General features: G+C 34.9%; 4 protein-coding genes and 3 long non-coding RNA genes across 12 annotated transcripts; 4 read left to right on the forward strand and 3 right to left on the reverse strand.

Annotated features, from left to right (window-relative positions):
• Window positions 1-7,781: 7,781 nt before the first annotated feature.
• Window positions 7,782-9,893, reverse strand: LOC131800405 (glucosidase 2 subunit beta-like). Its single transcript, XM_059118784.1, has 3 exons — window positions 9,785-9,893; window positions 9,222-9,723; window positions 7,782-9,167 (listed from the first exon to the last, which is right to left on the reverse strand). Exons 2-3 carry the CDS (start codon window positions 9,503-9,505, stop codon window positions 8,852-8,854), a joined length of 600 nt encoding a protein of 199 aa, XP_058974767.1. The 5' UTR covers window positions 9,506-9,723; window positions 9,785-9,893; the 3' UTR covers window positions 7,782-8,851.
• Window positions 9,894-13,639: 3,746 nt separating this feature from the next.
• Window positions 13,640-16,607, forward strand: LOC101890377 (DNA polymerase iota). Of its 4 annotated transcripts, none has more exons than XM_011295367.3 (3): window positions 13,640-13,724; window positions 14,092-15,083; window positions 15,143-16,607. In XM_011295367.3, the coding sequence occupies exons 2-3, from the start codon at window positions 14,112-14,114 to the stop codon at window positions 16,490-16,492; spliced, it is 2,322 nt and encodes a 773-aa protein (XP_011293669.1). In that variant the 5' UTR covers window positions 13,640-13,724; window positions 14,092-14,111; the 3' UTR covers window positions 16,493-16,607. The 4 variants fall into 4 exon arrangements, with proteins under 4 accessions (XP_011293669.1, XP_005186292.1, XP_011293668.1 ...); XM_005186235.4 differs by having other exon boundaries at window positions 13,671-13,809; XM_011295366.3 differs by having other exon boundaries at window positions 13,684-13,825.
• Window positions 16,608-18,773: 2,166 nt separating this feature from the next.
• LOC109613177 (uncharacterized) lies at window positions 18,774-20,818 on the forward strand. The gene is made up of 2 exons (XR_002194844.2): window positions 18,774-20,198; window positions 20,251-20,818. It is a non-coding gene; the product is annotated as an uncharacterized LOC109613177 (long non-coding RNA).
• Window positions 20,819-21,256: 438 nt separating this feature from the next.
• On the reverse strand, window positions 21,257-25,853 carry LOC101890098 (transcriptional adapter 2B). 3 transcript variants are annotated; one of them, XM_059118785.1, is made up of 5 exons: window positions 25,828-25,853; window positions 25,633-25,730; window positions 24,607-25,476; window positions 22,598-22,671; window positions 21,257-22,537 (listed from the first exon to the last, which is right to left on the reverse strand). In XM_059118785.1, exons 1-5 carry the CDS (start codon window positions 25,832-25,834, stop codon window positions 21,880-21,882), a joined length of 1,707 nt encoding a protein of 568 aa, XP_058974768.1. In that variant the 5' UTR covers window positions 25,835-25,853; the 3' UTR covers window positions 21,257-21,879. The 3 variants fall into 3 exon arrangements, with proteins under 3 accessions (XP_058974768.1, XP_005186290.2, XP_005186291.2); XM_005186233.4 differs by lacking the exon at window positions 25,828-25,853 and having other exon boundaries at window positions 25,633-25,821; XM_005186234.4 differs by lacking the exon at window positions 25,828-25,853 and having other exon boundaries at window positions 22,287-22,537; window positions 22,598-22,741; window positions 25,633-25,821.
• A 2,890-nt stretch (window positions 25,854-28,743) lies between these two features.
• Window positions 28,744-31,280, forward strand: LOC131800921 (WD repeat-containing protein 37-like). The gene is made up of 5 exons (XM_059118787.1): window positions 28,744-29,048; window positions 29,104-29,659; window positions 30,337-30,711; window positions 30,775-31,021; window positions 31,070-31,280. Exons 1-5 carry the CDS (start codon window positions 28,910-28,912, stop codon window positions 31,193-31,195), a joined length of 1,443 nt encoding a protein of 480 aa, XP_058974770.1. The 5' UTR covers window positions 28,744-28,909; the 3' UTR covers window positions 31,196-31,280.
• A 644-nt stretch (window positions 31,281-31,924) lies between these two features.
• LOC131800508 (uncharacterized) lies at window positions 31,925-34,442 on the reverse strand. The gene is made up of 3 exons (XR_009341627.1): window positions 34,093-34,442; window positions 32,257-34,030; window positions 31,925-32,200 (listed from the first exon to the last, which is right to left on the reverse strand). It is a non-coding gene; the product is annotated as an uncharacterized LOC131800508 (long non-coding RNA).
• A 19,096-nt stretch (window positions 34,443-53,538) lies between these two features.
• Window positions 53,539-59,856, forward strand: LOC131800922 (uncharacterized). Its single transcript, XR_009341628.1, has 3 exons — window positions 53,539-53,714; window positions 53,791-54,003; window positions 58,018-59,856. It is a non-coding gene; the product is annotated as an uncharacterized LOC131800922 (long non-coding RNA).
• Window positions 59,857-72,089: the final 12,233 nt, after the last annotated feature.

Consider the following 72,089-nt stretch of genomic DNA (forward strand, 5'->3'; position numbering starts at 1 on the left):
GATGCGCTTACTCCAGCGCATTTTCTTATAGGTGAACCTACCAATTGCTTACAAGAAGAAACGCTTTTGGATTCTAATATCAATAACCTAACCCGTTGGAAAACTATTGAAAAAATGAAGCAACATTTTTGGAAAAGATGGCAAAGCGAATACCTAAATCGCCTTCAAGCTCGTCCAAAATGGCTTAAAACTTCAACGGATCCTAAAATTGGAGATTTGGTACTAGTCACTGATGAAAGATGTGGACCTGGACAATGGTTACTAGGCCGTATTGAAAATACTCATCCAGGACCTGATGGACATACAAGATAACTCAACTCATTCCGACCCTGATATGGACAATCCGAAAACTCAACTTTAAACTTTACATGGATATAGTTCTGTTGGATGTGTGGTTGCTATTATGATGGCTACACTAACACGCTGTGAGTCGGAGCATAGCGGAGCTTACTACCTCGACTAAAATTCTCCCATCGGTAGTTCATCATAGCATAGTAACCCGCATTCAAGAACATTCGTCCTTCAGGGGGGAGAATGTTGATGAAAACTTTAATTTCACAAACCCACTACAAGCATCACCACCCATCAATGGCACAGAAACAACATAAACACACTCATCACTTAAAACTAATTTCTCCACAAACTTCACCTAAACAACAAATATCATCAACTATAATCAAATACTTGTATTATTAATAGTAGTTTTATTAATAATAGCATTTATTTGTATTACTATTATTACTTATTATATTTAATTTTATTATTACAATTTTTTCTTTATTTTTTCCGTCAAAATCTTCTCCTTTAATTAAATTATTATTATTTTAATTAATTCACACTTCTCTACATATAATTAGTTACTTACATTATTTTTTATATTAAATTATAAAATTTACTTATTGTACGTATATTAATTATCATGAGTGTAGCCGAAAAATACCTTTTGTTTGGTGACCACTCATTTGCCTATTCCCTTTTCTTCTATTTGACAACAACAACACATCGATCACTGATCAGTTGTGTTGTTATGATGGTCGCTTTGATGCTTGCTTGTGCGTCGCGACCCCCTCGCCTACATGCTTTGTTATTCTTATTGCTTAATAACAATGGGAATGCAGAATAGAAGTAGGCAAATGAGTTGGTACACAACCAACTGCACATGCATGCATACATATTTATGTGTGACCGATGTATGCCTAAGCCTTTCTTGTTACAAATAAATATGTAAAATAAATGAGAATTAGCATGATTGGCTTAGGTAGTCATTGACACCATGCAAATATGCAAAAGGAGATAAATGCAAACAGCTGTTGCATATTATATACATTTTTCGTTTGGTGATTTTTTGGCTACCAAACAATGTAGTTAAAGTTGACTCGCTCTCTTTTAATTGGACAGCCGAGCGATCAACAGCTAAGTACTTTTGCTAAAAACCTCTGTAACCTTTACAAAGAATACTTTTCAAACAAAATAAAATTTATTCTGTACAACCCCTGTTTGATAGAAAAGAAAATTACTTTGTTTTCTTTTTTTTACTTTACATTATTAAACAGTGAGAAAAAACTCAACAATATGATTAATTTTATAATTTTCATACACGTTTTAAACTTTTTGTGTAATTGTTGACATTTTGACATATTTTTGTATTTTTCTATTTTTGAATTCTGCTGGAGAGACACTTGTCAAACATTTTTTCTGCCGATACAAACATTTTGAAAATATTGCCTCTTTTGTTTTCAGTTTTCTGTGGAAATTTCAACTCGTGGACAAAACGCTTATCTCGAATGAGAGAGAAAACAAAATTTACTTTCGTTTGAATGTACATACGCTATTCAACATTGTAGTTTTCATTCATAATTTTCAGTCTTCCCAAAATTTTTTAAAATTTCATTAAATTTTTCTATTTTCAATTTTTAAATGTCATAATTTATTTTTTCGATAAATGCTCTCATTTGTTAGGGATAGAACATATTTTTTCGTTGTTCTGAGAGTGATTTGATTTGAACAATGTACAAATATGAGTGTTTGCTCATGAAATTTTGTGTGAAGAATTAAGTAGTTTTTTCATAGTTAAGGGTCAAACAACGAATAGAGAACGAATCAAGTGCAGTGGAAACTCCACATTATTTATAACAGTTAAATTTAAATAGAATTAGGGTAAGTGTACCAGAAGTCGGCACTTTTAGGCTTTTCAATATTTCAATCTTTCGACATTCTGAGTGAAATCTTTCAATTGCAGAAAAATAAAGTTGTTCAGATTCCATATTTTGTTTAGTTTTCGAAATAATAAACAACAATTGAATTTGTTTTTATTAAATTGGCCAAATTTGCAATTTTACCAAAATATTAGTTTTTTGCCAATAGTCGGCACTATTTTTCCAATGCTCGGCATGTCTATTTGCCAGTAGTCGGCATATGCTATTTCATTACAAAAATATTATTTTGTATATTTTTTTTATTTCAAATAGTATAAAACAATGCTGTAATACTAATTCACAGTTTAATTAACTAATTTCGTTTTTAAATAGTGTTTTATTTAATTATCATTCTAAACCTTACCTTTCTTATATTTGGAATTTGTGAATTGATCTTTTTCCTTTAGATAACCAACATTTTTATAAATGCCACCGCTATCTAAAACGTCAAATAGCTGATTTTAAAAACCTACTTAATTTAGAAAAGATAGTCAAAAAGCAGTTGCTTTTATAACTGCCGACTCAAAACTATTTTTTTATTTGAGTAGTTTTTTGATTATTTTTTAATACTTTTCTCAAGTTTTGTTGAAATAGGTCAAAAATGATATTTTTCTAGTAATCGGCACACCCTACCGACTACCGGCAAATCTCTTTTTTCTGTTCCCAATGTCGGCATTAAATAATATAAGAGAAAAATGCTTGATTATGTATGTTTTTTAATTTATAAAATGATCTTTAGACTGCTATTTACTATTATAAAATATTTCTGATTCCAAAAGTATTAAATTCATTTTACTTAAATCGATTATTAAGTTGACGCCACCACTATTTTTTTCTTTACGAACAAGCAATATGGCACGCGTTGGAAGACACTCACTGACGAAAACCGTTATTCTCTCGTAATAAATGATCGGAGCTCATTGTTTTTTTACAGAAAGAGAGCGGAGAACACTGTTAACGTATTCCTTTTTATACCCTACACCACATAGTGGTAAGGGTATTATGTCTTTGTGCATTTGTTTGTAACATGGAGAAGGAAACGAGATAGACCCATAGTTACTTTTGAGAACCTTCATAGAATCACTTTCTGAGTCGATTTATGCATGTCAGTCCGTCTGTCCGTCCGTCCGTCCGTCTGTCCATGTATTCTTGTGAACAAAATGCAGGTCGCATTTATTATCCGATTGAGATGAAATTCTCCAAACAATATTTTTTTGGCCCAAGGACGAACCCTATTGAAATTGGTGAGAATCGGATCAAATTTAGATATAGCTCCCATATATATCTTCATCCGATTTCGGGTTAAATGTGCACCAAATGTCCACTATCAGTCCAAATTACCTGAATTTTGGCTCACCCAACCGAGTTCGGCCTAGAAGCAAGTATATCAAATTTGGAGAAAATCGGTTCAGATATAGCTATAGCTCCCATATATATCTTTCATCCGATTTGATCTTTAAGTCCCTCACATTCCTACTATGCACTCCACAACCGTGATATTTGGTACCAGGTATTAGATGAAGCACAGAAATAGCTGTTTTAAATTTTATCGAAATCGGTTCAGATTTGGATATAGCTCCCATATATATCTTCATCCGATTTCGGGTTAAATGTGCACCAAATGTCCACTATCAGTCCAAATTACCTGAATTTTGGCACACCCAACCGAGTTCGGCCTAGAAGCAAGTATATCAAATTTGGAGAAAATAGGTTCAGATATAGCTATAGCTCCCATATATATCTTTCATCCGATTTGATCTTTAAGTCCCTCACATTCCTACTATGCACTCCACAACCGTGATATTTGGTACCAGGTATTAGATGAAGCACAGAAATAGCTGTTTTAAATTTTATCGAAATCGGTTCAGATTTGGATATAGCTCCCATATATATCTTCATCCGATTTCGGGTTAATTGACCACCAAATGGCCAATATCAGCCCAAATGGCCCGAACCTTGGCACATGTGACCGAGATTAGCCTTGAAGCAAATACAACAAATTTGGAGAAAATCGGTTCAGAAACATCTATAGCTCCCATATATATGTTTTATCCGATTTGGTGTTTAAGCCTCTCACATTCGTAATATGCACTCCACAAGAATGATATTTGGTACCAGATATAAGATACAGCCCAGAAATAGCTGTTTGTAATTTTATCGAAATCGGTTCAGATTTGGATATAGCTCCCATATATCTTCATCCGATTTCGGGTTAATTGTGCACCAAATGGCCGATATAAGTCCAAATGGACTGAATTTTAGTACATCGGACCAAATTCAGCCTAGAAGCAAGTATATCAAATTTGGTGAAAATCGGTTCAGATATAGATATAGCAAACATATATATGTTTCATCCGATTTAGTGTTTTAGTCCCATACATTCGTAATATTCACTCCACAACCGTGATATTTGGTACCAGGTATTAGATGGAGCTCAGGAATAGCTGTTTTAAATTTTATCGAAATCGGTTCAGATTTGGATATAGCTCCCATATATATCTTCATCCGATTTTTGTACATAAGACCGAAATCAGTCTAAAAGCTAATACCTAAAATTTGGAGAAACCCGGTTCAGAGATAGCTATAGTTCGTAAAATGCACGATAGAATTAGATAGATTTTGATTTCGTACCAAATATCTCATAGAGCTCTGAAATGCCCTGTATAAACCTTTTTACGAGAGCTCTACTAAATATGCATAGTGGTGTAGGGTATCATATAGTCGGCCCCGCCCGACTTTTGAGCTTTCCTTACTGGTTTAGTCTTTGTTAATGAGATGATCGTGCGTTACACGGCAATATCCCCACCTTATCCAAATTATTTTTATCTGGTCAATTCTTGGTAGAATGTTAGATATGTTTTTATATTTTATTTTTTTTTTTTTTTTTGTTATTTATAAATTTATACCAGTCTGATGTACTGCTCCATATAATTGTTTTTCAAGAGAAAAATTCTTCATCTATATTTTTTTTTAATATCGGCCGAAAATATATTGTTTTATACATGTTAGAGGAGCAATGGAAGCCTCTATTGCGACTAAATCTACGATGTAATTTCCTCTTATATTAGAGTGTCCTGGAACCATAGCAGAATATGACTATTTTTAGCGGTGAAAATTGATGAATATTCTGGTAAAAGACAGGATTTAAGGATTTCATCATCATTGGTTACGATACTGTAGCCCATACAATTGTTGGATTTTGATTCTTCAGTATAAATAAATTTGTAGTATTGGTACTTTTCTTGGATATTGAGGAATTTGTGTACATAAAAATCTGATGTTGTGTTTTCCCCGCGATACTTGTGAAGGGATGTATGCGTTTGAGGTCCAAAAAGGTATATTAGCTAGTAGAAATTTGAGGCTATGTGGGATTTTAAATTTATCACAATTATTCCCAATACGGTTTAGCGCTGATTCAAATTTTGAACATTTTGTAGTTTTAATACAGTTTTTTAATAATTCAACAACTGGAGAACTGTCATTGAGTAGTAATGTTTCACAAAGACTAGCGGTGGACATTTCGCTATACAGGGTGAGATAAAAAAATGCAACAAAGCCAAACGTCATAATTTTTAAATTTTTTTAAATTTTATTGAATGAAAGCAAAATATTTGAAATAGCATCAAATTTTAGAATAAGTTTGGATTAGTTCGACCTTTAAAGGGCCAATGAAACCGTCACACGCAGCCTGAATGTTGCTCTGCGGTATTTTGGCCCATTCCCGGCGAAGCGCTTGCTTGAGGTGATCAACACTTTGGTATTTTTTAGTGCCAACCTTGCTTTCGGATTGGTATCCGCAGATTTTGGTGGCCATTGTGCGCTGGAAATGAAGCGAAGAACCTCGTTTTGTAACCATTCTTGGGTGGCGCGTGCTGAGTGCGATGGTTCTGCGTCCTGTTGGAATGTCCAAGGTCTGCGGCAAAAATGTTTTCGTGCCCAAGGCTTTAATACACCCTCCAGAATATTTTCGCGATAATATTCCGCGTTTATTCTGATGCCACGATCGATTAATACGAGCGGAGAGCGACCATCGGCTGTTATGGCGACCCACACCATCACCATGACCGGCGCTTGAGTTCTGGTGGCCAACTCTCTGGCTCTTTTGAGTCATTTTACAATATTTGCCGAATGGAATATTGCGATATGTTCAGCTCACGAGCCTTTTTTCGACCACTGCGACGCGGGTTTCGATCAAGTCGCTTCTTTACTTTTCGAACCATTTCAGCTGATGTTTTTTTCATATTTAAATGCTGGAGTGCTCAAGCTATAGCCACTTGTGGTTTTCCAGTCAAATATAAATAAATCACGCTTGAATTCCATCACGATTAACTTTTTTCGGGAAAATGCTTTTGTACGCTTGTAAACAATATAATGAGCTGTCGCTGGAATAATTTTAACGGCTGTCGGACAAGTGGCTTAGAAATGACAGCAGTCTGAAGTTGGTTGCAGTTGTTCATCTCACCCTGCAGTTTCTCACCAAAAGGTTAGCCTCGTATAAAATATTTGTTATTCTAGTTGTGCGGTGAGCCCTGAACACAATTCGCACTGCAGAGTTATATGTAGTTTTGATTTTGTTAACATTTAGGAGTTTATTTTGTATATATATTTGTCTATTTTGTAGTGAATTTAATTCTTCAATATGTAAATTCCATTTATATTGTTAATTGTTATGCCGAGGATTTTTAATTTTTCAACGGAAGCATTTGTGCCATTGTTACAAACAAGTCCAGGAAAAAAATTCGTTTTCCACATTTATGTAAATGTTTACACTTTCCTCTGAAAATTGAGCGCCCCTAAAGTGAGCACCACCTTCCTATGTCGGATAAGGTGTTGTACAGGTTGACAGAAGCGTATGTATTGCTACATAACATTTTTATACCCTCGACCTTGAAAAGGAGGGTATATTAACATTGTCATTCCGTTTGTATTCGTCGTAGACCCCATAAAGTAAATATATTCATGATCAGGATAAAATTCTAAGTCGATTTAACGATGTCCGTTTGTCTGTTGAATCACGCTATAGTCGACATAATTTGACGCAGAGCTTCAAAATTTGGCAGAACAATTTGTATTGTGTCACGTTTTGTTATACCCGCCATATATCGGTACCTTCCAATATTCGGTATTTTGATGATTTTGCCAAAATTTTCTACGTATTTTTCTAACAATTGGCATTTGTAGTTCGTAATGGTTTCAAGCTTCTGTGGAGGAACATAGAATATATAGGTTCACGTTTTGGTATATCCCAGATATAACTGTCCCTCCCGATATTCGGTATTTTGATAATTTTCGCCACATTTTTTCACGGATTTGTCTAAAAGTTGGTATTTGTAGGTCATAATGGGTTCTAGCTCCGGCGATGAAACATTGTATGTATAGGTTCACGTTTTTGTATAGCCCCCATATAACGGTACCTCCCGATATTTTTCACGGATTTATCAAAAAATTGGTATTTGTAATTCATAATTGCTTCTAGCTCCTGTGGCGAAACATTGCATTGTTCTATGAAAATATGTAATGAAATCTTTTATAAATATAAATATAAAGAATATATGTTTCATTTCATCATAGCCCCTAAAAACTATGTTTTTAAGATATCTGATTTATTAAAATATTGTAAGCTGTTTTATTTGCAATTTAATTGTTAAAAATTGTATTAAATTAAATAAATCAAAATATGTTTTTACCAAGGTGTACAAGGCGACACGTTAAGCCCAGCTGTTGTCTTCTCTTGCTGTCAAAACACATTGTTTTAATTCAATAGTATAGTAAATACCTTTATATATATACCGATGTATACGGTAATTATTTGGGAAATATATTTAGGTTTTACTTTTGGTGGACTTATGAATTTCCCTACTGTGGGCTGTGTACAATATATGCAGTAGTGGTAGTAAAGTTTCCTCTGGCCCTTGCTGATCGAAGACAATTATAAACCGTGAGAAGACGTGTATGGTTTGTTGTGGCGGCGGGGAATGTGACTTTACAAAGTTTACAGACCGCAAACAGCGTATGACAGTTCTGTGTGATTTACCACTGGTAGTTACGATGAATTTTATATTCAGTGTCAGTAAATAACAATACTACTCATGGTACAATGATATCAAGGTAGGGCTATGATACCATATGATTTCAATTTTTTTATTTTCTTGGCTTAATATGTCATCTTTATTTGTTTATGTATGTGTTTTCTTTTCAAATTCAGATGTTTTAAAATGTTTATTTCATCGTATGCATTGACAAAATCTAGAGTTTTTGTAGCGAAATAATCCTTTAGAGATATATAGAACCTGGTTTTGAAAAGAAGTGTTGGCCTTTCATTCAGTTTTCGCGGTTTTCAATTATTTATTCAAAATAAATGCAACAAGTTTTTTGATTTTTTTATTGTTTTGATACTAATTCTGACATTACAAGCCAAACAGGCAGATTTCTATACTTGCAATTTTGTTGGCCTATCTTCTCTTCATTGTACCATGATACTACTTATAATTTCAGAATTTTATATAAAAATTTATCCAAAAGATTTCCATATCTGACTACATTCGTTTGAATTCTTATTCCTACTTAAGTATAATTAAAATGTATTATGCATTATTCTTCGTTAAACACTACAACTAGCCTTATATGTATGTACACGTTGTATTAATATACAAATGCTACAGACACTTATTTTTACACGCTGTGCCAAGCCACTCGTCACTACCATCACAGCAGTCACAAATCCCATCGTTAACTCGGCTACTAGGAACGAACACATCTCGTCCCCTTCCCGTAATATGCCGCTTTTGGTATTTACAATAGAACTTGCCATTATTGCAAGCGTTTGTACTTGGTTCATCGCTGCCGTCTCCAAAACAGTCGCAGTAGTCATCGTTTACACGTTCAAATGCTATTTCTAGAGTACCATCCAGACAACGAAATTTACCTTCAAAATTCGGCTTGTATGAATCGTAATCGAAAAGTCTTATCCCTCTGTAATTCAATTTGTTTATAAAATTGCTTTAAAATTTCTTTTGTAATGCTGACCTTATAATTTTAATGCCTACATCTTGTATCGAATACGAATCAGCATCACTCTCCTTAGAGTCATCCGTCTGTTTACGCCCTAAAGATGCCTGGATCTGTTTATGTTTCTTTCGTAAATCTCTCATTGTGCCCTCCAAAGCTATAGGTAAATGACTTACTGAAACCGCTTGATAAACGAAGAAAATGATGCCCAGAAAGAAGATTCCCAGCAACAACATTTTTGACTTTTGTTTGTAAAAAGGAACGTAGTAAATGTGTTCCCGTTTAACCCATGTTTTCTTCATTATGTACTACAAACAAATTGCCGGAACAGTTCAACTCTAGACTTGAGGATCTACTGGATCAAAGATCTCTATATAGCCATAGAGCAAGTACAAGTTAGTGGCAATTTAGATTTTCTGCCTTCAAATAAACCAGCTGGATCATAGACGGGAATAATTTCCCCACTACGGCCCTTGTGAACACCGGCTAAATAAACGTATTCGATATTGATGGGTATATCCTATATAAAAAAATATTTTCTTTTTAATATGAAAGAATATCATCTACAAATATGCTCTTACAATTTTTCGATTTATTTCTCATATATTCTCCGAAAAGTTTTTAGCCAACCGTACCGTTTTGTTTACGCAAAGCAGTAATTTACTATTCACCACACAACAGAGAAACATATGTTTTTTGATTACGTTGATGGAAAATTTGGAATTATTGCTATAGTAAGGTATCGCAAGACTGATATTAACTTAAGGACAGTGTACACGGGTAATGTGTATAATATGTCTATTTGTCATGCTAATTGGCTCGTGTTCACACTGAAATAATTTCTTAAAACATGCGTTTGTGGGCGGTATTCGTTTGAAGAATATCCAATATTTACATATGTATTTCAGTTAAAGGCTCTATCAGACATCTCAATTGTGAAAGACATGAGTGAAGCACATACTTATTTTTTCGATCACAGCGAGCCCAATTTTCATCGGAAAATATTATTTACAGCGTTACCTAAAATTGAACATACTCGGTCGGCATGGTAGAAGAATATGGATAGATGCATCAACGCTTGGGAACATTGATGTGTCAAAATTTTTAAAAAGTTTTGTCAAAAATAAGTGGATTTTTATATGTTTTCTTATACGACGCAAATCGGAGATTGTAATGATATGTATTTTTCAACAATTTTTACAAATTTCAATAATTTTTCATTCACTATTTTCAATTTAAAAATCGGTTTGACAGTTCATTGTCCCAGCAGCTGTGTCGATGCGACTTTCTGTATTCTTCTACCATGTCGGTCGGTCACCACACAAGTAAAACATATGTATATAAATGAGTTTTACCCAAATAAGTCGAGGGTACGAAATTTCAAAGACTAACAATTTCAACATTGACAATTAAATAATTTTCTTTATTGTGTGTTGAAAACAGAAATGTAAAATACAAAAAGTGCGAATTTTTGTAATTGGAAAATAGAACAATTGGATGGATTTTAAAAATTATTAATTTTTACAAAGTTAATAGTTGATAGATGTTAGGATATGGACCTGGTAGTATGGGCGTACAAACATTTCACCATAGTGGGGAAGTTAAAGAGTTGTTTACGCTACGTCGAATATTAAGTAACGTTGTTAATCAAAAGTGAAAAAAGGAAAATTAAATTTATGGTAAAAATTTATTTTGTTGTTATGTTTACCAGGGGGTAAGGTAAACATTACCATCGTTCTCCACTAATAAACAAACCTTGTTTTTATAAAAACAAAAATAATGGGATAAGCTTGACCATTTTGCAACAACAAAATACTATGGTATCCCGAACAAACATGCCAACACTCTTCTATAATAGACAAGACACGGTCGACGAAGGGGTTTTTGTTATAAAAAACAAATCCCTCTTACAAGGCTACGCTACTTTGTTCATGTAAAACGAAAGCATAACAAGTGGGGAAAGATAAAAATGTTTATAAGTCCGGTTGTAAAATTTAGAAGATTTTCTAAAAGAATTTTAGTTTTATGTATATATTTAGTTCCTCTTTTATTGAGCTTACGATCTCGTCTCTTGGGTAAAAAAATGTTTTTGTCATAGAAGTTATTTTTAAAATAACTTCTGGGGAGAATATGCCAGACAAAAAATAAGAGAACTGATGAGGATTGATGGCTATTTCCGAAACCTAGGTATTCCCTGTCTTACCCCCCCCTGGGATACAGCTTTCCAAGTTTTGTCAGACATTTTCAGACTCCCAGTGATCATACATCGTTTTTTTATAATATAAATGAAATATCACGTCTATATATGTAAACAAAGATCGGCTGACTGACATTTTATATGATTTTAAACTAGTCTAAACAAGTAGGATCTATAAATCGAGTCGATTAACATGAGTAATCTAAATGAGATATTAAGAATGGAATTTTTTCGAAATTATATTTTTGACATCTCATTGTCAAAATTTGAATTGAATGCACACAAATTAATAGCTGTTCTTACTAAGCAAATTTTGACAAGGTAAATTACAGAAAATTCTAATCAACTTAGCCATGTCCGTCCGTCGGCATGTGATAGGAAGCTAAAATTTTGCATAGAGTAGTATTTTGTCTGCAGTCGTTTTTGTATATCCTCCAAATAATTGTACCTCCCCATATTAGATATTTTAACATTAGCCACAATTCTAACGCAATAATTTAGAATTATATATTTAGGTTACACGTCCTATGACAAAATATTATCTTAATGGATCCATGGTACAATAAAAAGGTAAGGTAGAGCTACCATCTGATTACAATATTTTTCTAAGTGTACTCGACTTCTGCAATTTTGTGTATGTATTTATTGTTTTGAAAAATGAAAACAGAATATTTTCAAAATCAATGATTGGGAAAGTTGTGCCAGGCATTTCATTCTTTTTCCCCTGTTTAACTGATTTTAAAAATTAATGTTTGTCTCATTTTTTAAGTACATTTACACAGAATTCTTATTCCGGGTTAACCCTGATGATTGAGTAATAACATTCAATTTCACTATGAAAAACTTGCGTTAAGTTTATTGTTGGTTGACATGTTATAATTACAGAAGGTAGATCAAAACTACCTCCTAAATACAACTTTTTCATTTGGTGTTTCTTTTCTGTCAAAGGACTGAAAAAGATTATTTGAAGTTATTTTAAAATTTAGATGCAATAGAAATGCATACTCTCCACGTTAACGGTCAACAAAATGTATAATTTAGGGATGAAACAATATTGTTCCTGAATTCAGATTTGTGGAAAAAACCAAATATTCCATTAATGTTTAGTGGGGTTTTCCCAATATAACAAAACCAATTTTTACATGTTTAAAAATTTATTTGACACTATAATTTCTTTGAAGTTGAGCAACCCTTCTTATTGGCCCAATTCACACGAGAGTAATTATTCTGGTCTAATGCAAGCCACACACGTTACAACTGGTTGTATAACTGGGAGAGGTTGTATTCAAGATTGTATAGTTTGTGTCCCGGTTGTACGAAGTTGTGTCTCGGTTGTATGAAAGTAGTAGAGTAGTAGTAAGTTGATTTTTATATGTTTTCTTATACGACATCATTCGGTGGTTATTATAATTCGTGTTTTTTCAACAATTTTTACGTATTTACATAATTTTTCATTCAACATTTTCAATCCCAAAATCGGTTTGACAGTTCATTGTCCCAGCAGCTCTGTCGATGCGTCTACCCATGGTACAATGATATCAAGGTAGGGCTATGATACCATATGGTTTTAATTTTTTTTATTTTCTTGGCTTAATATGTCATCTTTACTTGTTTATGTATGTGTTTTCTTTTCAAAAACAAAAAAAAATGTTCAGAAAATATTCAAATTCGGATGTTTTCAAAATGTTTATTTCAACGTATGCATCGACAAAATCTAGAGTTTTTGTAGCGAAATAATCCTTTAGAGATATATAGTACATGATTTTGAAAAGAAGTGTTGATCTTTCATTCAGTTACCGCGGTTTTCAATTATTTATTCAAAATAAATGCAACAAGTTGTTTGATTTTTTATTGTTTTGATACTAATTTTGACATTACAAGCCAAACAGGTAGACCTCTATACTTGCAATTTTTTCAAAGTTGACCTACCTTCTCTTCATTGTACCATGCGTCTACCTATATTCTACCATGGTATACGTATTCAATTTAAGACAGTTTCATTAGTCTCGTGTGTTTCGGAAAGAAAAATGTTGTTTGGACTAAAAATTACTCTCGTGTGAATTGGGCCATTGAACCATGATTGGTTAATTATTGCGGTTAAGCCGGGTAAAGATTTTGTATGTGAAGACGTTATTAATCGTACTTTACATTACGTTCCGCAGTAATCATAGCAAATATATATGTACATAAACCTTGCTTACTGTACTTGTTTTGCAACCCTTCTTCATACTTTCGTTGACAACTCTGTGGAAAGTTTTTTTTCTGAAGGCAAATAGACGATAATTAGGAAATATTGAATAGCTTTATAAATAAATTGTTTAATTGTAAGCCAATACGCATTCGAATATAAAAAACATCTCAAATGTGCTTTAAGTTTTGCTTCTCTGTACGCAAAAAAATTGAACTAATGTACGGCTTGTATTAGGTATTCTGTTAAATTTCAAGCATCATAATAAATAAAAGTAATGAACAAATTGAACAAACAGTGTTTTAAGAATATATTTGTGTTAAAAGTAAAATTCTATATATTTTCTATTGCGAAATGAAATGCTTTTCAACTAAGTAACGAGCGAACATACATTCAGATATATATGGTGACAATTGCGCCAGCAATTTGCGTCATATTTATTACTGCATAAAATCGGAACGAACTTTGGAAAAAATTATTAAAATGTTTTAATTTTATTCTAGATAGGGACCGATTTAGCAGCATGGATTTTGCCAGTGTACTGCAGAAGAATGAACCTCACCAGCGCACAATAATTCACATAGATATGGATTATTTTTACGCTCAAGTGGAAGAGATTAGAGATCCCACATTGAAATCCCGTCCATTGGGAGTGCAGCAAAAGAACATTGTCGTAACGTGTAACTATAATGCCAGAGCGAAAGGTATTAAAAAGCTTATGCTGGTTTCAGAGGCCAAGAAATTATGTCCCGATTTAGTATTAGTGGTTGGCGAAGATTTGACACCTTATCGACAAATGTCACAAAAAATATTTGAAATCTTGCTAAACTACACGCCTTTAGTTGAAAAACTTGGATTCGATGAGAATTTCATGGATGTATCCGCGCTGGTAGAGAAGAGAGAACAAGAAAAAAATCAACTGGAAAGTGATGATATTGATGCACCTACTGTTGTTGGTCATATATATCCCTCAGATGGAACAACTTTGAATGCATGTCGCTGCGGCTGTGCGTATCGCTTGGCATTGGGAACACAAATTGCTCAGGAAATAAGAGAGGAATTGAGCATAAAACTCGGTCTAACCTGTTGCGCAGGAATTTCCTATAATAAACTTTTGGCCAAACTTGTAGGATCTCAGTATAAACCAAACCAACAAACTGTTTTGGTTTCCACTCACGCTGAACAGTTTATGCGAGAATTATGTGACCTGAATCGGATCACAGGTATTGGGCAAAAAACTGAATGCCTTTTACTGGAAAGTGGTGTAAATAATGTTGAAGAACTGCAGCGATGCGATATAGACTTCCTGAAGAAAAAGTTCGGATTTGAAACTGCCACAAAGTTGAAAGATCTTGCGTTCGGACGTGATAATTGTGCAGTCAGGCCAACGGGAAAGCCAAAAACAATTGGTTTGGAAGACTCTTGCAAACCAATATCGGTGAGGACTGATGTCGAGGAGCGCTTTCGTCTTCTTTTACTTCGGTTAATGGAACAGGTATAAAAAAATGTAAATTGTCTTAAGGTACTGAACGATTTGTTCTGAATTACTTTTAGGTTGCTGAAGATGGTCGCATACCGATATGCATTAAGGTTGTATTACGCAAGTTTGATTTGCAAAAAAAGAGCAGTCATCGGGAAACCAAACAAGCCAATATTCTGCCATCGCTTTTCAAGTCTTATTCATGCGCTGATAGCGGCGGTCCAAAAGTGGTGCTAGCAGATGGTGCACAAGAGAAACTATTGAAGATCGTAATGCGTCTGTTTGAACGGGTTGTTGATCTAAGCAAACCGTTTAATATCACGCTAATAGGACTGGCTTTCTCAAAATTTCAACAGCGAAAAGTTGGATCGTCTTCAATTGCCAATTTCCTCATTAAAAAGACTGACCTAGAAGTTCAGTCTATTACTTCTCTAACTAACACTGATGTTGATGCCATTGGCGTTACTGTTGATGATACATCCCATTCTACTCCAAACCTGCCCAGTAGTGACAACGAGGGATTTCGTTCGTCGCCTACAACCTTCCAACCGAGCGATCAGTTTTATCGAAGGCGCACCACGGCGGCATCCCCCATTCCTATGCTAGTGGATAACGGTTCTGAATCTGGAGCAACAAATTCAGACTTTTCAGATTTTTCAGAAACGGAGGTTGAACCATCTCCGAAAAAGAGTAGAATAAGTCGCTTGTTGCTCAATAAACGTCGCTGTTTTGGTAATTCGGCTGCATATAATTCTCCATGCGAGTCAGCTGCAGATGTTGCTTCACCAAGCAAATTGCGAGTTTGCGACCTACGACTTAATTCTAGAGACAGCGACAGAGATTTTTCAATGACATCGTTTACAAGTGCCTCTCCTAATAATACACCGACATCTCCATTATCGATTTCAACAACTGCCACAACTCAGACCCTGTCCGTTCAAACCTCAAACTTAACTGATAGTTTAGAAGATTTTCGAGCAAACGCTTTGGTTTTTTCTGAGCAGCATTCAATGTCCTCCTCACCGAGCATAAATAGTATTCCTATGGATTCTTGCACCAGCGCCGAACAATCTGAAACAAACAACAATGCGAAACAGTATACTACAAGCATCACTAATCAGAATACTAAAAATACTGGCAATCTTGCCAACATTCCGTGTCCAGCAGGCGTTGATCCCCAGGTTTTCAATGAGTTACCAGTCGATGTTCAAAACGAACTTATAGCTTCGTGGCGAAGTTCACTAGCAGCTGCTGCTGCAGCCGTAGCTAATGGAACTTTATCTTCATTAGGACCAAGCGGTGCAGCTAATGCCTCACAGAAATCTAACGTAGTAAATAATACTGCTAAAGCAGGAGGTGGAGGAGTAAATTCCACAGCCACCCAGAAAAATACTCTTTATCGGTATTTTTTGAGAAATAAGTAAAGTTGTTTTATACATAAATGTATTTGAAAAACGTGAACCCCCTTCGAATAAACAAAAAAATGTTTTGTACGATAATCATATTGATAAAAATATAATACGGTTGAGAGATTCTTTATTGGTGAGATTTATTTTAAAATATGTATACATAAATGCAGTTAAGAGGTTAATAACCGTTAGTATAAAATAGATATAATTCCTATGGCCCATGGCCCAATAAAAAGTTGAAAAATTCATTGTTGTGATGGTACGATAAAGGGGTAAGGCCATGGCGCTATAACAAGGTGGCCTAACAAATTTTAAAACCAAGATTTATGTGAAAATTTGTTCACATTTTGTTGACTATTTGTTTATCTTCTGTTCTGCGATTTATATCACAATAATGCATTTTGATATTAAATTTCATGGTCAGCTGGCTTGAGCGTTTAGGAGACTTTATACTTGGACCATGGGTAGGTCCATGGAAGAAGAAAACGGGTAGTCGCATCGACACAACTGCTGGGACAATAAACTGTCAAACCAATTTTGAAATTAGGAATTTTGAATGAAAAATTATTGAAATTTGCCTCGTCTCTGCTTATTTTTAACAAAACATTTTAACAATTTTGACATATCAATGCTCCCTAGCGCTGATGCATCTAGCTGTAGGACCGTAAACAAAAATGTCGACATAATGAGCGTTTTTAAATCACAATGGTAGTTTTTCGTTGTGCTTACACGACCTGTTTAATGGGTCTTGGGTAGAACCATGGTACAAACAGTTAGCGCTGGATTTACGGCAGCTAGATAAGTTGCCAAAGCAATATTGTCGTATAATTTATATTTCCTTAAATTGCAAAATGTAGAATACTTTATTCATGTGTGCAGTTTGAAAGGAATGTTATTTTTTCCACGGGTTAGTTGATCCAGGTTTCGAACTCGGACTTTCGGCTCAAATACCTGGGGTCCCGGGTCCGTCCCCTCAAAAAAAATAGTTTCCCGGGATCAGTGTAAAAATACCTACCACTGAAAAAAGTGAAGAGTTTTTAATAAACTAGAGTTAGGCCAAAATCAATACAACAAGTTGTTTGGTTTTTTCATGGTGTTGATAGTAATTCTGACAGTACAAGTCAGACAGGTAGACCTCTATACTTGACGTTTTTTCAAAGTTAGACTACCTTGTCTTCATTGTACCATGATAGTTGTTACGTTTGTTGTACAAAAAATTGCTGTTACCCGTATTATTCGACCATGGGTTTAATAACATCTAATTGTCAAAATATATATTTTTAAAATCCATGTCAGAGATGGAAACCTATTTTTATGCACTAAAATTGGATAAGATTCATTAAACAAGTCGTGTAAGCTTAGCGAAAAAATACAATTGTTGTTGAAAAAACGCTCATACAGTCAACATTTGTGATTTCAAAATTATTTGACCGCAGCGAACAAAATATTTCGCTTCGATTCAAATATTTTTTTCTGGTATATTTCTTCACGCGAAACTCACAATATTAATAAATGCGCTTCTTCGAAATCAATAAAAAAGTAAAAAAACATTAATACCCTCCACCTAGGTTAGACATATTCGTGTGATAATACCAAAAATCCGGAGGTACCCTTATATGGGCGTTATACCAAAGCGTGTACCAACAATACATACAAAAGCAAAATTGGTAGTCAGATGGAATTAAAGTACAACCTTTGTGCGGGTTAATCCTGTTAATGGACAATCACAATAAATTTGACTATAAAACATCCGTTAAACGCTGATTGGTTACTTATCGCGTTTGACTCGGGTAAAGGTTTTTATGTAAAAAATCAATCAAGCAAACAATCAATTCTATTTTTTTATTTGTTTGTGTAGCTTATCACATCTAATTTTTTGTCAAAAATATATGTTATTCCGGTGCAAACCTAAGGCAAATGTCCACGGAATTGTTTCAAATTTGGTATTTAAACATTTGAAACAATTCCGTGGGCAAATTGAAAAGTATTGTCTCCGATAGAAAAGTGACGATTCAAAGAGAAATAAGGTTCTGATGTGCGAAAGAAACCATTGAGATTGGTTTCATTGGTTGATACCCTTTGTCTATCGGAAGGCTATGCTTTAACTGCGGAAGACTAGACCACACAAGGATGGGATGTCGTTGCAAAGGTAGACGCCTAGAGTGCAGCAAATGTTCCTTATGTTATTCAACCGATACCCCTGTAACGAGAAAGAGAAATGCGCCAAAAAATAGAAACTATCAAGACAACGACTAAGAAAAAATGTACAATGAGAGTAATTAACACGTACAATGAGAATAACAATTTAGATATACTCTGGTATGACGAAAACTTTTTCAACCTCCCGACTGCAAACAAGAAAACGCTTTTTTGACTGGCCTAAGTCATCGGCTGGCTTCTTCGTAAATGAACAAAGGAGTTTTAAGTTGCCTTAATTCGATTTCGGTACATAATTTATACTTGTTTACTCCTTTGTTATTTTACAAAGCAGCAAGTTAAAAAACGTTTTATGTGTACTCATGGTACAAAAATACAGCCCTGAGGCTATGCCCGCTTCCTGTCGGACTCATTCAAAATTATTGTTCTCATTTTTTTTTTTCATATTTTTCCTCATTTTTAAAATGAGTTAAATTGCGCGAAAAATTAATAAAATGTCTGGATTTTTCTCTCAAAAATATGATCCTAACTGTTCAATCTTTCAATTTCATGGCTATACTGGTTAATAGCTTTAAAGCGCGAGCCGCAATTCATGTGTCTTCCAGTCATTGGTTTTTGAAAATATATTTTTTTTTCATTTTTCAAAACAATTAATACATACACAAAATTGGCACACATTTAGAAAAAAATTGTAATCAGCTGTTAATCACAAGGAGAGCGGTTGGAGAGAAACATTTTGACAGTTCTTTCAGTGAGAGTTTGCAAATTCTTGCTGGACAAATTTCTTCCTGCAAACACTTGCAACCAGTGTGACCGGATCTAAAATAGTGTTGAAGCTAAAATCCCATGAAAATAATGCTAAAGAATGCCAAACAAAAAAATTAAAATGCCAAAAAATAATGCTAAATATAAATATATTTTTAAATCCTGCAGTACTATGTGTTGGGGGTCTTATAAGTTTGATAGGGCCAAAAATTATGTAACACTTCGAAATTTCGGCTTCCCACATAGAAAAGTATATATTGATCTTCCAATCTCGCTGAACTAAGCCGATTTGTCGCATGGGATATTTTCATTTTGACTTACAATATTGAATTTTACATTTTGTAATATTTTTACTTCTTACAACACTATATAGTTAGGATATTATATACAGGGCACATTTAAAGCATTTTAATATCCAAAAATAAATTGTTGAGTTTGTGTTTGCCCATTCATATGTAATAAGTTTTTGTCATTGCTTAATAAAATAGTAATTTCGTTTAAAATCTTCATTTAATAGATTTAAGAAAAATTGGATTTATAAGAAGTACTAAAATATTAGAAAATTTTTGGACAAAAAAAAAACGCTAAACTAAAAATTTCGAAAAGCTAAGAAAAATGCCAAATGAAAATTTTGCTGCTAAATACAAAAAATAAATGCTAAATTTACCTGCAAAAATGCTAAAATGGCCACACTTGCCATTCATCGACATTTAACCAGATGTTTTCTATTGATTTTTTCTTTTTTGGAATTAGCAAGACTATTTGCTTTTGGAGAACAACTTTACAAAATATGAAAAACGTAAATATAAACATGTAATAAGAAAATTAAAGACTATTTCCAACATTTTTAGACAAACGTCATTAGCAACACGTTTAAAGGATTCCGGGGAACTCATCAAATCTATCTTTCTTTTATTGTTCATATTTTAATTTCGTGTTAATTTCCTTTTTAATTATAAAACTTGTAAAATTGGTGGTGCTTCCTTTCTTTTAATTCTTTGAATGGTGGACAAATTGACTTGTTTTGACTAATCAGCTGATTAGTTGCTGGAATACCGTCTGTTTACTTTTCGCATTTTCCTTGCAAAAGAGTATAAAACTACCTTACTCTCTCAGAAAGATATTGCTGGACAATTCCTGCAGGAAAAGTAACCAGATCCGTTCTTTCATCTCACCCTGTATATTGCTTTTATTTAGTTGGCTCGAATAAAACCCGGATTTTGTATCGGAACTTTCGGTCGATCCTTTCAGGTCAAACCAAGCACAGCAATTTAACTTAAGCCAATTATGAACCTTTAAATACAATGTAGGCCACAATAGCGCTGAATGTGAGGCTGAAATCGTCAAAAGATGTAGGGAGTGAGGTGCCATTGTCAATACAAAAACATGGACTGAAATAAAAATGCAAATATGTGCAAATTTTTATTTTTCTATTTCACTTTGTTCGAAAGGTAACGTAATTACAACACACAACAAAATCGACATAGAATAATATATGTACTATGTAGAACCTAGGGTTGTTAATTCGAGTAGGAACAAATGAAATGAAAGAGTTATATACCCCCAGTATGGCGGAGGATTAAAAATACCTGACTGCCTATGAAAACATGTTTTCCTCTCAGAATTATGTACATGAATCAACCCGTTCACACGTTTCTTTTCTTTAAATTGTCTTACGAAAGTAATCACGTTTTTTATGAATGTTCAATTTAAACAACAAATGTACAATTGAAACAATTTTAAATTTTATCATATTTAAATTGATATTAGATAAAATAACTTTACTACGATTGTGACAAATTTTATGTTTTTATTATCAAGGTATTTACATATAGTTCTCTAAGTGCTATTTAATAAAAAAAATCGTCAAACTAAATGACTAATTTCCAATTCATACTTGATACAAGTGAATTTTTATAAAATATATCGTTTTTAATGTATGTTTGTATCTATTTCTTTAGATAGCAACATGCAGGCGCGTTTTCGTGCATTGTTCATCCTTGTTACAATTGACAAATCGTCATGTTGCCGTATTACCAATACGAAAAAATGTCGTAGGAGGTTTTCTTTACGACTGATCATATGAATTAAGTATGATCTTTTAAAGCTTCATTCAATTTGTTAAATTTTATTACAAATTTGCCGTGATCGAAGTTTTTATATGTGCCGCACAACGAAACTGTCAAGAGTAATAAGGGTAATTAATTTATATATTAATTAACTTAATGTTTGCTTTATGATGCATTAATCTAATATAATAAATAGTTGAGTATCAAGATATACAACATTTCATATTAAAGAAATTTATGATACAAATATAATGTGTTTTGAAAAGAAAAAATGTTTAACTTAACAATTTTACATATTTCTAGGGAATTATAATCTTATACAGGCTCACACTGCGTCGAATTGAATTACACCATAGAGCTGTATGTTTGAGCCTTAGGCACCTCCAACAAATTGGGAATATGAGCGAACATTTAATGGCTTAACCAACCAACTTTTATAAAATATTTTCTAATTGAGCTTTCAACTGGCGATAGGTTGGAAGAAGTGACTGGAGCACCACTTAAAATAAGTGTTTTGAGGGAAAGATAAGATGTAGGTGGCAAATTAAATGTATTACATATTTGTTGTTCGTTGGTTGACAGTAGCTGAGTTCCCAATGGCTGTGGTAGCTGCTTAAGTTCGTCCAATTGAGCTCTTAAAATACTACTCATCGGCGTAGCTGGTGATTGAGTTAACTGAGGTCCTTTTAGGCCGTTTGAGGGCATTTGTGTCATCGCACTGTTTTGTATCTCCAACTGTTGATGTTGTGTTTTTTCGGTGTTCTGACTTTGTATAATAGCGACGTCGTTTACTTGTAGATGTGGTGGATTTTTCACTGACACTGTGAGCAACTGCTGCAGGTGAGGTTGATTCGTATTCAGCTGAGATTTCGTCAACGGTGTTGGTGTTGACATTGAATTCATTCCTGCACCCGACACCATCGATGTCGTCATATGTGCCGGTGATACCCGATAGCTATCCAAGTAGTTTTTGTTGTGCGATGATACGGCGTAAGAGATCTGGTCTCCTGTGTGGGGCATGCTGTTTGGTGCGATGGAATTTGGATTTTCGTTTGCGTTTGACAGATCGCTATAAACATAAAAATTCGATCAAATAACACATCATTAAATAAAAGCCTCATCAACTTACAGTTTTCGATTGCTGTGTTGTGGGGAGTGTGAGGAATAGCCTGGCTGCCGCTGATTTCCAGTGTTGGGATTGTCCTGCAGTGAAACATTGTCTTATACACCCATTTAAACGTTCGCCATTTGGAGTGCTAATAATACACGGAAGCTGAATATCGCAAAGAGGTAAATAGAAACATTAGTCTTTTCCTTAAAAAAAAATTTTGAATATGTTCATAAAGACATACATATTTTTAATTACCATCACACGATATTCAAAAGCCTTCGTGTATTACAGATACACAACTTAGTGTCAAAGTAAAAACTAAACATGCATGGGTTATGTAAGTTGTATTTATGTATAGATCGATACATACACATTTTTCAAAGATATGGCTTTTTACATCATGGTTTAAAAGTAAATTTTTGCAATGGATAAATTAAATATTTATAACAGTTCTTAGTAGCCAAATATCTTGTGGCAGACATGAAAAGGATTACTGAATGAATGAGAATGAGTATTAACTGTACTCCATGATTTTTTACCCAGTTTACTTATTCTTTGCATAATTTGTTTATTGGGCGTCCAAAAAAATACATATTTCTATGAAATTAAATATTAGGTAAAATTTATTGAATATGGCGGTACTTATTGATTTTTCTTGATTTCTATTAAGCAGTATTTGAGTAGGTTATTTCACTGATATAACAGAGAAGAGAGCATTATTTGAGATGTTGAAAGTAAAACATTTTTTTATTATATTTCATTGTATTTTCGTTATATCAGTAAATAATATGTGACATATATTGTCATTTGGGTTTGCTTCAAATTATATAAATGGAAGAAAAATAAATTTATATAGAAAATTTTAAATTAAATAGAAACTTTGTTGCATTAACCGTTCTTATATTTTATCTCAAGGTTACTTTATATCCCCTTAAAGTCGTCACCATAACGAAATGATATAAGTACTAAACCGTTGCTTCCCCTAAGTTTCACTTGTGAATGATGGGCTAAGTTTCATTTATTCTTTTGAAAATTAATACCCGAATTTAATAAAATTTGAATTTTAGATATTTCGTATAAGGACACGTCTGGGTAATTGGGGTGTCGTTAAAGACACAAGTCGTTAACTCTGAATTCGGTAAGTTGTTTAAAATACATTCTGACCAAGCAGTTCTCTAAATTATCATTAATGTATATGTATTCTGTACTAATAGTACGTTTACATTGTAATCGATTAAGAAAACCCAGTGGGTTTCAATTGCCAATTCCATTGTATATACCTCAAAAATATCTTCATAACGAAAATTAACCCGGAAAAAAGCACGAAGGTAAACATGGATTTATACTCTTTTTCCTATCGATTGAGTAATTCAAAAATAAAATTATGTGTATGTAAACTATGTATATTTAAAGAAATAGTTGCATGCATGGTACAATAAAAAGGTAAGGTAGAGCTAACAGCTGATTACAATTTGTTTCTAAGTGTGTGCTTATGTGTGTGTGTCTTCTTTTCAATAATAAAAAATTGTTCAGAAAATATTCAAATTCGGGTGTTTTCAAAATGCTTATTGCAACGAATACATCGACAAAAATAACAGTTTTTGTCGCGAAATAAACCATAAGAGATATATAGAACATGATATTGAAAAGAAATTTTGACTATTCATTCAGTTTTCGCGGTTAATTCAGTTCACGCGATAATTGAATGAAAGGTCAATACTTCTTTTCAAAATCTAAATCTAAAGGATTATTTCGCTACAAAAACTCTAGATTTTGTCGATGCATACGTTGAAATAAACATTTTGAAAACACCCGAATTTGAATATTTTCTGAACAATTTTTTTGTTATTGAAAAGAAAACACATACATAAACAAATAAAGATGACATATTAAGCCAAAAAAAAATTTGAAATCATATGGTATCATAGCCCTACCTTGATATCATTGTACCATGGTTGCATGTATTTTTTTATGAGGTGACAAAATGATAACCAGGATATGAGTGAGTATAAGAGCCAAACACTTACAGATTTCCCGTGTCCATATGGTCCGGTTGACCGGGTTGCCATTGCTGCATGCTGTTCAAAGTGGCGACATTCATCAATTTTAGTCAAACCATTGTAACGATAACGGCAAAGCTCGGACAATCGTATCCGCAGTTCTTTTTCACGCTCTAAAGAATTTAGCAACCGCTCATATTCATCAGATGTATAAAATTGAGCATAAACACGGAAGCGGTCTCGAAACTCCTTTTGTTCCTTTGAAAGTCCCGGATGCTGAGCGTAGTTACGATTGCGAAAGAAATTTGCAACTAGCTGATAATCACGGACCAATCGCTTGCGACGAACTCGTTCTCTAAGACGTCTTGTATACAGATCGACGTGCGACAATTTAAGTAAATAGTCAGCTTCTGTGTCGTCAGCATTTAGGGACATTTTTGAAATCAACTGTTCGGCAGTAAAATCGTATTCGCGCTCAAAACTATCACGATTGGGCATATATCCTAATTGCGCTGCTTCCTCCAGTGTTATGTCCAATGGAGGTAAACGTTGTAGAGCTAATGCACCCAAAGGTCCATTGTCGTCGCTTGTATGGTCGATCAATGTAGGACGTTGCGCTTGAGCCGGTGTCCATGTATGACGACCTATCGTACCATTAACAAATTTGTTGACATATTCTTCTTTGGCATCTTCTGCTGATTTCGTTTCAATGTGTCTGCTAATGTCTTCCCAGTTTCCAAAACCATACTGTTCAATGGCGTCGAGTAAACGAATTTCTTCCCTAGCCGTCCATGCACCTTTGCCTCGAAAAATGGATAAAATCGCGGTTCCAGTATCCATGAATTGATAGGCATGGCTGTTTAAGTGAGAGCCTATCTCCGCGCCAGCTGCAAAACACTAATAAACATAAACACTTAATTACCAATTTCCAACATTTAAGAGAGCAATATTTTTTTCTTCTCTTAAGAAAATGACGCGTCATAGACGACTCTTCATCTTTTACCCTCATGAAAAAGCTATGTACATACAATTGTAATGACAGCTATTGCTTACCTGTAGACATAAATCAAAGTTTTCGCATTCTGCACAATGCACACGTATTCCCTGGATGTCATCTTGGCAATTTGTACAATTGTATTTGGTGAATAAATCTGCAATGGTAGTCATTTTTTAATGTTAAAACCGCACTAATTTTGTAAAACTTTGAGTAAAAATTGCTGAATTCTAGAAAAAGAGATTCTTACGCACCCGCCATATTGATTACTGATGACAGGGTACAGAGTACTCGGGTACCAACTACTAAACGCATGAACACAGTGGTCCGAACTAGCCGCAAAAATCGATAGAAGCGTCCATTATGCGCGATATGATTAGTAAATTACATCATGAGACATATGAATTGTTCCTATACTTTCAACATAGATAAAAGTTTCAGAAAAATTAAAGTGTAAATGTGAGAATACATGAAACGCTTTTTTTACTGGCTTATGTCATCGGCTGGCTTCTTCGTAGAAGAACAAAGGAATTTTAGTTTGATTTAGATCGATTTTGTCCCACCACACCTTTGTTATTTTCAGAAAAAGCCATCCGATGACTTAAGCCAGTCAAAAAAGCGTTTTATATATTCTCACCCTTAGCTCGATAAATCTTCTTTCACTCCTCCAGTATACTTTTAATAAATGTTTCCGTAAATATCAAAGAAAAATTATTATCCTATCAACACTTTATCAATGCATTATCCAAATAGTCTTACTGATATATGAAGTTTAAAGTGAAACACGCTTGAATTTAGATACTTTTATATAAAAATGTTTCCTTTACCCTCAGATGGATGATAGTAATAATTCTGCCCGGCCGAGCATAATTTTTTTACTTGTTTTTAAAGTAATATGAATTATTTGTCATTGAAATTGCGCGTTGGGTCTCCATAATTTCCATATCATTTATCATAGTATAATTCAAAGACGATTAAACAAATTTCCGGTTCCTTAAATCATATGATGGTTATACAAAACGTGATCAGTTTTTGTATGGATGGTTTCTTCCCAAATTACCAACATTTGCCGAAAATTTTATGAAAATATGGTTAAAATGTAAGATATACTTGAAATCGGGTTGTATCCTTATGCGGGGGTTATGGCCCATATCATGAACTGCAAAAGTGATTTAAGGTATCGTGAAAGTTTAGGAAGAATTTCTGAATGAATAGAAATCCTTTTTCCTTTATATTCGATATTTCATATTTTCATATTGAGTTCTCATTGGACGGATTATTGTCATGTGAAAGAAGTATTTCTATGTTTTAAAATGAGTCCCATAACGTTTTGTCGGTCAATTTTGTTTGTTAAAATATGTTCGCATCTTCCAGCTGAAGCACGATGTATATCCTGGAGTTAAAAGCTAAATGCCAATTTCAGACATGAAAGATCGCTATTTAACATCTTATTGCGTACTATTTCATTTTTGATATTATTCAAAATTTCACGCCAAAAGGATTTTTTCTTTTATATTTTTATTGGCATATTTTACGCAATTATTTTTGCAAGATTCCATTCTGGAGTTGTATGAATTGTGAAAATCCGTCAAAACGTTCTTGAGTTATAAGCATAGTAACTAATAAACAAATTGAAAAAAAATCTTCAACTTGTTCGCTAGTTTTTTTACAGCCAATATTTAAAGGTCCTTACGAAGTTTGGTCCTCACTATTATTTTGAAATTTGATTCCAATGAAAAAATGTTCTCAGTTTTTCCCTATTTTAGAGTTTTTGCAGTGCAATATGCTCTTTTTGATAGATCACGTTAAATTATTTTGACATAATCTATTCAGTTCCGCCACTCCATAATTTTCGGCGCTTTCTACTACCCAAAAAGACTACACATCATATTAGAATTAAAAAAAAAGAAAACACTACAAATGTACATTCCGAAATAGTAAGTCAAAATGGAAAAAATCAAAATGAAAATTTTAAAATTTCACATTTTTACGAAATTTTTTGGATTTTATCCTTTTGTCCAAGAGACAAGAGACTAACGTTTGTAGAAAAAATTATGCAAATCGGTCCAGCCGTTTTTAATTGATTCCATTACCAACAAACAACAATTGATATATATATATATATATATATATATATATATATATATATATATATATATATATATATATATATATATATATATATATATATATATATATATATATATATATATATATATATATTGTTCAGTTATTCGCCACACTAACAAATGTTTGGTAATTATAATTATATATTATAATTGGGCCGTGGTTGGATCCATATGTTTTGCATATGGCAGAAGAATACAGGTAGATGCATCAACGCTTGGGAGCATTGATATGTCAAAAAATGTAAATGTTTTTTCAAATATAAGTAGATTTTTATATGTTTTCTTATACTACGTCATTCGGAGGCTTACTATATTTCGCGTTTTTCAAAAAATTTTACAAATTTAAATATTTTTTCATTCAACATTTTCAATTCCAAAATTGGTTTGACAGTTCATTGTCCCAGCAGCTGTGTCGACGCGTCTGCCTATATTCTTCTACCACGTGTTTTGCAAAAAAGTCGTTTAAAACTTGTATTAAACATGTTGTGTTTTGACCGACTACTTTTTTAAGGACTTTTTCAAATGTTGCTACTGTAGCAAATATGCCACATCCAGCCACATCAACATGTTCAGAGCAAGCATTTTCACATGCTGGGAATTGTGTTAATGCAAAGAGAAGCAGCCTGCATCTCGCAACAATAAAAAAATTGTTTGTTCATGATACCAAGGCTGTCGTTGTCATTTTTATAACCTCCACCATATCCGTCATTCCGTTTGTAACTCATCGAAATAATAATTTTAGACTCAACAAAATATATGTATTCTTGATCACCGTAAAATTCTCAGACGGACGTCCGTCCGGATTTTAGTTTTTTTTTTTTTTTTTTTTTTTTAATTCGTTCCAAAGGCTGGAGGGTATTCAAATTCGGCCCGCCCGAGCTTACTGCTTTTTTACTTGTTTTAAATTAAAGTCGTTGGTTCTAGCCGACTTTTAGACGCTGCCGGTCGTATATTGCTTTAGCCGCCGCCGCTTTTCTTTCGGCTACATTCGACTTTTAGCCGCCGCCGAAAATTTCACTTCGGCTTCGCCCTCTGCTCACATCCTAACAAGAACAAACAGAAATAAGAAATAAATAAAACAGGAAAAAAAAAAACAAAAACTGAAGGCTTCGTTATGTTAATTTAATTAGTAGAAACGGAAAAAAAAGAAGAGGAGAAAAGCTATATAATTGGATATTTTTAATATTTATGAAAATTGTAGGCAAAAATGAAATCATCGAAGCAGCGAATGACGAGCCTAGCAGAAGATATAGGGATACATGAAACTCCCTATCGTGCTAAGCTGCATCATCTTTTCCTTCAAATCGAGAAAGAGTTTGAACTTTTATATTTGGAAAATTTAAGCTGTAAGATACGATATTTTAACTTGCACAGATACATATAATATCTTTGACCTCACAGTGCAAGAAAAGCTGGACGGGTACACCAATAAGGATTCACTTCAATCTTGTGAGAGATCGACTTCGACTAATCCGAGTGGAGCTAATCCGTCCTCAACCATTCCACAACCAACCGCAGTAACAGGTGCTGAGGAAGTAGATACAACGAGCGGAGGACCTGTTGTTTCTGGAAGTAAAAGTTTCAAGTCAAAATTTACTTACAGTGGAGGCAAGGTTAAAGCCAGCCATAAAATCAAAGCGCAAACTAGTCGAATCGTATCTAGCTTTAAAGCTCAGTCCGTAGTAAGCAGTACAGTTATGAGGGAGTTTTGCGGACATAAAGATGGGGTATGGCAAGTAGCAGCAAAAGTAGGTCAGCCTATTATTGGGACAGCTTCGGCAGATCACACAGCTTGTATATGGGGCATTGAGAGTGGTCGATGTCTTCTACAATACACTGGTCATGTTGGATCTGTTAATTCTATAAAATTTCACCAAAATCGTGATTTGGTTTTGACAGGTAGCGGCGATGGAACAGCTCACATATGGCAAGCCGCAGTTAACTGGGATGTATCTAAGTAAGTTAAAGGCTTTATGATGAAGGTAGTCTCAAATATAAGTTGTTTTTGAACGGTTCTAAAGCGTACGTTATACTATGTGTAGACAGTTTCCCTTTGTCTGAAATATATTGACAGATATCTCCCAGTTCTGTGTAATTATCTATGATACGGATAAACAAAAACTCGTTATTTAACAGTACAAGTACAAGTACAGTTTAATGAGTACAACCTATCCTATGAAGGTAGAGTTTTAAAAACCACTTATATTACTTAGGAATATTACCATCAAGTATCCGCATAGCGTGGTTATTTCCACGGCAATTCGAACTGCGTTTTAAAACGACACGATCAGATCAGATAATGTAACTGTTTAGGTATTTCGTGAGTATGAAAAGCTAACCGATGTACATTAGCTTGTAGGTATATTTCTGGATTTTGAGATGCAATGCTTTGATCTAATTTACATTGTTTTTAATTGTATTTATGAATTACCTTGTATTAATGCAAGAGGCAAGTTTAAGAGAGAATGATAAAAATTGCTGCAAGTAAACTCGACTTATGAAATCCGCTTCAAAGCAAAAAGAAAATTCATAAAATATCTACTACTATTTGTTGTCCAAATTTCGCTAAATGACATTTTCCATTTCTAAGGGGGTTTTACACAATAGAAGTTTTGTTTAATTTATTATTTCTAGAAAAGGTCATTCATCCGAAGAGGAACTTGATGACAGCGATGAACAAGTGGAAGATCGTGATCGCGTTGATACTTTACGTACACCACTTTGTGAATTTCAAGGACCTGGAGGTCACTTATCTGTAGTTGTAGCCGCGGATTGGCTAGTAAATATGGATCAAATTATTACAGGAAGCTGGGATCGTACTGCTATTTTATGGGATGTGGAGACTAGAGAGCCATTACAACCTTTGATGGGTCATGATCACGAGTTGACGCACGTGTCGGCTCATCCAACCCAAAGACTAGTTGTGACTGCGTCCCGAGACTCCACATTTCGCCTATGGGATTTCAGAGATCCGATTCCTGGCGTGTCAGTATTTCAAGGTCACACTGAGTACGTAAACGAAAAATTGTTTATTGATTGTGACAATTATCTTAAAATTTTCGCTAATTACAGAAGTGTGACATCTACAGTATTAACCAAAGACGACAAAGTGGTATCAGGGTCAGATGACCGCACTGTTAAAGTGTGGGAGTTGCGAAATATGCGTTCGGCTTTGGCTACAATACGTACGGACTCTTCTGTGAATAGACTAGCAGTATCTAATGGTGGTATTATAGCAATTCCCCATGACAACCGACAGATTCGCTTATTTGATTTAAATGGGCAGAGAGTTGCCCGTTTACCCCGAACAAGCCGCCAAGTAAGTACATTTTTTTGCACAATATATATATTAACGAGAATTATTTAGGGTCACCGGCGTATGGTTTCATCCGTGGCCTGGGCGGAAGAGCCTCTTTTAAACTGCGATTTGTTTTCATGCGGGTTTGATCGTCGTGTGTTTGGCTGGTCCATCATTTTACCAAAAGATAATTAAGTTATTCCAAAAAGAATCTTATAACTGACGTAAATATGTATTATTGTTTTTTGTTCATTAAAATTGATATAAAATAACATTTAAATATCTTTGTGTTTTGGTTTCGAAAGCAATATGAGTTCAATCTCTAGTGATAACATTTATGTCGGTAATATTGTTGGCAACCCATCTACCAAACATAAAATGGAGGGCATATGAAGTTTGTCAACACGTTTGTAACTCGCCGAAATAGCCATTTTAGACCTCACTATATATATATATATATATATATATATATATATATATATATATATATATATATATATATATATATATATATATATATATATTGATTGTACTACGTAACCATAGATAGAAAATTAATTGTTTGCACAGAAGTGCCTTTTAACGGGCAGGTGATGTTCGAGGCAATATCGGCCCCCCATTATCGAGTAGTCCTAATACATCACAATCACCCCTACTCTGTAAGTCGTCGCCAAAGGCGTCGTCGTCTCAAAGTCGTTGTCACTCTTTGACGTCGGCGTTGTCACATGAATGCAAAATTGGTACTTTGTAAGACGTCGCGGCCAGTGACGCCTGCGTATCGATAATTTACCACCAAAAAGTGTAATCCCTAACGAATAAAGAAAATTTTCTTCAATTTGTTTGGTAAAATGATTTATTTTCTTGATGAAAGTTCAAGTTCTAGTGATGAAGAACAGAAGAAAAGCCTTCGTATACAAAGAAAAATTATAAGGCAAAGGTCAGATATATTTAACCTACCACATATCAAGTAAGTTTTATAATTTTTATATTTTGGGTCATGATACATGCCATTCATAAAATATATAATTTATCTACAGGTTTCAAAACCATTTTTGCATCAATAAATTTCATTATACTCGCAACTGCCTCTTCCAACGGGGAAAGTTGCAGCTGCTTGTATCTGCCTCCACCTGTTGCATTGCATTCTGCCTTGTTGAAGGCTACTTTCTTTTTACATTTGAATTTTAGATCTCTCCAAACCTAAAACAAAACAAAGAAAGTTTAATTATTTGTGTACATATACTGTTATTCCTTACCTTCTGCCAACCATCACTGTCTCTTGCCGGAGGACCAAAAGCATTCAGTTTTGTTGTAATATCCTCCCAATTTTTTTTAAAATTGGATGGAAGAGAGCCTCTACTGAACCCTTTCGCAAGGCTTGGATTTTTCCCAAGTTCTTTTATTAAGCAATCAAATTGCGTTCCATTTGTAATTTTTAATTTTTTCTCCATTTTTTTTTCACCAACTTACAAATCAATAAAAACACAGTTGTTTGTATCAAGGCGTCACAAGGCGTGCAGAAAAACCGTAACGCCCAAAAGTAAGTCGAGTCGACTCAACATGGTTGTATAAACGCCTTAGCGAGTACCAAGTACTCGTCGTCTGCTGTCGACACAACTTCAGGGGTGCCAAAATTAACACGGCGACACAAGGCGTCGACGTTAGCTGTCGACGACGTCTTACAGAGTAGGGGTGAATATCATGTATTTTGACTATTTAAACCACATTTTCGCCCGAATTGGTATCTTTTTTGGTGGCACAACATTGTCTATATAGATCCATTTCTTGCGTATAGCGCTTATAGAATGGTACCTCCCTATATTTTAACGGATTTTTTAGATTCATAATGGACTTTCTTATGGTGGTGGATCATTGTCTTCATAATTCCACGTTTTCCCTTTGTTCCCATATAACGGTACATACTTTTACTCCGTATTTTATGATTTAAGCCATATTTTTTCAAAGGAGTTTGGCTAACCTCCAAAACGTTAATTTCTATAAAAAAAAATATCTATAATGTTTCAAAACGCAGCTTAACTCAATTTTATTGGAAACTCTCGGATTGCTTTGAAATTATTTCCAGAGGTACGAATTTGAACCCTGATTTCGGGAAAGTATTTTTTCATGTAGGACGGGCCGGGACATGAGGATATTTGAACTGAAACTTCGGGTCCAATACCCGGAACCAATAAAGCGACGTTGATCATACCAAAAGGTTTGGGAGTAATATCATTCTTGATTTTTTTGGACCTGCATTTTTTATAAAATCCTACGGGAGTTCACGAAATTTATGCCAAATTATAGTTGACATTATAACCTTTCCAAAATGCTACAAAATTAGTGACTATCTTACAAACAGAATCAAATATACAAAAACTTTATTTCACGTAGCCGGTATCGGCCAAACTAAAAGGAGAAAATCTTAACGCTACATAAAACAGTATCAAATTTAGAAAACTTTGGTTTGATTTACTTAGCAGAATCAGGCTGTTCAAAGAACCATATATCGGGGTCCAGGAAAAATTATATTGCCCATATCGGTATAGCTCCAAGGCGTTGAGTCGGAATTTCGGGTGGAATATTTGGGTATTTTCCCGGAAACAAAAATTTTACCATGCAAGAGTTGTTCTCAATACCACGCTATCCGAAATAAATGTAAAGTATTGAAGTTCGCAATGTCACTGACAAGCAGTGTTCAATGTATCATTGTCTGTATAATTCCTATCTAATTGAACATCTGCATTGTCTTGATAGGTCTTATTCGTATCTTAAAACATTTGAAGCTTCCACCAGATTTACCAGTTCTAAATTTAATATTTCTCATTTCGAAATAAACTTAATGACAACTAGTCCTATAAGTATCGCTATTTCCATAATTATAACTAATATTAAAATGATTTTATTATATAGAACTTCTCGTTGAAGTTTTCGTATGATTTTGCGTGATTGCGAGATATTGTCATCCGCGTTTTCCAGACGACGGGAAGAACGCAGTAGCGATTCACGTTGTTCTCCTAATTCCGAAAGAACCTAAACAATAAAGAGTGTCACTGGATCGATCAAAAATTTATTTTATTGTGTCACCCACATACCTCTGTCCCAATTTGTTCGGTTTCATACGCAATTTGATTAGATCGTTGTAAACTATCTCCAGTTCTTTGAATGACATCGTACGTATTTCTTATCAGTTGTTCCTGGTTGTTATACATTTTATACGCTATTATTGCCCGTCTGGTTGATATCGGTTTTTGTAGGTAAATTGCCTCAAGCCCTTCCTTGTTTTCCAGTAAAAATTGTAAGACATTCACTATTAATTGATAACATGCAATGACAAAGAAAACATAAAACATTTTAATAAGGGTTATCTAAATGCATATGCCCCTCTCCAGCGTACGAAAATAAACTACATAAAACGTTGACAATCGTTTCGTTCTGTATTTTCTCGAAGTACAAAACGAGACTTTTTTTATTTTCTACTGTTTGTGGAGGCGAGTGGAAAGAAAAACAAAACTGAAATGTAATCTGCTAGATGACGCAACATTGAAAACGGAACAGTACGAAACTAATTGCAAGCGATAGCCTGTGTATTAACTCATTTGAATAAAGTACAAATAAATATTAAAGTAGATAAGGGCAGAAATATGACTATCATTCAATTACAAAATATACATAGAATTCAACAAATGTATAGAAAAAATGGAAAATACGCTGGAAAATCCCAATTTATGGGTGTCAATCATAAACTGTTGGTCATAAATAAAGTAAATATTGATTGTGTATTTTCTACTTTTAAAATTCAATAAAAGATATGAATCTCATTCAATAACAGGATTATATGTATATATATATATATATATATATATATATATATATATATATATATATATATATATATATATATATATATATATATATATATATATATATATATATATATATATATATATATATATATATATATATATATATATATATATATATATATATATATATATATATATTCTCTTACTGAAGGTCTTCTAATATTCTGAAGGGTGAATGATTCAAGTCGGTTTCCAAATTTAAACTTACTTTGAATTGACTTTTTTCATAAACTGCAGGAGGCATTGAAAACTATATTAAATGGTAGAATCCATGGTACAATAAGCAGGTAGAATAGCTTCGTAAAACTACAAAAATACAGCCCTGAGGCTATGCCCGCTTCCTGTCAGACTCATTCAAAATTATTGTTTTCACTTTTTCATTTTTTCCTCATTTTTAAAATGATTTAAAAAGCGCGAAGAATGAATGAAATGACTGGATTTTTCTCTCAAAAATATGATCCTAACCATTCAATTTCATGGCTATATTGGTCAATAGCTTTAATGCGCGAGCCGCAATTTATGTGTCTTCCAATCATTGGTTGTGAAAATATTTTTGTTTTAATTTTTTAAAACAATAAATACATACACAAAATTGGCAGAAGTCGGGCACACTTAGAAAAAAATTGTAATCAGCTGTTAGCTCTACCTCACCTTTTATTGTACCATGGTTGAAACTTACTTTGAATTGACTTTTTTCATAAATTGCAGGAGGCATTGAAAACTTTATTACATGGGTTGACACATTTTTTTTAAAAATTAATTTAATTTTGAATTTTGAAATTCAATGTCGAAAGCTTTCTTTTATTGGTGTTACGTATAAGAGGATCCATTAATGGAATACCTTAGAGAAGCGAAGCAATTTAGCTTAGAAAATATCAATAACCAGAAAATCCGTGTCCGTAATTGGTTAACCTCTTCAATTCTTTGTATTAGTTCCATGAATGATCTGTTACGATGGATCTGTTACGACGATCATCAAATCTATTTTCAGCTTTATATATATATAAGTTAATAAAAAGACTTGTGTGCCTTTTGGTGAGTTAGAATGAACTAACTTCTTTATTCAAATCAAAAACTTATTCTACTTAAACTAAACAAATCAAAACTAAACACTACACTTCCCATGGTCACGCCACCAGACGTAACACGACTCCATGCTAAGCACACAACAGTCAACCAAGCAAAGCTCACAAAGGCAACATTGTTGCCTCTTAGTTTGGCAGGGATGTGCTAACTACCCCCTCACTTAAGTGAAGGCCGTCCTCGGTCTTCTTTATAGCCATTGCTACGGCAGATTGAAAATCTCGCTGTTCTCTCTTCTTCGCCCTACGCTTAACGAGGTACAATATGGAATAGAGTAATCCGATACTCATAAAAACAACACAACCAACTAATATTGGCCGCACTTTTGCATCTCTTTCAAGTTCGCCAATATATTGTAAGTTTTGCAAGTTCATCTCATGGACAGATGATAAACTTAAAATTTCGCTGTGGTTGTTTATAATAATTGAGGGAAATGATGGTGTTCCTGGTTTCCGCATATCAATGTTGTTTCTATTTACGAACAGCGTACCATTGACAGTCACATTTTTTTCAAAAGTTATTAGGAATGTGCCGTTTATGTTTCTTACATTTTCGGTTGCTTCTTTCACTTCTGCAATAGCGTCATTCACAATGACAATTCCATCATCGATTTCTGCCACTTTTTCAAGATTATTGCTTTGCGTATTACAGTGTGCTGATTTACCCGATATGAGTTGTTGAGCGCAGGTTGACTCTGGCATCAGTTGACAATAGGTTGAAGATATTGCGTGCTTGCAATCTGTTGCTGAATAAGTCTTTCCTTCACAGTCTACCACAGTGTTGGTGTCAGCGAATTGAATAATTTTATTGAAGTGGGGAACTGGGAATAAAGAAATTTTCTGACATGTTCGTATTGGAATGGGATATCTAATGATAAAATGCAAACAAAATTCATTTGATATTACTTTTACTTTAGACAAATACATTAGTTCTGATATGGTAAAATCTGTGTATTGCTCATTGATCTGATTTTTTATAAAAAATTTTAAATCATCCTGGTCCAAAACTGTGGGATTTATAATATTGATTTTAGCCAAAGTTACAGATAAAATTATATTTTGTAATTCCATAAGCAGCATTCTGTTTCTAGCCATTAAAATTTCAAAAAGTTTAACAGTATCAATTTGTTCCTTTCGTTCGGTATTTAAGATTGTGTTTACTGCATTGGTCAACTTTTCTATTTGGATCTGTATTTTCGTATTTATTTCTATTTGTCTGTTGTTGGAATCTACGAGTTGTTTCTCGACAAATTTGACATCCTCCCAGTCATCGGCATCTGGTGTACCGGCAATAACCTTCAGTGCTGTGCCTATAAGATTGATGCTTCTCGCATGCCGATGATGTACGGTGAGTGTTGTTAAAAGAGTATCAATATGCAATACATCGGCCTCCAATATCTTTTTAACATGCGTCTGAGGGAAGATCTGTATTGCGTTTTTTGTATCGTCTAATATCTCGGAATACGTTGTAAGGTTTGTCGTATGTCTTAAGTACCCATATTTGTTCCATATAATCGCGTTCCCGTCCAAAATTGGGATATAATCGGAATGCGAATAATCAATAATCTTTGCAAATGTGAGGTTTATCATAAGAAACAATTGTAGTGTTAGCCTGCGTAAAGAAAAAATAAAAGGTAGGAGAAGAAACATTTAGACATCTTATTGAAAGGATTATCTTAGGTTGTCCTTATGGACCACCCTCCCCTTTATTAGGACAGTTGTCCCCATGTCTGCTTCAACAGTAGCTTCTTCATAAAGTGGGGTCATTTTATTTCCAAGTCTACGATTATTCTTAACAAAGACTTTGTCTCCCACGTTATAAACTTTGTCATAACGACTTTTGTTGAAGTATTGTAACTGCCTGTTTTGCGCGTTACAGATTCGCTCTTTAATCTTTTCTCTTACTTCAGAAGGTGTAGAATGTATCGTATCAATAGGTCTCTCATTCGTGACAGAATGAATTGTCCGGTTATATTCTATGGTCGATTGTAAGATGAGTTCGACAGTGTCATCGATCTTCCTTTCTATTTTTAGGCATCTTGCGATTTCGGCAAGAGTGCTGTGAAATCTCTCTACCTGCCCGTTTGATGTGCTGTGTAGAGGAGGTGAATTGACAATTTCGACATTAAAACTGTTTTTCAGAATTGATCTGATAGTCTCGGAGTTGAAAGACCTCTCATTGTCACAATAGACAATTTTGGTGTTAGGAAAAATATTCATTAATTGGAGAATCGGTTCTCTTATGTCCAGAATTGTTCTGGTGGCTATTGGCTGTACCACTGCGAATTTTGAGAATTTATCCACGCAAGTTAAGAAATGTTTTTTATCAGTTGAATAAATGTCAATATGTAGAATTTCACCGGCATATGAAGGAACTATTGTCTCTCCTATAACATGTTTCTCTGGGTGTCGATTGTATTTAGCTTTTGAACAGGTTTTGCAGTTTGCAACAACCTCATTCGCTATTTTTACCATTTTGGGGAAATAGTATTCCGAAAGGATTTGTTTAACGTTCTCTTGAGCTGCCCGATGAGCTCTATTGTGTTCACTTACAACAATTTCTCTCTGATCGCATTGATTGAAGATGTCAGCGACAAATTTACTACAAAATCTGAACTTTGTTGAAGGAAACATTTTAATCAAATCATGTTGAATGTGAGCCAACACAGGTAGGTCGCAATGAATGGCATTTACTACTTCAGTATTGACTGCATCAACAAGTTTAGCCAGTATTTCGTTTTTATCCCCGAATTCTATGATATGTCTCGTTTTGTTTCCGAAAAGTATAAAATTTCGAGTGACGGGAAATTCTGCCTCTTCCAGAATGATTTGGTTGCGGAAACAATTGACCGGTTTGTCTGAGCTTTCCATAGTGTAGGTGTATGACTCCTCACTATGAACTGTTGCCATGTCTGACGAATTTTCGTTCTCTAATGCATAGACGACTTGCCTTGATAGCGCATCTGCAACTTGATTTTCTTTTCCTGGTTTATAATATAAGTTTGCATTATGTTCATCTATAAAGCTTTCCAGCGCTTAATTTGTGCATTAGGATTACGGTCCGAAACTGAATATGTTAACGGTTGGTGGTCAGTGAAGATGTTAAGAGTCTTCACACCATAAAGGTAATGCCTTAGAGTTTTTAGAGCCCAGACTATTCCTAGAAGTTCCCTTTCGTTTGTGGCGAGATTCAACTCCTTATCCGATAACGCTCTAGAAATCATAGTGATTGGTCTTCCCTCTTGGGATAGAACAGCACCTAGACCACGCCCTGATGCATCAGTAGTAAGGTCGAATGCTTTTTTATAGTCAGGGTACATCAACAAGACGTCTTCTGAACATAGAATATTTTTTAATTTGTAAAATGCATCCAGTTGGGAGGCATTAAGATTGATGATAACCTTTTTGGATTTGGTTGCAGGAATTTTTCCGTTTTCTCCTTTTAAATTATCGGTTAAAGGTTTTGCAATTTTGGCAAAGTCCCTTATAAAACATCGGTAATAGTTCGCTAGCCCAAGAAATGATCTCAAAGCGAACAACGTCGTTGGTTCTGGGAAATTTTGTATGGCACTTATCTTTGATGGTGCCGTTTTTATACCTTCTTTTGATACGACAAAGCCAAGGTATTCAACTTCGGATTTAAAAAAATTTGACTTTTCAATAGAGACTCTCATGTTTGCATCGAGCAGTTTCCTAAGAACACAGTCGATATGTTTTACATGATTCTCTTTGGTTTCTGAAAAAACAATAACGTCATCGACGTAAACATAGCACGTTTTACCAATTTCCTCTCTGAGTATGTCGTCTATAGCTCTTTGAAACATACTCGGAGCGTTCTTTAATCCGAATGGGAGACGGCAAAATTCATACTTCCCGTTGTTTACAGAGAATGCTGTTTTTTCCCTATCTCTTTCTGCGAGAACAATTTGGTGAAACCCGGATTTCAGATCTAAAGTGGTAAAGTACTTTGCTTTACCTAAATTTGATAATATCATTGTTACGTTCGGAACAGGATATTTATCATTAATTGTTTTGGCATTAAGCTTCCGATAATCTATAACAAGACGTTTCTTTCGGTTACCTAGATTGTCGACACCCTTTTTGTCGACTACCCATACTGGGCTATTAAAAGGTGACCTCGAAGGTCGAATTATACCATCTGCTAACAACTTTTTTATTTCTGAGTTTACAAATTCAGATACCCCCATTGGGTATGGATATAGTTTAGAGTAAATTGGTTCTTCGTTCTCCATGTTAATAGTAGCAACGATATTTGTGTTGTAAGGTAGTGCTTCTTTAGGATCAGCAAAAACCTTCATTCGTTTTTTTAACATTTTCTGAAAATCCGCCTTAACTGCGAAAGGCACATCAATCTTATCAATTTCTATAAAATTAACATCTTTACATTCAAAAAATTCAATAAGTTCAGAGCCAGAATTATGTAGGATGACTCCTTTATTTAGGTCGATGTTTGCATTGATTTGTTTTAATAGGTCTAAGCCCACAATAGCGTCAAATGTTGTTAAAGTTGGCAAAATGAAAAATGTAGAGTTCATGCCGAATAAATTTACAAAACATTTTTGTTTAATAGGTGTTTGTCCATTGACGGAGTGAACCGAGAAAGGAGTACTTACAGGAATTATATGTTTCAGTTCATGGAGAGGTTTTATATAATTTTTCGAAGCCCCTGTGTCAATTAAAAGGCGTATTGGTTTCCCCGCTACTGTCCGCCTTACAAACGGTAGTAGGGACCTTCCTCTAAAAAATTAACATAATCACAATCTTCCTTTAATTCGTCATTTATGTCTTCAAATTCAGAGTGAGCTGTGTCACCATATTGTACCGCCTGCTCTTCCGGAATTATTTGATTAACTTTTTGGAATTTTGGGCCCGTACTCCGGTCAGACCCTGCTTGACGCTTAAAAGGTTGTCTGTGAGAATTTCTACCGTTACCATAATTAGTCGGTGATCTGAATTTGGAAGACGTTGGATCCAAGTCCATTTCTTCGGTTTGATCTCTAGGCTGTAAATTAGCATCAGCACCCTTTTCGTAATGTGGGTTTTTGTGTTTATGATAATTTTGTTGGTTATTGTTATAACTATTATCAGACGGTTTTCTTAATGGAAGTTTTTTTGAGGTTTCAGACCTACTCTTTTTTTCATCATTCCTATTTGCAAATGATGTAGCAAAAACGTATCTTTCATGATTCGCCTCCACTTCTTGCGCTAAGGCTAGAGCTGAGGGAAGATCAGCGGCGCGGGCCGCGAAGAGTACATCACAGAGAGGTTTCCTTAATCCGGAAACAAATACTCTGAGTGCGTCTTGTCGGTATTTGTTATTGATGGCTAAAGCTAAATTTCTGTCATAGCTCATAATAGTTTTATTTGTTAACAATGAGAGCTTTCTCTCCACTTCATCATAAAATTGTATCACTGACTGTCCGCCTTGTCTGAGGGTACTTAGTTCCTGTTCGATCAGGTGAATTGGTTGTTTATCTGAGTACGTAAAGTCCAACCTATTTATTATAGCTTTAAAATTTAACACCGTATTGAATGATGCTAATACTGCATCTGCCGGTCCTCTAATTTTATTTCTAATGATACAGACCGCTTGGTAGTGCCTTGAGCTACCATCATATCTTTCAAAAACTTTATACGCGTTATGTGCCGCTTGTCTCCACGACACATAATTTTCTATTTTTCCGTCAAATTCGGGCAAAGATTTAATAACGTCTAGCGACTCATCGCATGTTATTGTTGAAAAAATTTTTACTTCCTCATACGGTTTTACATCTGTTTGTCCTATGGAAATGGACGACAATTTTCTTGATAGATCGTCGACTTTTTTGTCGACTTCTGATTTATGTGTCTGAATCGCTGCACGTACAGCGGATTCTATCAATTTTGAAATTTCGTCCGCGTTCATAATATCTTTTTTTATAGAAAAGTTGGTATAACACAATCTTAATCACTGCACAGAAATTGAAATATTTTAAATACGCACTATACGAAGTAAAAAAAAAAATCTCTTGATATTTTCACCTGTTTTTGGACACACAATTTTTTCGACAAATTTTTTTAAATTCAATGAGTAATACACTTACATGACTTTGTTTTATATTATAATATGTTAGTGGATCCTTAGAGCTTCTTAGGGCGTCTTTTCTAGAGTGTAGAGCTTATCCCTTTTGCGTTAGTTGGACGACTTCATACAAAATAGATCCTCCGTTGGGTAGTTTTCGTTCTGGTTTTTGTGTAGACCTTATTCTTTTTGTGCGAGTTGGACGACTTGGGTAGTTTTCGTTCTTGTTTTTGTGTTTGGGTTGGGTCAGAGATTACTTTTTTCAAAGTAAATCCTTTAAATAAACCCGGTTGGGCGCCAGTTAATAAAAAGACTTGTGTGCCTTTTGGTGAGTTAGAATGAACTAACTTCTTTATTCAAATCAAAAACTTATTCTACTTAAACTAAACAAATCAAAACTAAACACTACACTTCCCATGGTCACGCCACCAGACGTAACACGACTCCATGCTAAGCACACAACAGTCAACCAAGCAAAGCTCACAAAGGCAACATTGTTGCCTCTTAGTTTGGCAGGGATGTGCTAACTTATATATATATATATATATATATATATATATATATATATATATATATATATTACACACAAATTATAGTTCGATATCAACATCTGGAAAATATGCTTTTGGTGCATTTCATTCCCTATATTATGCTGATAGGATTCCGGATGGGGGGATATCAATTAGTAATTGCTGTCTTATAGGAATGGTATTGCCATGCAAAAAAGTTGTGGTGGAAATTGTGTTGGTAGAAACTGTATGCCAATCCAACATGTGATATCCTCTCTATATATCAGTTTTGGTTATAATAAACCAGTAATGAAAAGTCAAAAGATAGGCGGGGATGACTATATGATACCCTACCCCACTATGCATATTTAGTAGAGCCCCCGTAACAAAACACCACCTAGTCTGAATTCGGTCGGATATGCCGAAATTCAGGCCATTTGGTGCACAATTAACCCGACATCGGTTTAAGATATATGGGAGCTATATCTAAACCTAATCCGATTACCACCAATTTCAATAGGGTTCGTCCTTGGGCCAAACAAATATTGTTTGCAAAATTTCATCTCAATCGGATTATAAATGCGTCCTGCATTTTGTTCACAACAATTCATGGACGGACGGACTGACATGCATAAATCGACTCAGAATGTGATTCTACGAAGATCCTCAAAAGTAACTGTGGGTCTATCTCGCTTCCTTCTCCATGTTACAAACGAATGCACAAAGACATAATACCCTTACCATTATGTGGTGTAGGGTATAAAAAGGAAGGAATGTGGCGAGTTGCGGTAACCCTAGGTCTAAAGACTCGAATGATGTATCCTCATTCTTTCGTCATTGTGGGGAAGTTTATATTGTATGGAACAACAAAATTATCAGTCAATTTACCTTATAACGAAAAAATTAAATTTACATATTTACCTAGATCAGAACTTTGTAATCAAGAGAAACCCTTGAATTCTTCCACTTTTCTTGTTTTTCACCGGCAGCACCTTCCCATCGTAACAGATCATTCATGGAACTAATACAAAGAATTGAAGAGGTTAACCAATTACGGACACGGATTTTCTGGTTATTGATATTTTGTAAGCTAAATTGCTTCGCTTCTCTAAGGTATTCCTTTAATGGATCCTCTTATACGTAACACCAATAAAAGAAAGCTTTCGATATTGAATTTCAAAATTCAAAATTAAATTAATTTTTTAAAAAAAATGTGTCAACCCATGTAATAAAGTTTTCAATGCCTCCTGCAATTTATGAAAAAAGTCAATTCAAAGTAAGTTTCAACCATGGTATAATAAAAAGGTAAGGTAGAACTAACAGCTGATTACAATTTTTTTCTAAGTGTGCCCGACTTCTGCCAATTTTGTGTATGTATTTATTGTTTTAAAAAATTAAAACAAAAATATTTTCACAACCAATGATTGGAAGACACATAAATTGCGGCTCGCGCATTAAAGCTATTGACCAATATAGCCATGAAATTGAATGGTTAGGATCATATTTTTGAGAGAAAAATCCAGTCATTTTATTCATTCTTCGCGCTTTTTAAATCATTTTAAAAATGAGGAAAAAATGAAAAAAGTGAAAACAATAATTTTGAAAAAATTGAAAAAAGTGAAAACAATAATTTTGAATGAGTCTGACAGGAAGCGGGCATAGCCTCAGGGCTGTATTTTTGTAGTTTTACGAAGCTATTCAACCTGCTTATTGTACTCATTCAAAATTATTGTTTTCACTTTTTTCATTTTTTCCTCATTTTTAAAATGATTTAAAAAGCGCGAAGAATGAATGAAATATATATATATATATATATATATATATATATACTAGCTGAACCCGGTGCGCTTCGCTACCCCTTTTAATTTTATATGCATTCAAAATTTTATTTACGAATATATGTTGGATAAAGAAAAACAAATTTAAAAATTAAAAAAAAAAAAATACTGCACGAATTAATGCGTTAATAAACAAAAGCAGTAACATGACATGTATACACGAAGGGTTTGTCCTTTGGATTTATTTATTTCGTAGCAAATACCAAGCATGCAGGAAACTGCAATTTTTTTAAGTAGAGTGGCATTTCTATTGCCATTAGTGAATTCGAGATAGCAACATACTTCGCCGTAATAAGCGTATTTCTAATAAATTGTTGTGTTGTTTTTTAGTGTTAGCCTAAGGCGTTGTGGGTTAATGGTTCTTATTAAAATCATATCCCAATCTGATCCGATTTAAATATAATTTTAAAAAAATTACTTTTACACCAAACTCCGCCACACCTTTCATATTTCATTGAATTGGTGCGTCAAATATGTGAAATCGGCCGAGAATATATATATGGGAGCTATATCCAAATCTTAACTAATTTCCAATTAATTTATCACATTTATTATTATAACCAAATTCCGCCACACATTCTGAATTTCATTGGAATCGGTCATATATATCGTGTTTGGTGCATAATATGTATGAAATCGGCCGAAATATATATGTTAGCTATATATCCAAACCTCAACTGATTTCAATATAATTTGGCAATTTTTGCTGGTGCCAAATTTTGTCTCTCTCGCTTTGGGTGCATCAAATATGTGAAATCGGCTGAGTATATATATGGGAGCTATAATCACATCTGAGCGTATTTGAATATAATTTGTCAAATTTATTTTTGTACCAAATATAGCCACTCATGCCGAATTTCGTTGGAATCGGAAATACGTATCGTGTTTTGTGCATCAAATATGTGAAATCGGCGGAAAATATATATGGGAGCTATATCCAAATCTGAACCGATTTTAAAATAATTTGACTAATTTATTTTCTAATCAAAATCCCGTTACATATTCCAAATTTCTTTGGAATCGAACATACATATCGTGTATGGTGCATAAAATACATGAAATCGGTCGAAAATATATATGGGAGCTGTATCCAAATCTGAACCGATTTCAATTTAATTTGACAAATTCATTTTGGCTCCCAATTCCGTTACTTATTTTAAATGTCATTACAATTGGAAATACATGTCGTGTTTGGTCCACCAAATACATGAAATCGGCCGAAAATGTATATGGGAGCTATATCCAAATCTAAACCGATTTCAATATAATTTGGGAAATCAATTTTTTAGATAAAATCTATCACACGTTTCAAATTTCATTGAAATTGGGGATACATAGCGTGTTTGGTGCATCAAATGCTTGAAATCGGCCGAAAATATATATGGGAGCTATATCCAAATCTGAACCGATTTCAATATAAATTGACAAATTTATTTTCGGATTAAATCCCGTCACACATTCCAAATTTCATTGGAATCGAACATTCATATTGTGTTTGAGGCATCAAATGAACGAAATCGGTCGAAAATATATATATGGGAGCTATATCCAAATCTGAACCGATTACAATATAATTTGGCAAACTTATTTTTGTTCCAAATTCCGTAACGTATTCCAAATTTGGAGACTGTATCTTCAACCAATCAATAGATATGTGCATATAAAATCTAAATTTTTGGGAGGTACCTCCGATTCTGATGCTATATCTCCAGTTCCAAGTGGAAATTCAAAAATGTATATAGCCTATGTTACTTTCAGGCGATGTTGCAGTATATATGGAAATTTTCAGGAAAATCTATTCAGCGGTTTTCGAGTCCATAAATTACAAACAAACAAACAAACAAACAAACAAACAAACATACAAACATTTTCCTCTTTTATAGATATAGATATATACAAATAGATAAAGCTGAAAATAGATTTGATGAAGGCAGTTGTTGGCCGGCCTCTGACCACCGGCACCACCAATTTTCAACTGAAGTATGTTCAACTGCCAATTGCAGAAAATGTAGCCTAAATGAGTTGCCCAAAGCGAGGTGGGTTGCAAAATTCAATGTTACTTCCGAACACTTTAAGCTTGAAGCTTTGGGCTATAATGTATAGAACCTTTTTAAGAAAATTCTAAAAATACGTCCTTAACCCACAATCGAGTCATAAATTTCGACTATACAGGGTGAGATGAAAAACTGCAATCAACTTCAAACTGCTGTCATTTCTAAGCCACTCGTCCGACAGCTGTTAAAATTATTCCAGTGACAGCTCATTATATTGTTTACAAGCGTACATAAGCATTTTGGCGAGAATTTTCCAGAAATAAAGTTATTCGAGATGATATTCCAGGTTGATAGTGTGTTGTCTTTACATTTGGCTGGAAAACCACAAATGGCTATCGTTAGAGCACTCCAGCATTTAAATGTGAATAAATCTTTTTTGTCTCATACCATTGCTCGTTACCGTGATACTGGTACCGTAGCCCGACGTCAAGGAAGTGGACGGAAGAAAACAGCAACATCAGCAGATATGGTTCGAAAAGTAAGGAAGCGACTTGATCGAAAACCGCGCGCAGCGGCCAAAAAATGGCTCGTGAACTGAACATATCGCAATATTCCATTCGGCAACTATTAAAAAATGAGCTCGGGGAAAAGCCATTGAAATTCCAAAAAGTGCAAGAACATACACCGCAACAGAAAGAAAATAGACTCAAAAGAGGTAAAGAGATGCTTCGTTTCGCCGAATGTGCTGAACTGCCGAATTTGGTTTTCTCCGCTCCGATGAGGAAACATTCGTTGTCCAGTAGTTTTGTAAACAAGCAAAATGATTGTGTTTACGTACCAAAGAGGTCAGCTGATAATGTGCCCGTTCGGTTGGCCACCAAAACTCAAGCGCCGGCTATGGTGATGGTGTGGGCCGCGAAAACAGCCGATGATCGCTCTGCGCTCCTATTAATCGACCGTGGTATCAGAATAAATGCCGAACATTATCGCGAAAATATTCTGGAGGGTGTATTAAAGCCTTGGGCACGCAAACATTTTGGCCGCAGACCTTGGACATTCCAATAGGAGTCATCACCATCGCACTCAGCACGCACCACCCAAGAATGGTTACAAAATGAGATTCCCCACTTCATTTCCAGCGCACAATGTCTACCAAAAAATAAATTCAACATTTTTTCGTAAATTTATGTATATCGTGGCATATTTTTGAGTCGAGATAAAAATTTATGATCGGAAAGTCGATTACTAGAAGACGATCTAACTATTTCCCCCCAAGTAAAGTCCGTGATACGTGTTCTCTATTCCTCTACGCACATTTCATCGTTTATGTCTCTTTTAACATAACAACAAATTTGATCTGTTTCACCTCGTGGTCTCGTATGGTGTAAAGCATCCCTAGAGTTCTTCAAACCAAAAAATTAATAGACTACTTTGCAATATATAAATATGACCAGAATTTTTAATCCCCACACACGCAAACCCACCATCGAGGATCACTTTACGGTCAGGGAATTTGTTTTCTTGCCGAGTATGAGAACTAACTAACAAAACTTTATGAAAAGTGAACAACACTTTTGGTGTTTGCGTTTGGGTGTGTGTGTGTTCAGTGACCAACTGTTGGCCAAGTCTGGCTATGCGTGTGTGTGCGCGCGTCTCAAAATCAAGTGTTTGAGAACAAATCTGATTGTAGAGGCTGCTACTGCTGCTGCTAGCATTTTTGGGCTATGTGTTTGTGATATAGCTTTGTTCGTAATTGTGTCCATAATGTACAATTGTAGGTTTCTATTATACACACACACGCACATTTATTTAAGGAATGTTCATTTCCATGCCCGATTCAGTTCTTTGTTGATTTTCTAAAAAAAAAATAAACTAAATATACACAGACACACGCTCACTTAAAATTATACAACAAAACGGAATATTGCAATGCCAAAGCAACAGTCGGATATGAGTTATTTCATAAATGTTGTTAAAAGATTAAATTATGTTTGGTTTCGATTTATAAAACCAGTAACGAAGGGTCAAAGTCGGGGGGACCAACTATATGATAACCTGCACCACTATGCGTATTTAGTAGAGCTACCGTAACAAAAAAGTGTATATTGGAAATTTATGTGAGGTAGATCATACCAACTATAAACCTTATTGGAATCCGCATCGTGGCTTTAGAGTAATCACAATTTGGGAACTATATCCAACTCTGAATCGATTTTCAGATTCAGAGTTGGATATGGTTTTTGTACCTCTAGTACCAAGTAACATGACTTCTATAAGAATTATATTAAAAAATATTTATTGAAGTAATAGATAGATGCCGGACTGAGTTTTACTAAATGGAAAAATTCGGATGAATATGAAAAAATCGATTGAATTTGGGCTGATATTACATATACGGTTGAGACAAAAACTGCAACAAGCGCCGTAAATAGCAACAAATTTTAGAATAAGTCGGAAATAGCAACAAATTTTAGAATAAGTTTAGATTTATTCGAATTGGTCACCTTTGGCACGAATTATGGCCTTCAAACGGCCAATGAAACCGTCACATGCTGCCCGAATGTTGCTCTGCGGTCCGTTCTCGGCAAAGCGCTTGCTTGAGGTGATCGACACATTGGTATTTTTTAGTGCCAACTTTACTTTTTAAAATACTCCAGACACAATAGTCCAACGGATTGGTATCCGGAGATTTTTTGTGGCCATTATGCACGGGAAATGAAGCGAGGAACCTCATTTTGTAACCATTCTTGTTTGGCGCGTTCTGAGTGCGAAGGTGCTGAGTCCTGTTGGAATGTCCAAGGTCTGCGGCCAAAATTTTTGCGTGCCCAAGGCTTTAATACACCCTCCAGAATATTATCGCTATAATTTTCGGCATTTATTTTAATGACACGGTCGATAAATACGAGCGGAGAGCGACCATTGGCTATAATGGCGGCCCACCATGGCCGGCGCATTTGTTCTGGTGGCCAACCGAAGTTGCACATTTTCAGTTGATCTCTTTGGCAACTAAACACAATTATTTTGTTTGTTTACAAACTGCCGGATAACGAATGTTTTCTCATCGGAGAAAACCAAGTTCGGCAGTTCACCACTTTCGGTCAAGCGAAGCAACTCTTTAGCTCTTTTGAGTCTTTTTTCTTTCTCTTGCGGTGTAAGTTCTTGCATTTTTTGGAATCCCAATGGCTTTACCCCGAGCTCAATATTTGGCGAATGGAATATTGCGATTTGTTCAGCTCATGAGCCATTTTTCGGCCACTGCGACGCGGGTTTCGATCAAATCGCTTCTTTTCTTTTGGAACCGTTTCTGCTGATGTTGTTGTTTTCTTCCGTCCACTTCCGTGACGTCGGGCTACGCTACCAGTATTACGGTAACGAGCGATTTAGAAGATTTATTGACATTTAAATGCTGGAGTGCTCTAACGATAGACACTTGTGGTTTTCCAGCCAAATATAAACAAATCACACTATCACGCTTGAATTCCATCACGAATAACTTTTTTTCTGGAAAATTCTCACCAAAATGCTTTTGCACGCTTGTAAATAATATAATGAGCTCTCACTGGAATAATTTTAACAGCTGTCGGACGAGTGGCTTGGAAATGACAGCAGTCTGAAGTTGGTTGGAATTTTTTCATCTCATCCTGTGAATGTGAGGGACTTAAAACCCCAAATCAAATGAAATATATATATGGGAGCTATAGCTATATTTTAACCAATTTTCACCAAATTTAATGTACTTGCTTCTAGACTGAATTCGGTCGTTTGTACCAAAATGCAGGTCATTTGAACTGATATTGGCCATAAATTCGAAATCGGTTGAAGATATATGTGGGAGTTATATCCAAATCCGAAAAATGTAATTTCAATCGAATAATACATGCGACCTGCATTTTGTTCACAAAAATACCTGGACGGACTGACAGACATGCGTAAATCGACTCTGAAAGGGATTCTATGAAGATCCTTAGAAATAACTATGGGTCTTTCCATGAAATGCCCCACATATATGTTTGGCGAGGCAATTGAAGCCACATTCGAATTTTGTGGTATTCGAAATGTTTTATGTGGTCAAAATGTGCGCATATCCGCTTGATTTACACGCACACACACATGAACACATTGCCCCAAAATAAGCTCCAACATTCCCCAAACAACACCCAGTGTGTTTGCAACACAACAAATACTTCGAACCGGGAAGGTGCCTGCCCGCCTGCCACCAGAGTGCATTCCAAACGAACTGCGAATAACGTCAGTTGCCGTGAGGTTGATGATGACGTTGATGCCCTCATATATATTTTTTCTTTTTTGGTTCAACCTCGATGCATTGACCATTTGTAAATGTGGTGGCACTGCAGACATTCGGTCGGTCGGTCTGTCGGTCGTTTGGTTTGGTTTGGATATCTGCTTGTATGTTAGTGTGTTCAGTGAATTGTATATACATACACATGTGTGTACGGCCGGGAAACATTCTCAGCGGCTTAAATCACAAAACCACATATCCTTGTCTAAAAACAAAAAGCTTATTTCACTGCTGCCAGCCAAACTCGTTATTAAAAATAACCAACCATGCTTTAAGCTACGCTTTCCCTCTCTAAACTTTACTTATTACTCCTTTGTAGGAGGTTAACCAGTATTTCTACGTCGTTGGTGTTGTTGTTGTTTGTTGTCGCGGTTGTCCTTTTGCCGCCAGCTTTGATTTTGAATGACTTTTACAAATTGTGGAGGATTTTTTTTTGCTGTTCATTGGGCAAACTTTTTCGTGACACATTAAGTGTTTATAAAGGAGTTGCACTTAATGAAGTTTAGTTCTGGAAATTCTGCTTGAAATACAAGTTCATGAGTAAATTTTTTTATTAGTGGAAATAGTTCTTTGTTCCTTTTTCTACCAGCAATAGGTTAAAAGTTTGGTGAGTGAAAATTACTATTGTGGATGGAAACCCTCTGTTGGAATGTCAAGAGCCCCGAAGAGCACATTCTTCTTGAGTCGATCTATTGATTGAAATCATCGATGATTGCTCATATAGTTGAAAAAATATATCTTTAGTTAAATCGTTGAGGAATCTATTCGAACAATACTTAACTTTTTTGTTCCATTTGTGCCCTTTTCTTTCTCTTTACCTTGAACCGCAATACCAGAAGATGGAACATTCTCGCATATAACTGTCCAATATTATTTAATTTAGGGTACTGGTCTCACAGAATAAATCAATGTCATAATATTCCCACTCTCCCTATTTACTTTTACCTGATCCTTACTTAAAATAGCGGTCAAACTTTTTATTATATATGAAGCTCGGAGTCGAATGAGCTATATTCCATTGATGAAGGGTATATTGATGATTTATTCCGCTCATATGCATGTTATTTTTATTGGATTGGGCATATCGGTCCATATTGTCCAATTGCCTATATAGAAAGGTTTCTGGCCTTCCTAATAACTGTCAGTGTATATAAGTGCCTCCAGATGTTCTGTATCCGAAAGGTTTCAAATTTTGAGTTCGTAGTGGATACCACCTCTTATAACAGAAAATTGGCCAAACATTTTGAATAGTCTCCTTATAGGAGAAACTCCAAATTTGATCAAGTAATTTTTTTCACAATTTTGGGATAATTTAAAAAAAAATTAAAAACTAATTTGATATTTATAAATTGAGTGGCAAAAGAAATACAGCGGTGGACCGATGTCGGGGTATTATTTTTCATTTTTATACCCTACAATACACTGTAATCAGGGTATTATTGGCAACTCTTTTTGATATGATAAACGGAAAATCTGTTATCCCAGTAACATGCAATTTTGGAACAGACCAACGGTTTAGTATTCGTCCAAATAGGATGTATTTCGGCAAATCCAACCAAATTCAGCACATAAACAAGAACTTCACATTTGGAGAAAATCGATTTAGATAGCTCCCATATATACATATGTTTCATCCGATTTAATGCTTAAATACTTCAGTTCCCGTAAACTTCATATATTCGATATTAGCATAAATTCTGAGTAGATTTATAATGTCGGTCTCTTGAAATCAAGGTTTTTCAGAGTTTATAATTTTTAAGATAAAATAAAATTTGCCATAGATGTTAATAATACTCCTAAGATATATGGTATGCAATCTAGCGAAATTCGGTATTTTGATGTCTAAAATTCTACACAAGGAGTTCTTTGTGAGTATTTTATCCCCCGAAAGAGAGTTGTCTATATAGATCCACGATATCATATATCCTTTATATAACGGTACCCCCCGATATGCGGTATTTTGATGATTTCAGCCACATTTTTCAATGGAATTGTCTTATAGTCCACACCAGGCATTCATTGTGAGTTCCTTATCTCTTGGAAGAGAATTATCTATATAGGTCTACTATATCGTATAGCCTCCATATAAAGGTACCCCCGATATTCGGTATTTTGATGATTTTAGCAACATTTTTCAATGGAATTGTCTGAAATTCTATACAAGGAGTTCTTTGTGAGTACTTTACCCCCAGACATAGATTTGTCTATATAGGTCCACAATATCGTATATCCCCCCATATATCGGCACCTTTCGATATTAGGTATTTTAAAGATTATAACAGATTTTTTAATTGATTTTACTTTTTTGAAAATTTTCTAATTCGTTCCAACTGGTGGAGGGTATTCAAAGTTCGGCCCGGCCGACTGCTTTTTTACTTGTTTTATCTCACTTTTGTTCTCACAATTGTACTCACTCTAGAGGTCGTAATTATTGTCCAATCCCCATAGCTATCATCAGAGTAGAGTCCTAATACTATTGGAGATGAAGCTGTATTTTTCTCAGATTTTGCAATTGCTTGGCAGGGAGCAGTCGCTTAGGATACTTGTTCATTCTAGTCAATAGACTTTCAGATCTACAAAAACTTCATCGCAATTTATAGTGGTGGATAAGTATCACATGATCGGCCATGTCCGACTGTAGCCTTTACGGCATATGTGACATACAATATTGCCGTAGCCATAACCAACCCCGTAACCGTACTCACATTTAATACATTCGATTAACGGTGTCATAACATAATTCTGCAAAGCATATTTAAATAAATGAGCAAAAATGAAAGCGCAGGGCGAAAAATATATGCCACAAGTAATATATTACATTATTACTTGTTCTTGGTCTACTTGAACCTTTACTTACTTGTTAATGTTTTCAACAGCAAAATTTTGAATATTGTTTGTCAAAATTTTGTAAAAAAATAGAAAAAAAAAAGTAAAATACTTTTCTTAAAGACTTGAATTGAATTGGTTGAAAATTTTGCCACTAATTTCTCAGACACGAATTGGTCCATCGGCTGTACAGCAAGATTTCTATTTCATAGAAAGCAAAGTAAGTATCTCATTTTCATGAAACTTCGGACATTCAATATTCATTCATTCATTCATTCATTCAATTCATCCAATAGCATTCAAAATTGGAATATTTACGGCCTACAAATATCTACAAATCCATACAGTCATCCCTACCGATATTGCAAATTCTATCACGTCCAACAAGAATGATGCAATTCCCCGCTGTTTGAAGGATCCAACCGGAGAGTTAATCTTTGGGGACTTAGACTTACCACTATGCCTAGAATTGAAGTCCCTACAATTGGACACAAATGTCCATTTTTCAAGTAAGTTCGTAAATGGGTCATAACGGTACCTCCCTTTATTCGGTACTTTTATGATTTAAGCGACATTATTAACAGGAATTGTTTCAAATTCCGTATTTGAAGCTCTTAATGGATACTATAGTCTTTGACAAAGTTGCGTATACGGGTCCGACAGACCGGCATTGTTTCAAATTTAACATTTGAATTTCGGAATCGGTACTACAGCCTATGCAAGCCCACGTCTTTAGCCTCCATATAACAGTTTTTATTTTAACGGCATTTTTCGGCGGATTTTTTTTTTTTTAATTTTCCAAATGGTGGAGGTATTAAGCTCGTTCCGGCCGAACTTAGATGCTTTTTTATTTGTTTTTTGCCACTGCATTGATCTGATTTCCGGCACATGCTATTAGAACTCCATAGGTCAAGATGGCAAAGCCCGTCGAAACAAATATCCAATAAATGATTTTGACTTTATTTCCCAGTTTTTACTGTTGGAATTTGTCAGAAGTATAGCGAAATATGTACCTTCGACGTTTCATGTCCACCTAAATTCATGGCCCGGTGTATAACCCAAAGATTTCTTGAGTGCGAAGAAAGTTTCATATCAGCCCTTGCAGACAACAACCTTACGCTTCCTGATCTTACTTGATTTACTGTCTTTGAAAATGGGTGCCCCGTGGACCATGGCCCTTTTCAGATGATTGTTTTTCTGGTATTTTTTGTTCTTTTTATACGGAAAAGTTATTGGTTTGCTTTTTGGGCACCCCGATTTGGTTTCGAAATGTATTTTCGCACTGTAGAACGCATTTTTGTAACCTACAAAAGAAAACGAGATAGACCTATACTTCCTTTAAGTGATCGGCATAGAATCATATTTTGAATGGATTTTTGCATGTCCGTCCGTCTGTCGTTGTATTTTGGTTTTTTGTAAAAACTCGAACAAATTTAGCCGTTTAGTTACCTCCCCGCATAAATACTCAACCCGCCTAAGTACCATAATTTTTTAGGCATTAAATGTAATTTTAAGTACGTTGTCCCCCGGTTATGTACACGCAGGAAGACGGCAACACTTACACACTTTTTTAAGACGGCAACTCCTTATAATCGTTATTTAAAAACTCACATCTGTCAAAATAAATATTTTTGTGTGATTCGTAAAAATGTCTGGCAAAGGGCGAAGACTTACAAGTTTGACAATTAAGCAAAAAATACAAATTCTGCACTTGATTGAACAAAAAGCAAAAACGAAAAATGAAATTGCGCAGCATTTCATTTATCAACTGTTAATAGAATTTGGAGAAATCGGCAACAAGTGGAGGAGGCTGCAAACGCAACTTTACAACGTAAACGTTTACGTACGAGTCCGCACAATGACATTGAAAAAGCTCTTGCTCAATGGTTTGACCAGATGAGAGCTATTAATACACTGTTAACCGATGCTCAAATCCTCCAAAAAGCCAGAGACTTATCTGCAAAATTGCATTCCGATTTTATTCCAAAAAATGGCTGGCAATGGCGATGGAAACGCCGGGAAAGTATTAAGTTCATAAAAATAACAATGTTGACGGGAGTTACAAAAAATTGATTGCTATCGGAAAATTAAAGAATCCCAGATGCTTTAGAGGAAAATCTATTCCATTGCCTTATTACTATCCAAATAAGGCTTGGATGGTAGGGTCTTAGTGGTCAACTATTTTAAAAGAATTTGATTGAAATTAGAGATAATCGGTAAAAATTTAAATATAGCTCCCATATATATCTTCGTCCAATTTGCATTTTATTGTGCACCAAACGTGTAATATGAGCCCTTTATATTCGGTATTTCACTGAATGTAGTCCCAATGAATTTTGCATATTGAGTTCTCATTGGATGGATTAGTGTCATGTGATAGAAGTAGGTAGGTCCACGTGTTGAAATGAGCGCCATAACGTTTTGTCGGTTATTTTTGTTTATTTAAATTTGTTCGCATCTTCCAGCTGAAGCACGATGTAGATCCTGGAGTTGAAAGCTAAAAGCCAATTTCAGACATGAAAGATCACCATTTATCATCTTATTGCGTACTAATTCATTTTTGATATAATTCATTCAGAATTCAAAACAATAAAAAATGTACACTTCTATATAGTTTTTAAATTGAAAAAATTTTACGCCAAAAGGATTTTTATACCCTACACCACAAGGTGGTCAGGGTATTATGTCTTTGTGCATTTGTTTGTAACAGGCAAAAGGAAAAGAGATAGACCCATAGTTCCTTTTGATGATCTGCATAGAATCACATTCTTAGTCGATTTATGCATGTCCGTCCTTCCGTCTGTCCATGTATTTTTGTAAACAAAGTACAGGTCGCATTTATTGCCCGATCCAGATGAAATTTTGCACAGATCATTTGTTGGCCCAAGGACGAACCCTATTGAAATTGGAGGTAATCGGTCAAAATTTAGATATAGCTCCCATATATATGTTCATCCGATTTGCCTTTTATTGTGCACCAAACGTGTAATATCAACCCGAATTGTATGGAATTTTGCATATACACCCAAATTAGACCTGAAAATATGTTTGCCAATTTTGACTAAAATCGGTTCAGATATAGCGATAGCTCCCATATATATTGTTCATCCGATTTGTTATTTTTGTCCACCGCCGCCGTAATATGCACTCTGCAGCAACAATATTTGGGGAAATATATCAAATACAGCTCAAAAATACATTTGCTAAATTTTATCGAGATCGGTTCAGATTTGGATATAGCTCCCATATATAACTTCGTCCGATTTACCGTTTATTGTGCACCAAACGTCTAATATTTGTCCAAATGGGATGGAATTTGGCACTTACGACCGAATTGAGTCTAGAAGCTAGTATGTCAAATTTAGTGAAGATAGGTTCAGATATAGCTATAGCTTCCATATATATTATTCACCCGTTTTTTTATATTTGTTACCCACAACCGTAATATGCACTCCCTAACAACGTTATTCAGGGAAATACGTCAAATATAGCTCAGAAATATCTTTGCCAAATTTTATAGAGATCGGTTCAGGTTTGGATATAGCTCCCATATATATCTTTACCCGATTTCAAATTAATTGTGCACCAAATGGGCAATACAATTCCGAATTTAAAAGATACAAATGCTTCGGCATATTTAGTCCTTTGAACTTTAAAATATAATTATAATGATAGCGTGTATGATTGAATTCTCCCATAAAAACTTTTAATTGTTATGTGGAGCTCTACTAAATTAGCAAAGTGGTGTAGGGTATCATAAAGTCGGTCCCGCCCAACTTTAAGACTTTCTTTACTGGTTTCTTTTATATTTTTATTGGCATATTTTAGTTGTATGAATTGTGAAAATCCGTCAAAACGTTCTTGAGTTATAAGCATAGTAACTAATAAACAAATATAAAAAATATCTTCAACTTGTTCGCTGGTTTTTTACAGCCAATATTTAAAGGTCCTTACGAAGTTTGGACTTACTATTATTTTGAAATTTGATTCCATTGAAAAAATGTTCTCAGTTTTTCCCTATTTTAGAGTTTTTGCAGGGCAATATGCTCCTTTTTGATTTTTTAGCAATTTTGATTTGACCACGTTAAATTATTTTGACATCATCTATTCAGTTCCGCCACTCCATAGTTTTCGTCTTTCTCTACTACCCAAAAAGAGTACACATCATATTAGAATTCAAAAAAAAAAAACTACAAATGTAAATTCCGAAATAGTAAGTCTAAATAGTAAGTCTAACGGTTCTTGAGTTATAAGAGTAGTAACTAACACAACTTCCTTATATATATAGACAGATTAGAAGTATGCGTGTTCAGTTCCCTGGCGCCCAAATAAATTTCTAAGTTTGGAGGGAAAGTCAACAGTATCTCGTGTAATAATTTTCAAACCGATATCTTCATTATCTGGCAAATATAAAGATTTTAAATAAATCAAGATAGTGGGCGTAAAAGTAGGCGTGGTCAATATTTTTTTTCTTTATAAACCTGACAAAATTTAACAGTTCTTAATTAATATTTTATTTTTAGGCCGGATTTGTTGTTCAAAATTATTTTCCTAATGGCGATGAAGAAACACTTTTAGACATTCCCATAAACGCTCAAGAGTTTGAGGAATATGTAAATTTTGATAAGGATACTGAATGCTTTGGCCCACTTACAGAGGAAGAAATATTGTCAGGTATTTTGGAAGATAACGATGGCGAGGTGTCACCATCTGAAGATACTACGGAAAATACTTTTGAAGTGAACCCACCCTCTTTTGCAGAAGCGCTGACAGCACTAGAAACAGTGAAGAGATATATGGAGAGCAATAATCTTGAATTTGATGAACTTGAAATGTTAGAAGAAAAGTTTTTTTAAAAAACAAAGTTTCAAAACATGCGTCAAAAGAAAATTACTGACTTTTTTGCTATTTAAAACTATTTTTGAAATCAACTTTATTTTAAATGATCTCATAAAAAATACATATGTTTTAAATCAGGGCAAGGCAGAGAGCATGGTAGAAATACCAGGTAGCAACATAGGCGAAAATTACAACAAAGCAACTTTTTTGGAAACTTGATATGTCAAAGTTGTAGTCAGGGCGAATTGATTTGAAGTACAAAATTTGGGGCAAATTATTTTTCCAATCAAAATATTGAATTAAAAATTTTCAAAATTGTGTTTTTTTTCTATTACAAAAGCAAATATTCAAAACTTCCAACATCGATTGAAAGTAATGCTGAAGCCGCTGCATCTTGGTTTGATTATAGCACGTTCAATACAACATTTTTGAAAATCACATAGACTGGAAATGGAGTGATTGTAGTCTCCAGCGCACCAACGAAGGACATTTGCGATAATAGATGTCCAATCGTTATCTCTTCATCATCCTTACACAGCATGCAGTCTTGGTAACGTTGGCAACGTTGATTTCATATTCAACAGCGATAATGTTCTTTAAAGGAAATATCCGGAAAATTATTTTTGATGCTTTAAAATTAGGTTTTGTGGTGGTTCTGGGGTGTACCCTTTTTTCTTTTGCTACATCGTCAGCTTTCTCGCTGTAGTGACATGCTACCTAAAAGGTACTTTAGGGTATATTTACTCCTCAGGCTTACTTAAGATTTGGATCAAAGATTGCAGAAGGGGGGGCTGAGTCTACTGTGAGTCCAGGCATATTATTTGCTCAGCTATGAAATGTATAGCAGACAGGAAGTCTTTTAAGCATAGATAACTTTAATACATTCGAACAATTTGAAATAAAAAAATTATCTCAATATTTAATCACACCCCAAAAATTGCCAATATTTTGTTCCCCAAACCAATCCAATATGCTTTGGAATCATTCACCTTTCACTGTTGAAGCCCTATAGTGTATAACATAGTTGAAAATCCGTACAAATAAGATGATGAAATTCATTCGAACAATTTGAAATAAAAAAATTATCTCAATATTTAATCACACCCCAAAAATTGCCAATATTTTGTTCCCCAAACCAATCCAATATGCTTTGGAATCATTCACCTTTCACTGTTGAAGCCCTATAGTGTATAACATAGTTGAAAATCCGTACAAATAAGATGATGAAATTCCATGTATCGGTTTATTTCCTAAATGAAATTGATTCCCTGTTTCACTTATTTCAAATATCCACGAATTTTAGATCTCCATATTACCTATGCCTACCATATGTTGAATATACACTTTTTCCCTCATATTCTATAAAAACGTAAAATCTCGATTTTCTATCAATAGCATTGTTAAAGTTTGAAATCATGCAACAATTTTCTTATGTGTAAATGAAGGCGAATTCAAATTACAACAATTTTTTGACATATCAAATTGATACCAGCTGGCCTGAAAGGGTTACCTTGTAATTCTACCATGGCAGAGAGCCTCAAAAATTTTTTGTGATTGTATGTGTTTTAAAATAACAAAATATTGCAAGTGTTAATTTGACTCTCTTTACAGAGTGAGAAATAATTTATTATCTTTAAATTTTCAATTTAAAATTTTCTGTTTTTAAAATAACTTCGTTGGTAAAAAATTAATGTTTTGACAGACAATTCGGAGATATATTTGTAGAATTATTTCAATTATGATTCATTTTAAAATTAAAAAATATATAAGTTGACATTTTCAGAAATTTTATATAATTTTGATGTTATTTTTGTTTAATAATTTCGGACATAACATGCTAACCATCTATGTTGACCCTTTAAAAATCCGATTCCGATTTCCACAGGCTGGCAGACGCAAATAGTCGTAGAATTTTATGCTGATCAGAAACTCATATCCTGCATTGGGTTCTAAAAGATTATTTCTATGTATTACAAATAGAATGATAAACATCGCATCTTGCTATTTTTCCTAAAATTGACTAAGAACGTACATATAATTTCAGAGAAATCAAAGGATATGAAAATGTCCACTAATTTGGAAGGACAATAAATTTATCAATGTTAAATGAATTTCTCTTCCTAACATGTGAATTCGTATGCAAATTTTGTCAAATAGAATTCAATCAGAAAAGATAAATTTCAAAAGTTGTAATTTTTACAAATTCGGAAATATTTGTTCCGAATATGTAGTAAGATATATTTGTGCTCCAATATTTCTTACGGTGTATTCATAAAAATATCCGACAGCACCTTCCTCAACGACTGCTCGAACAAAACTAAATATTTTCCCAAAACCATTTTGACAGAAAATTCAAAACAATTTATTTTTTACAATTGTGTTGGTGAACACACAGATATCCCAAGGGATACTCTTTGCCTAGCCTTGTTTTAAATATATGTATTATGCACGCACATAAAATACATTTTTTAAATGAAAGACAAATGAAATATGTTTTTAATTAATAATCAAAATATTTTTTTGTTAAATTAACTTTTTGTTTGAGTTTAAATAAATTATTTAATTTTTTTTAATAAAATTTTTTGTTTGTGTTAAATAAGTTATTTTCAATATTCTCAAAATATTCTTAAAATGTCTTGCTACCTAACAGAAGGTACTAAAACGGGTCTCTTTATGTACCCAACCTAAGGTGCTAAAGCGGGTTCTTTTAAGTACACTACCCGCTTAAGTAACTCAAAATGCTGTCAAATTAAGGCAAAGTACTTAAGCGGGTTTTACTGTACATACCATACAAATGGGAAAGATTTCGGCACAATCGACAGCATTTAGACTAGGAATAAACTTATAGAATTTAGTGTAAATCAGTTCAGATATAGTTATAACTCTCATATATATGTTTTAACCGACTTGATATTCGGCACTATACAGGGTAAGATAAAAAAAACTGCAACAAAGTCAAACGCCGTAATTTTGACATTTTTTTTTTAATTTTATTGAATGAAGGCAAAAAATGTAGGAAACAGCATCAAATTTTAGAATAAGTTTAGATTTGTTCGAATTGGTCACCTTTGGCACGAATTATGGCATTCAAATGGCCAATGAAACCGCCACACGCTGTCCGAAGTTTGCTCTGCGTGATTTTGGCCCATTCTCGGCGGAGCGCTTGCTAGAAGTGATCGGCACTTTGAAATTTTTCAGTGCCAACCTTGCTTTCAAAATACTCCAGAAACAATACTCCAACGGATTGGTATCCGGAGATTTTGGTGGCCATTTTGCGCTGGAAATGAAGCGAGGAACTTCATTTTGTAACCATTCTTGGGTGGCGCGTGCTGAGCCCTGTCAGAATATCCCTCCAGAATATTTTCGACATAATATTCGGCATTTATTCTGATGCCACGGTCGATTAATACGAGCGGAGAGCGACCATCGGCCAAGCGAAGCAAATCTTTAGCTCTTTTGAGTCTATTTTCTTTCCGTTGCGGTGTAAGTTCTTGCGCTCATTTTTATACCCTACACCACAAGGTGTTCAGGGTATTATGTCTTTGTGCATTTGTTTTTAACAGGCAAAAGGAAACGAGATAGACCCATAGTTCCTTTTGATGATCTGCATAGAATCACATTCTGAGTCGATTTATGCATGTCCGTCCGTCCGTCTGTCCATGTATTTTTGTGGACAAAGTACAGTTCGCATTTATTACCCGATCCAGATGAAATTTTGCACAAATCATTTGTTTGGCCCAAGGACGAACCTGCATAGAATCACATTCTGAGTCGATTTATGCATGTCCGTCCGTCCGTCTGTCCATGTATTTTTGTGGACAAAGTACAGTTCGCATTTATTACCCGATCCAGATGAAATTTTGCACAAATCATTTGTTTGGCCCAAGGACGAACCCTATTGAAATTGGAGATAATCGGTAAAAATTTAGATATAGCTCACATATATATCTTCGTCCAATTTGCATTTTATTGTGCACCAAACGTGTAATATGAGCCCGAATAGTATGGAATTTTTCACATAAAACCAAAATAGACCTGAAAATAAGTATCGAAATCGGTTCAGATATAGCTATAGCTCCCATATATATTGTTCATCCGTCTAATATTTGCCCAAATTGGATGAAATTTGGCACTTACGACCGAATTGAGTTTAGAAACCAGTATGTCAAATTTGGTGAAAATCGGTTCAGATATAGCTACAGCTCCCATACATATTGTTCATCCGATTTGTTGAATTTGCCCTGCATAGCCGTAATATGAACTCGTAGTAACGATATTCGCGGAATATATCAAATACAGCTCAGAAATACCTCTGCCAAATTTTATCGAGATCGGTTCAGATTTAGACATAGCTCTCATATATATATCTATCCGATTTCAAGTTAATTGTGCACCAAATGTATAATACAAACCCGAATTGAAAAGGGGACGGGGTTGAAGCTCTACCAAATATGCAAAGTGGTCTAGCGTATCATAAAGGCCCCGCCCGACTTTACGACTGGTTTTGATATGATAAAGGGAAAATCTGTTATCCTAGTAACATGCAGTTTTGGAACAGACCAACGGTCTTTGTGCATTTGTTTGTAACGTGGAGAAGGAAACCTCATAGAATCACTTTCTGTGTCGATAAAGCTTCCATATATGTCTTCGTCCGAATTAAATTTTATTGTGCACCAAATGTTTAGTATTCGTCCAAATAGGATGTATTTCGGAAAATCCAACCAAATTCAGCGCATTAACAAGAACTTCACATTTGGGGAAAATCGATTTATATAGCTCCCATATATACATATGTTTCATCCGATTTAATGCTTAAATATTTCAGTTCCCGTAAACTTCATATATTCGATATTTCTGAGTAGATTTATAATGTCAGTCTCTTGAAATCAAGACAAAGTTTATAATTTTCAAGGTAAAATAATAAAATTTGCCATTATAATACTCCTAAGATGTCTGGCATGTAACCTAGCGAAAAAATCAACCTCGTTTGTAAACCCTCCACCATACATAGTAAGGAGGGTATATTAAGTTCGTCATTCCGTTTGTAACTCTTCGAAATAATCATTTTAGACCCAACAACGTATATATATTCTAGATCAGCGTAAAATTCAAAGACGATTTAGCCCTGTCCGCCCGCCCGTCTGTTGTAATCACGCTACAGTCTAAACGAATTAAGATAGAAAGCTAAAATTTTGCACAGATCTCTCTTTTGTCTGCAGTCAGGTCAAGTTCGAAGATGGGCTATATCGGTCCACGATATCGTGTAGCCCCCATACAACGGTACCCCCGATATTCGGTATTTTTGATGTCTGAAATTCTACACAAGGAGTTCTTTGTGAGTATTTTACGCCCTGAAAGAGAGTTGTCCATATAGATCCACGATATAATATGTCCCCCATATAACGGTACCCCCGATATTCGGTATTTTGATGATTTCAGCCACTTTTTGGAATTGTCTTATAGTCCACACCAGGAATTCATTGGGAGTACCTTATCCCTTGGAAGAGAATTATCTATATAGGTCTACTATATCGTATAGCCCCCATATAACGGTACCCCCGATATTCGGTATTTTGATGATTTTAGCAACATTTTTCAACGGAATTGTCTGAAATTCTACACAAGGAGTTATTTGTGAGTACTTTACCCCCAGACATAGATTTGTCTATATAGGTCCACAATATCGCATATCCCCCCATATATCGGCACCATCCGATATTAGGTATTTTAAAGATTATAACAGAACTTTTTATATTATAATTTTTTTTTTTTTTGAAAATTTTCTAATTCGTTCGAAATGGTGGAAGGTATTCAAAGTTCGGCCCGGCCGAACTTACTGCTTTCTCACTTGTTTTTTTTTTTTCACAATTGTACTCACTCTAGAGGTCGCAATTATGGTCCAATCCTCATAGCTATTATCAGAGTAGAGTCCTAATACTATTGGAGATGAAGCTGTATTTTTCTCAGATTTTGCAATTGCTTTGCAGGGAGCAGTCGCTTAGGATACTCGTTCATTCTAGTCAAAAGGCTTTCAGAATTGAATATTGTTTGTCAAAATTTTGTAAAAATTAAAAAGAAATAGAAAATAGAAAGAAATACATTTAAAATATTTTTCTTAAAGATTTGAAGATTGATTGAAAATTTTGCCACACATTATTTGAGCTCAGACGCGAATGGATTGATCGGATGTGCAGCAAGATTTCTATTTCATAGAAAGCAAAGTAAGTATCGCATTTTCATGAAACTTCGAACATTCAATATTCATTCATTCAATTCATCCAATAGCATTCAAAATGGGAATATTTACGGCAAATTCTATCACGTCCAACAAGAATGTTACAAATCCCTGCTGTTTGAAGGATCCAACCGTTGAATTAAACTTTGGGGAATTAGACTTACCACTCTGCCTAGAATTGAAGGTCCAGAAGTCTATAAGGTAGACGACCACTTATTAATTTATTTTTTTGATACCATTCTAACTCCTCGAAATGTTACACCCTACAAAGTATACATATTCTGGATCAGCGTAAAATTTTAAGTAAAGATGTCCTTCTGCCTGTCTGTCCGACCGTCCGTTGTAATCACGCTATCTTTCGAACGAATTAAGATAGAGGGCTAAAATTGGACACATATGTGTATTTTGTCAGTAGGCAGGTTAAGTTCGTAAATGGGTCATATCGAATTAAGATAGAGGGCTAAAATTGGACACATATGTGTATTTTGTCAGTAGGCAGGTTAAGTTCGTAAATGGGTCATATCGGCCCACATTTTCGTATAGCGCCTCATAACGGTACCTCCCTTTATTCGGTACTTTTATGATTTAAGCGAAATTATTCACAGGAATTGTTTCAAATTGCGTATTTGAACGTCTTAATGGATACTATTGTATTTGACAAAGTTGCGTATGCAGGTCCACCTCCCGGATAACCCGGAATTGATTCAAATTTCACATTTGAATTTCGGAATCGGTACTACAGCTTATGCAAGTCCACGTCTTCTAGATCCCATATGACAGTTTTTATTTTGACGGTATTTTTGCGATTTTTTTAATTTTCCAAATGGTGGCCGAACTTACCTGCTTTTTATTTGTTTTTTTTTTTTTTTTTTTTTTTTTATTTAGACCTCCATAGGTCAAGATGGAAAAACCCATCGAAACAAAAATCCAATAAATGATTTTGACTTTATTTCCCAGTTTTTACTGTTGGAATTTGTCAGAAGTAATGCGATATATGTACCTTCGACGTTTTATGTCCACCTTAATTTATGGTCCAGTGTATGACCCATAGATATTTTGAGTGCGAAGAAATTTTAGCAGCCCTTGCAGTCAAAATTTGAAAATAATTCAAAATTAATTTGAGTGGGGAAAGTACTACAGCGGCGGACCGATATTGTCCATCTTCGCGTCATTTAAATATTATAATATGCTAAAGAGTTCTCCTAGAAGGAGTGGCGATCCATTTTTAGAATTACAAATATCCAGCCGTTTGTTTCAATGATATCTAATATAATTATATCATCCGAATTATATCTAAAATTTGGATCCAATGTAGAATTCGTTTACTTGTTATACCTTCCACCATTCTTTTAAGTAACTTTGTCATTCCGTTCGCAACACCTCCAAATATTTAACAGAGTCCCCATATACTTCATATATTCGATATCAGCATATAATTACAAGTCGGTTTAGCGATGACCGATAAATGAATAACATTTGCCATAGATGTTTACAATATTCCTAAGATGTTTGGTATGGAATCAGTTTTTCAACGGATTCTTGAAATCCTCGCAAAAACTTTCAATGAATGTCCAATTTTTGCTGTGATTTTCTAAGAGCTATAGGAAATTTTTTGAAAAACATAAAATTCGGATGAATTTAATGATCCAAGGAATCTTAACTCGAAAATTTCAAGAAAATTAGAAAAGGGGCGACTTGCATCCTCTATTTACGTTATTTTGCGATGGAAACTTTCAAAACGCTGATACACTTTTCTTCCATTTCTAGCTTTCATTTTATGAACTACTGGGAGTTTACTACAATTATTTCATGCAAAGCCTTTCCCACTAGTTGTTGTGTGCAGTGGTATTGGATAAATGTTTGATTTCTTGCAATTGATTTTGCATGTGTACAGCCTGGTAGGTCCCTATAGGAAAAACACATGAATCCTTTAAGTAGATGTTGGCAACTATGGCCACTAACAGCTTCCCCGAAATCCACTAACGTTTCGCCCCTAGGCCCTGATTGAACATTCCAGTAAAAATGATTTACTCTTTAGTCCTACAGAAAACCGCCAAACGTAAACGGTGGATTTGCTTTTGGAAAATGGCCGCTGCATCCTCCTCCAACGTCAATTGCAATTTAGTGGTCATTTTGTTAAATTAAATTTTATGTTTGCTTTGCGACATACCAGCTATTTTTCCTTTCACCATCCTCTCACCACCACCACCAACCTTCAATGAAAATTTTGATTAAGTTTGAACATTGAACAAGGATTTGTTCATTGTTAACGGTGAGTGTGGAACATTCGTTTGGAGATGGAATGTTGAAATATAAAATTTGAAAATAAAAAGGTTTGGTATTTTTAAAAAAGAAAATTGAAATTTTCCATCTCAATTACTCCGATTGCGATGAATTGTTGAAATCGTTGAAAGGCTTTAAATAAATTTCGTGAGCATTCTTGTGTTGAAGAGGCAAAACTAGTTATTTAGCCACTTGGAAGGTAGTTGTAAACATTGAATGTAATTGTTTACGCGCGTATTAATAAAAGATGTTGCCGGCTTGGATGTTGGTTGAGTACTAATTTTATTTAAAAAATATTGTCCTTAAGAGCTACATATGTTATTCGAACTTAGCCTAATGCAACCTAATAATAATTCTTATCTCTTCTTTCTTAATCCAGTGATCTTCTCTACCTACTGTGTGCATAGATAAGTGCGTGCGTGGGTCACAACCTTTATTATCATAAAACTTATCGTATGCACCAGTGTACATGATCAATGAAGGTTACACATATGGATTTAATGGCTGGGAAACTCACATATGGATTTAATGGCTGGGAAACTCACATATGGATTTAATGACTTCTTGGAAATTGATAACATTGAAAATTCTATCTTAAGTACATAAAATTCATAGCAAATAAGCAATAACATTTATGACAGATCTACATTACAATTTATTATCTAAGACACTTAATTATTTTATTACTTCTTCTAAGCTAGACAAAATAAAAGAAAGATTCATGTTCATATTTTTATGAACATTCTCCCGGCCGGCAGATACTTTATTTAAACATTCGGCCTTCCTTGGAACTGAATTGCTGCTATCCGTCTCCTTATTATAATTTTCCTTATAAACTGAGTTAGCAATATTATAACTACTATGGTAACTAAAATAAATGACATGTGACCAGACCAATTATGAAATTCTAAACCTCTTAAATTTAGTTTCTGCTTCTTCAAATCGTCCACGAGCGTCTTTAGCTGGCTGATCTCATTGTGATGTTTCACCAATACGTTTCCAAGGGGTTTTATGGCTTCTTTGTCGGCTTCACTGACGTCCTTTAAAAGAATAGAGTGAAATTGAGTTGACATTTCATTTCTTACCCGATGGACCGCCACTAGAGTCACTTTGTCAATTCTAGCCGTGCAATCTGTATCAAGGGCTAGAATACCTTGTTGTGGAAGTTCTATGATGGATTGCTGCTTTTCGGAACACTTAATATGGGCCGTTGCATTCTTAAACGTCTTAAAAAGCCAATTTCCCTTTTGCCTCAGCTGTATCCAATAGGGACTGTTTTCAACTTCATCGTACGTGCAGTTTATCTCGATGCGCGGCCTCAGGGGTGACAGTTCGCAATTGTTGGTCGACGCATCTCGCCAGGGAAAATTTTCTTCGCATACAATCTCATCTCCCAATGTGTTTTTACATTCGTTCAACATGACTTGTGTCAGATAGTGGAACGAATCCAATTCAAAATTGTACACGATGTATGGCGACCTTATCCTTGCTATCAATACCGCACCGTCATGTTCAAATGGAATCGGGATTACTCTATAGAACTGCGATGACTGTCTGTTGAAAAGAGGTATCTTCAAGTCGATCACCAATTGTGTGCCGATATACATTCCACGTCCCCTCATCAAATGTAAAACCTCCTTAAGTTCTGTACCAGAAGATTTTCCGGGTAAAACATATTTCGTGGGCAGCTCATTTCGAATTTTAAATATTTCCGACTGCAATTTCTCCGGACTTATGAGCACAGGGTGTATATGACCATTATTAATGTCCAGTAACAGGTTAATGACTTCCTTTAGCACCTCGTCACATTCGTCTATGTATTCATGGATTTCTTTAGTTATAATAAAGAAACGAATAGATTCTCTATAAACGAAGTAATTTTCGTTCATGGTGGCGGTTATGTTATCAATTTTGCACTTTATCTCCACAAAGTGCGAATTGACTTCCTCCGTTGTTCTTTTTAGCAGATTGACCGTGGAATCAACTATCGATGTCTGCTTTTTTGACAATTCTTTTAAGTCGTACTGGTTGGCTAACAGATTTCTCATATTATTTTCCATCGCCACACGATCATCGTCGTCCATCACACCAAATGCCCAATGTTGAAAAGACCCTATGAACTTCAATGGGGCTCCTCTTCTTTGCCGTTTATCATCCCTCATGAAAAGCCGATAATTCGCCTTGATTTTGTTTACTTTATATTCCATATTGTTTATTACCGACCAGCACTGGTCTTCAAATGTTTGGAGCCTTGGACATATTTCTTTAGAGGCGTTGAGCAATGTGGATGCAAGATCCAGTGTTTCTAAGTACGTTTTCATTTCAAAATATACAATCATGTTCCATGAAGACGAGGCCATGTGGATTTGAGAGATTGGATCAAGATATATTGCCGTCGAACTATTTAATTCTTTTACTGATGAGGCCTTAGTCGTCATAATCAGACAAAGATTTATCATCATAGTCCATATCACAAAGGAATTAGCTGTTAATCTTGGTAACTTCTTTGTTGAGTTCACTTCGACCTCCTTTTTCTGCGTATCTTCTACCTTTTCCTCTTCAGGTCTCTCATCTTCGTGCTCTAATGGGCATAATTTATGTACTGGTCTTTTTATTTCTCCATTTTGTGTTTTCAACGTTACTACTCTCACTATTCCATCTTTGCCCGGTTGTACCTCAGTCACTCTCGCCAATGGCCAACGAGCTGGGTGAGTCTCTTCATTTCTGATCAGCACGATCTGTCCCACTTCCAGATTGCGATCTTCTTTTCTCCATTTTGGGCGATTTTGCAAAGTAGTCAAATATTCTTCTTTCCACTTTCTCTAAAAGTGGGTTTTTATTCGTAGCAGCAGTTTCCACCTGCTCACACATGCTAAACTTCCTTCATCGATCTTCGCCGGAGCTTCTAATAACGGGCGTCCAACTATGAAATGCCCTGGCGTTAAGGTGTCGATATAGTCTGTGCCGCTTCCAAGATCATGCAACGGCCTTGAGTTTAAAACTGCTTCAATTTGAGCTAGAACCGTGCTTATCTCTTCATACGTTAATTTTATCTCGCCAATGATTCTTTTAAGATGGTATTTCATTGACTTAACTGCAGCTTCCCAAATTCCTCCGAAGTGAGGAGCTGCCGGGGGGATAAAATGCCATTTTATTTGTTCATTCTCCAGAATTGGCGCTAACGTATTGTTGCTTTTTATCGCCTCTATATAATCTTTATCTAGCTGCCTTGATGCCCCGACAAAGTTCGTTCCGTTGTCGGAATATAAATCGCTTGATTTTCCTCTCCTTGCGAAGAATCTTCTCAGCGCTGCTAAAAATGCTTCTGCCGTAAGCTCGCTAACTGCCTCTAAATGCACCGCTTTCGTCACCATGCACACAAATACTGCTACGTAACCCTTCATAGACTTGGTTCCTCTCGTTTTCGAACATCGTATTTGAAACGGACCCGCGTAGTCTATTCCGCAATGTTGAAAGGGTTGACTTATATTCACTCTACTCATTGGTAGATTTCCCATTAACTGATTTCGTACTTCTCCCCTATAGCGCGTACATCGTGGACAGCACCTGACGCAGAGTTTTATTCTATTTTTGGCTCCGATTATCCAATATTTGCGCCTTAAAACATTTTCCATCAGCCGATTTCCTCCATGCAATGTTTCCATATGAGCTCTCCTTATAATATTCGCAGCTAATCGTGATTTTTGAATCAGTATTGGATGCTTTTCGTTATAGGTTAGCTCTGACCAACCCAGTCTTCCTCCTACTCGCATAACCCCATATTCGTCGAGCTGCGGATGCAATGATGCTATATTGCTTCGATGATTTATTGCTCCTGAAGTTTTTAGCTGACTAATTTCCCCCGGCCATTCAATTTCTTGGTGCATTTTGATTAAAGCAATTTCGGCCTCTTCTATTTCTTCTGCAGTTAAGTGCTCACCTTTTACCTTATTTCCTCTCAGTTTTTTAATAAATCGTAGAATATAAGCCATGACTCGTAACTGCTTTTTAAATGATGACAACTTCATAAGTTGGTCATAGACGCTTTTTTCTACTGCCGCAATTTTTGTCGTTGCTGCCACTACTGTCGGATTTAACTTGGGCCATTCATTTTCATTTTTTATCAGCCATTCCGGCCCTTTCCACCATAATTGACAGTTGGCCAAAATCTCAGGAGCAACGCCTCTGGAGCCTAAGTCAGCTGGATTTTCTTTTGATCTAACGTAAGCCCATTTCGCTTTAGGGATTCGTTCCATAATTTCCACTACTCTGTTTCTAATAAATTTATCTTTATTTTTTGGGTTGTTTATCCATGCCAACGTAATCATGGAATCACTCCAAGCATAAATTGCCGCCGCTGATGATAATACTTTTTTTATTTTTTGTAGCAGTTTCGCCAAGAGGTGGGCAGCACTTAGTTCCAATTTTGGGAGGGTCTTGGTATTTTTAATAGGATTAACTTTGCTCTTCGCAGCCACGATTGCAATTTGAGAATCCACTTTTAGATAAACTACTGCCGCATATGCCTTTTCGGACGCATCAGCAAACCCGTGTAGCTCTACTCCACTGACTGGTGCTATTTGAAACCATCTTGGTATCTTCACGTTCTTTATTACGTGGAGACTATACGCAAATTTCTTCCAGTCATCACTCAATTTTCCATCCAACGGTCTATCCCAATCTAATTGCTGGATCCATAACTGCTGAATAAATAGTTTTGCTGTTATGGTTACTGGTGTCAGCCAACCCAGTGGATCAAATATTTTCGCTAGACTTGATAACGCCATTCGTTTGGTCACCTTGTCTTCCTGTTTTACTTCCATACTGAATGTAAAGCAATCCATCAGTGGACTCCATTGCAATCCTAGCGTTTTCAAGCAGTTATCTTCTTGAATTTGCAATACTTCATTTTCTTCAGCCCGATTTACAGCTCTCAATATATCCGAAGAATTTGCTATCCATTTTCTTAAATGGAACCCATACATTTCCAGTTGTTGAGCTATATTCTCTTGTACTTCCATACATTCTAGTTTTGAATTCGCTCCTGTAAGTAAATCGTCCATGTAGAAATCTTCTTTTATTCTTTTGGCTATATCTTGATTCTCGCATCGATTTGCAATTTCTATCAGCGTCCTTACAGCCGAAAACGGTGCTGATGCGGTGCCATATGTCACTGTGGTGAGTTTGAATTGTTGCACTGGCTCGCTCTTGTTATTTCTCCACAGGACATATTGGTAT

Source organism: Musca domestica, unplaced genomic scaffold (assembly GCF_030504385.1).
Source record: "Musca domestica strain aabys unplaced genomic scaffold, Musca_domestica.polishedcontigs.V.1.1 131, whole genome shotgun sequence".
NCBI classification, from domain to species: domain Eukaryota; kingdom Metazoa; phylum Arthropoda; class Insecta; order Diptera; family Muscidae; genus Musca; species Musca domestica.

What these genes read in the sequence shown, in the direction of transcription:
- LOC101890098 (XM_005186233.4), bottom strand. Translation starts at nt 25,746, where the DNA reads ATGACTACCATTGCAGATTTATTCACCAAATACAATTGTACAAATTGC. An exon ending in CATATGGACACGGGAAATCT is followed by an intron (nt 22,672 to 24,606) that starts GTAAGTGTTTGG and finishes GTTTCACTGCAG; the next exon opens with GACAATCCCAACACTGGAAA. An exon ending in CAACACAGCAATCGAAAACT is followed by an intron (nt 22,538 to 22,597) that starts GTAAGTTGATGA and finishes TTATGTTTATAG; the next exon opens with CGATCTGTCAAACGCAAACG.
- LOC131800921 (XM_059118787.1), top strand. Translation starts at nt 28,910, where the DNA reads ATGAAATCATCGAAGCAGCGAATGACGAGCCTAGCAGAAGATATAGGG. An exon ending in ATATTTGGAAAATTTAAGCT is followed by an intron (nt 29,049 to 29,103) that starts GTAAGATACGAT and finishes TTGACCTCACAG; the next exon opens with TGCAAGAAAAGCTGGACGGG. An exon ending in GTTAACTGGGATGTATCTAA is followed by an intron (nt 29,660 to 30,336) that starts GTAAGTTAAAGG and finishes TATTATTTCTAG; the next exon opens with AAAAGGTCATTCATCCGAAG.
- LOC101890377 (XM_011295367.3), top strand. Translation starts at nt 14,112, where the DNA reads ATGGATTTTGCCAGTGTACTGCAGAAGAATGAACCTCACCAGCGCACA. An exon ending in TACTTCGGTTAATGGAACAG is followed by an intron (nt 15,084 to 15,142) that starts GTATAAAAAAAT and finishes AATTACTTTTAG; the next exon opens with GTTGCTGAAGATGGTCGCAT.
- LOC131800405 (XM_059118784.1), bottom strand. Translation starts at nt 9,505, where the DNA reads ATGAAGAAAACATGGGTTAAACGGGAACACATTTACTACGTTCCTTTT. An exon ending in GTAGGCATTAAAATTATAAG is followed by an intron (nt 9,168 to 9,221) that starts GTCAGCATTACA and finishes ATTGAATTACAG; the next exon opens with AGGGATAAGACTTTTCGATT.